Genomic DNA, 72089 nt, shown 5'->3' with positions numbered 1-72089 from the left:
GGCATGGGTGGGTAGAAGTCCTATTTTACTATTTTACTGATGATGTCAGGAAATTCCAGGCCTCAACATCAACAGTATCTTTTTTGAGTTCTAAGCAATTTTGGCCTGAAATATATTGTGCATTATATTGTAAGGTATAAAAAAGGTCTTTAATCAGAAAATTAGGTTTAATACATGATTAATGCATAACTTGACTAGTTTATATTTACTTATGATTTAGCGCACAAAAATTGCCCTAGTGTAAATAATATAGTAGGGAGCAATAGAAAATGGTATAAAAACAGAAAGTGCTGGAAAAACTCAGCAGGTCTGGCAGCATCTGTGGAGAGAGAAGCAGAGTTAACGTTTCAGGTCAGTGACCCTTCTTCAAAACTGGCAGATATAAGAAATGTAAAAGATTTTAAGCAAGCAAAGCTGGGGTGGGACAAGAGATAGCAAAAGAGAAGGTACAGCAAATGGTAATTCATTAATAAATAAAATCCAATGGCAATGCAACAAATCACATTTTTTTAGCCTCCAGTACACGTGCATGTGAGTTAGTGTTTGGTAATTTTTGACTAAACCTCATTCTAATTGCATATCTTTGATTTTAATTATTATTTTTCAGATATAACATTGGAATTGCAATAGTCAAAGCTGAAATGAAAATGTGAAAACTCAAAATAATTGTCAAAAAGCCAAGTTGATCCCAGTTCACATTGTACATTTGGCAGAAAGCATAAACCATCCCACAGATACCATTCCGTACTTCATTTAATGCCCCGTATCCCCCTACCCTGACCACTCTCAATATGGGACAGAGAGTTACAGCAGGAGGATCCTCCCTCTGTCTTAGTATCTATCTACTGTGGAAAATTGCTGGAAATGAAATAACTCAATAGTGTCTTCACTGAGATTCACCAAATATTATAGAGAGTTCCCTGAAGGATATGCTTCTTTTCTCTTGGAGCTCAGCTTGGTCAGATAATACAAATTAAAAAGGTGGAACACCGTTTGAAATCTCATAACAGAAGCAAGAGGGATTCATGTGCAGTGCAACCCTCTGCTTGGTGTTCATAATTAAAATTAATATGTAGGGACATAAAGCACACAGTTGCAATGCCCATGAACTATTAAAAAATTGCTGCTACTTTGTTTGTTGACCAACAATGAGCACCTTCCATTTACAGCTTTACTTATTTTATCAATTTGTGTCTTCACTGACCGCAGAATATAAAAGTGGCTTTTGTTCTGTTGGAGATAAATTGAACATCACTTCACTGCAGACCTTTTATACAAGGATTGTTGATCACAATATATGGAACAGCACTCCAGTGATGTACCATCCTATTTGCATTTCATAGATGTGTCATTATCCATAATATTTGACATCGAAAAAGACATTAAAATGATTTCCCTCTGAATAAAACAAATTAGTAGCTCAGAGTTTTGTATATCATTTGAATACTCAGATTGTAAAATGTAAATTGATATATAAGAAAATGGCCCATTAACTTTTTCATTAATGGTAATAACGGATTTTGTGTGTCAGCAGTAGGTTGAACCAACGTTCTTTCTAGCCAGCCAGAAGGATGAATGTGCAAGTGTTTGGGAACATTTAAAGATCCACTAACAACAACAAAAAGTAATAAATAAAGCAAAAAAAAAAATCCCGGATGTTCTTGACTGGTTTTATCAAACCTGTTACGTGTTTGGTGTCTATTAGTAACATGACCATAGCTTAAATATTCAACAAGTGCTCAGATATCTCTATTGTCGATTATGTATTGTTTCTCTATCTGAAATATTCTGCTTAGGGTTTTATTGTTCTATTGGTTTCTTTAGAATTGTATTCATGAGCAGAAAGTGTATTTGAGAAAGAGAGATCATGTTCAGAAGTAAAATGGTGCAAAGGGAAGGAAAAAACAGCCAGAGATGGTAAGAAAGGTACATTTAAAAAGATAGCAATGACAAATGCTGCACCAAATTAAAGTTTTCGCTGCAGTTCCTCTGCATTTCATACTGAGCACAATACAAAACATTTAGCCTGGAAAACCCACTTCAGTTGTAGTTAATGTACAGTAATAGAGCGCTGAAAATTATGAGCTTTTTTAAACCTTATAGTTTTTAAAGAGCTGTATTAATAATTTGTCTATTTGAAAGATATAACACACACTAACAGATGAAAATCTTTGGATATAAAGTATCTAAAGAAAATGTCTTGCCTTAAGTAAAATCGCTTTAAAAAATTACACAGTACATTTAAATTACCATTTGCTTAGCAACGTGCCCTTGTAGACATTCTACTGCTGCTACAAAATGATCGATTAAGTTTAATTTTTTACTGGTTCCTAAAAAAATGGCTATCCGTAAAGTGTCCTTTCACCACAGCATGGGAATTCACATTCTCTATTAAATTTTCTTGTGAGGAGCAAGACGTTAACAAAAAGTAACAGATAATGTGAACATTTCATGCATAATCTGCGATATGAGATATGTATTAATAGGGAAATTATGATGCATTCAATTATTATGAAATGCCTTCCAGAGATGTTTTGATTTGGCTGCACACAGATAGTGCCTGCACAGCATGGAGCATCTCGAGTGATGAATAACCTAATCTCCTAATCTCAAAATGTGCACTGTTCATTTTCTAGTCTGTATCCATGCGTTTACTGAAGCTGTTTGCGGTTACCAGGCAGCTGCAGTCACTTCATCGTCAATGAACAATAAGGATGTTCCTCAGAGAGGTCAGGCAGGATTTATTTTATTGTGTGCATAGTCAGAGTCAAGGAAGAGTAATGAGACTGTCCTTTTTTTAAACAGAGCCACTGATCTGCATGTTGCTTGGCATGACTGAATCAAACAAGCTTTAGCAAAGGAATGTAAAAAACATGCAGATACATAGTCAGCCTCACCTTCAGCTTCCTGCTTTAAAAGCTAAATATTAGCTTTTTAGTAAACTTAAACTTAAAATAATTCTGGAGGATAGACAGATCTGACCTTAATCATTAGTTATTATACTCAGCCTCTTTTATGTTATTCTTAAAAATTGTTATTTATTACCAGCTAAAGGCTCTGAGTTACCTACTGCTTTTTTGGTGGCTTTTAACCTTTTTGAATAGTATAGACCATTTCCAGTAGTGATGGCTGGCCAATGCCTGTCAGAAATACATTGCTGGACATGTGTAGAAAGCCAATATGATGGTATTATTGCTTATCAATCATGTCATTGAGCTGGATTGTATTTTTCTTTCTTGAGAGGAAAAGAATAAACATAGCACATTTTAAAGGATGCATGTGGTAACATTTTTGTTTAGTAGTGTTGAAAGTATGGTTGTGGGAAAGATGAATAAAAGATTCAGCTTAGTGCAACTGGAGAACAGAGAAGCATGTCTCTGCCATTGCTAGAATGTTATCAGATTTGGATTTGTGGATCCCATGGGAGAAGAAAAAATATTGGAACAGACGGCTTGATATTTCAGAGAATATAGTCAGCTTTATTAGCACCGGTTACTCTTTCTGACCGACGGCTGTTTCAGCCTTTTTTTTCATTCCTTCAGTTATTAATGTAGGCTAGTGTATGTAAATGTTATTCTTCTCTGCATAAGATGGGCAACCAATGATTTGTAATAAATGCTCATGAATGCCTTAGGCTGCACTTAAACTTTAAAACATCTATTATTAAGTATCGAAAAACACTGTAATGGCCAATGCTAACCTCACAAGGATTTTAGCTGTAATATGCTTTATGCATGAAAAACAAAATTTGCCTGAAGTTACAATTTGCAATGACATACTTTCCCCACCATTTGCTGAGTCCAGCTTGATTATCAAGATTTGTTTGGAAACAGAATAGTATATTTTTTGTGAGAATTGAGATAAATATAATTAAAAACATTTCATTGAAACTTCAAAATTTTTTATGCTGCCCAAATGTCTATTACTTGTTAAAATTCCTGCAATACTAGTGATGTTGTTTAGCTGCACTCAATTCAAGCATATTCTTGAAAAATAAAGCAGAACAGTTAAAAATTTATATTTCAAGCCATTTATAATGCAAGTGATAAAAGTTAATGGGAAATTGTTAAAGTTTTCAACTAGAGTAACACCCTTACAGTAGAATAAAAGCAAAATACTGCAGATGCTGGAAATCTGAAATAAAAACAAGAAATGCTGGAAATACTCAGCAGGTCTGGCAGCATCTGTGGAGAGAGAAGCAGAGTTAACATTTCAGGTCAGTGACCCTTCATCAGAACGGGTAAATGTAACAGGTTAAAAGCAAATAAAGCGGGGGTGGGGCAAGAGATAACAAAAGAGAAGGAGTTGATAGGACAAGGTCACAGAGAATAACTGACCAGAAGGTCATGGAGCAAAGGCAAACAGTATGTTAATGATGTGGTGAAAGACAAAGCATTAGTGCAGACAGGGTGTTAATGGACAGAAAAATGAACAGCCCTGGCCCAAAGCACAAACATGAAAATAAAACAGTGGGTAGGCACAGTAGAAACAAACGAAACAAAGTAAAATGAAATAAACAAAAAAAAAAGAATGAAAAATAAAAATAACAAGTGGGGCCCGTCATGCTCTGAAATTATTGAACTCAATGTTCAGTCCGGCAGGCTGTAGAGTGCCTAATCGGTAAATGAGATGCTGTTTCTCGAGATTGCATTGATGTTCACTGGAACACTGCAGCAATCCCTGGACAGAAATGTGGGCATGAGAGCAAGGGGGTGTGTTGAAATGGCCAGCAACTGGAAGCTCGGGGTCATGCTTTCAGACTGAGCGGAGATGTTCCATAAAGCGGTCACCCAATCTGCGTTTGGTCTCCCCAATGTAGACGATATCACATTTTGAGCAGCGAATACAGTATACTAAATTGAAAGAAGTACAAGTAAATCGCTGCTTCACCTGAAAGGAGTGTTTGGGGCCTTGCACAGTGAGTAGGGAAGAGGTAAATGGGCAGGTATTACACCTCCAGCGATTGCATGGGAAGGTGCCGTGGGAAGGGGACGAGGTGGTGAGGGTAATGGAGGAGTGGACCAGGGTCTTGCAGAGGGAATGATCCCTTCAGAATGCTGATCGAGAAAGGGAGGGGAAGATGCATTTGGTAGTGGCATCACGCTGGAGGTGGCGGAAATGGTGGAGGATGATCCTTTGGATGTGGAGGCTGGCGGTGGAAAGTGAGGACAAGGGGAACCCTGTTGCTATTCTGGGAGGGAGGGGAAGGGGTGAGGGTAGAGCTGCGGGAAATGGGCTGGACATGGTTCAGGGCCCTGTCAACCATAATGGGGGTGGAATCCTCGGTTGAGGAAAAAGGAAGACATATCAGAAGCGCTGTTGTGGAAGGTTGCATCATCAGAGCAGATGCATCAGAGACGGAGAAACTGGGAGAATGGAATGGAATCCTTACAGGAGGTAGGGTGTGAAGAAGTGTAGTTGAGGTAGCTGTGGGAGTCAGTGGGCTTATAATGAATATTAGTAGACAGCCTATCCCAAGAGATGGAGACAGAGACAGAGAAGTCGAGGAAGGGAAGGGAAGTGTCAGAGATGGACCATGTAAAGGTGATAGAAGGGTGGAAATTAGAAGCAAAGTTGATAAAGTTTTCCAGTTTGGGTCGGGAACAGGAAACGGCACTGATATAGTCATCAATGTACCGGAAAAAGAATTGGGAGAGGGGGCCTGAGTAGGACTAGAACAAGGAATGTTCAACAAATCCCACAAAAAGACAGGCATAACTAGGACCCATTGGGGTACCCATAGCAACACCTTTTACTTGAAGGAAGTGAGTGGCGTTGAAGGAGAAGTTGGTCAATGTGAGAACAAGTTCAGCCAGGCGGAGGTGGTGGATGGGGACTGGTTGGGCCTCTGTTCCAGGAAGAAGCGGAGAGCCTTCAGACCATCCTGGTGGGGGATGGAGGTGTAAAGAGATTGGATGTCCATGATGAAGAGGAGGCAGTTGGGGCCAGGAAACTGGAAATTGTCAAAATGATGTAGACCATTACCGTCAAGATATCTTAGTGATCAAGATTGCATATTTATATTATAGTTGTAGGATCTTTTATAAGTTAAAGAAACAAATGTAACAATCAGGTGAGGAGGGGTTGAAAGGCTCCCTTCTTGTCCCTCTCCTTGTTTGACCACAACAGGTTTATTTCTTTTTTAAAGTTGATATTCTTGCCAATTCGGTGAATGTTTAACTATTTATGTGCTATGATCATAAAAAGAAACAATCAGACTGGTTCTCTTGAGTTTACCTCACCTCCTGTCACCTGTCCACCATCTAAAAGGCACAAGCAGCAGTGTGATGGAAGACTCTCCACTTGCCTGGATGGGTGCAGCTCCAACAACACTCAAGAAACACGACACCATCCAGGACAAAGCAGCCCACTTGATTGGCACCCCATCCACCACCTTCAACATGCATTCCCTCCCCCACCGGCACACAGTGGCAGCAGTGTGTACCATCTACAAGATGCCCTGCAGCAACTCACCAAGGCTCCTTCAACAGCCTTTTCCAAACCTGCGACTGCTACCACTTGGAAGGACAAGAAAACAGTTGCATGGGAACACCACTACCTGCAAGTTCCCCTTCAAGCCACACACCATCCTGACTTGGAACTATATCACCGTTCCTTCACTGTCACTAGGTCAAAATCCTGGAACTCCCTTCCTAGCAGTACTGTTGGTGTACCTACATGCCAAGGACTATTGTGGTTCAAGAAGGCAGCTCACCACCACCTTCTCAAGGGCAATTAGGGATGGGCAATAAATGGTGGCCTAGCCAGCAATGCCCACATCGCATGAATGAATAAAAAAAAGAGGTTAGCTTCATTGTACTTAATCAGATCTAAGTAAAATAACAAACTAGGCTCCAACTTTCACACACACATACACATGCACAGACACACACACACATTCGAGGTTCATACATAAACAAAAATAGGTTTGAGACTGAGGAAGGATAGATCGATCGAATTAGAATGCAGAGAAATACAAGGGGGTATACAGTCTGTGGAGGTTGGCTACTCGGCAGGCTTCAGGCTGAATTTGGTGGTCCTGAGGCTTCTGGTTTGAAGATGTGGATGGTTGATTTGATAGCTCTCCTGGAGACAGTGATGCAGATGATTTCCTTCCAAAGTTTCTGTCTGCAGCAGTGATATGCTTATATGGTTCTGGCTAGCAGGCAGGGTTTGAAACTTGCAAGATGGATTGGAGAGAGAGAGGGAGAGTGGGGAGGGACCCCACTTAGGTCTTCTCTTGTCGGTGTCGAGCTGCTTGTCTGATTGCTGCAGAGAGATGGTGGGCCTGTCGCATGACCATCACCCAGTCATTCAACATGGTGGTTACCAGTGTGTATTCCATCTTGCAACGTAATCAGTTCATGTCTAGGATTCCCTTCACACAACTAGTATCCCATTGTTCAAGTGATTAGGTTTGAGTGGTTTGTCTCCACCAGTTTAATGTCCCAGTAATGGCCTTAATATCCTACTGATAGGAACAGGTTAGGTAGTTCACTCAGATTTCCCAGGGCATTGTATTTGAGGGGACTGTGCAGATAATTCATCTCCACCTCAATGGGGATGTGGAGCATAGTGATGCAAATTGATGTGGCCATCTTAGCTGCTGGTGGTCACCTTTTATCAGTTTCTTCTTTTTTAAAAATTTAATTCAGGTTTCCAGCTAGTGGTTTAAAAAAAATCATCATTTGACATAGCAAGTTTGCGTGACACAAAATTTTCCTGAAGATTTTCTTGGTACCTCTATCACTCCAGGTCTAATTGCACTGATCAACTGAGGGCCTATACCTCATTTTCTACCATTTCAGAACTCTAGGCTAATATATATATAATATATATATAATTTCCCTGAAGATTCCTATTTCTAAAATAAATTCAGATCTTGCAGATTTCTTAATTAATAAAATAGCTGACAACTTAAAAGCAAGATCTTAAAAACATAAAGTTGGGAGTGCATTTGTTTGGTGTTTTCATATCTTTACACTCTTCATAAGAACATGAGAAATAGGAGCTGGTATAAGCCATTTGGCTTTTCGAACCTGCTCTGCCATTCAACAAGATTAATTCCTTTAGTACCCAAAAACCTATTGACTTCTGTCTCGAAGCTACTCAACAACTGAGCATCTACAGCTCCCTAGGGTAGAGAATTCCAAAGAATCACAACACTTCGAGTGAAGAAATATCTCCTTCTCAGTCCTATAGGACTGACCCCTTATTCTGAGACCTGCTCTAGATTCTCCAGCCAGAGGAAACATTTTCTCAGCATCTACTCTATCAAGCCTCTTAAAGATTTTATATGTTTCAATTAGATAACCACTCGTTCTTATAAACTCCAGGAAATATAGACCTAGTCTACTCAATCCCCTCATCCCAACAACCAGTCTAGTGAATATTTGTTGTACTTTCTCGAGGCCAAGTATGTCCTTCCTCAGGTAAGAAGAGAAAAACTGCACACAGTACTCCAGCTGTGGCCTTACCAATACCCTATTTAATTGCAGTAAGACTTCTTTACTCTTATACTCCAATCCCTTGGTAATAAAAGCTAACATACTATTTGCCTTCACAATTTCTTGCTGTAACTACATGTTAACTTTCTATGATTCATGTATAAGGACTCCCAGGTCCCTCTGAATGCAAACATTTCAAAGCCTCTCACCATTCAAAAAATATTCTGCTTTTTTTATCTGGAGAATAATAATGGAAGAGTGATGAAGTAATGGAGGCATTCTCAGGCTGATTAACAGTCTGACAGATCACGAGATGAGCACTTCTTCCAGGTTAGTTCTATAGGGCAGTGGAGTTTCATGAGCTCCTGTGAATGACTTCCCTTCCAGCTCCCAGACTGTTATCTCTGCTGACCTCCAAGATCTATCCTTGGCCCCCTCCTATTTCTCATCTATATGCTGCCGCTTGGTGACACCAACTGAAAATACAGCATCATGTTCTACATTTACACTAACAACACCTATCTGTACCTCGCTACCACCTCTCTCAACCTCTCCTTTGCCTCTAAATTGTCAGATTGCTTGTCTGACATCCAGTACTGGATGAGCAGAAATTTCCTCCGACTAAATATTGGGAAGACTGAAACCATTGTGTCTGCCACCAACACATACTCCTTTCCCTAGCCACCAAATCCATCCTTCTCCCTGGCAACTGTCAGAGGCTGAACCATACTGTTTGCAAACTTTATGTTGTATTTAATCCCGAGATGAGCTTCCTTCCACATATTCATGCCATCACGAAGACCACCTACTTCCACCTAACATTGTATAACTCTGCCCTGTTTCAGCTCATCTTCTGCTGAAACACTCATCCGAGCTTTTGTTACCGCTAGACTTAACTACTCCAATGAACTCCTATCCAGCCTCCCATTTTCCAACTTCCATAAACATAAGGCAAAACAAAACTCCGCTGCCTACACCCTAACTCGCACCAAGTTCCGTTCACCAATCACCTCTGTGTTCGCAGAGCTACATTGGTTCCCGCTTAAGCAACGCTTCGATTTTAAAATTCCAATCTTTGTTTCCAAATCGCTCAATGGCCTATCTCTGTAATCTCCCCCAGTCCTACAACTCTCCAAGATGTCTGTACTTTCCCAATTCTGGTCCCTTGCACATCCTCAATTTTAACAACACTACCACTGGTTGCCGTGCCTTAATCGGCCAAGGTCCTAAGTCTGGAATTCCCTTCCTATACCTCTCTTTCTGCTTTTAGGATGCTCCTTAAAACCACTCCTTTGACCAAGCCTTTGGTCATCTGCCCGAATATGTCCTTAAGTGGCTCAATATCAAATTTTGTTTGATAACGCTCCTGTTAAGTACCTTGAGATGTTTTGTTACATTAAAGATGCTATATAAGTGCAAGTCACATTGTTATGCAATGAGGGGGGCAACTACACCACCAAACACAAGCATCCCAGTGAATGTCTAACCATACCTCAGAGCTGGAGTTCCAGTCTGCACTAACTGGGACAGTCTGGAGTAGTGTTTGCACCTTCTGACTCAGTGGTCTCAATGTCCAAGATTTATTTCCCTTCCAATACCTAAAACAGATGATCTAATAGGGAACATTTATTGAGGTGCAATTCCCTGCATGTAGTCTCACTAGTGGCAATCAAAGTAGCGGAGCTGTGCCTTACAGAATGACCCCATATAGGTGGTAAAAAGAAAATCATACATTGCACTTTCCTGATCATTTTATGTAATTACTGATTTGATCAAATGCCACTATCTATCACAAATGAAAATCTTGCAAAAAACCAACTGAAGGGGAAATTTTCTGAAATAAAAACAGAAAATGCATGTCAGGCAGCATCTCTGGAGGGTGGAACAGAGTCGATGTTTCAGGCCGATGACCTTTCATCAGAAAAGGAGATTTTTGGTTTAGCACACCCAGGAACTTGTGCATTCTCAAACCCTGATTTAGAGCCTTTCTGTGTGTATTTTTACTATACACTGTCACTTTGTACAAGCATGAATCTGGTTTTGGACATACTTACTTACTCTTGGCCTGACCCTTGCCAACCTCCCAATAAGGCACTAGCTGGTTTTCTTGCTTTTTATGGAGATTGTTGATTCCTTTTTACTGGAGATATGGAATGGAGTTGCTGTTGTTTCTTTGTTTCTGCTACCAGCTTTCAGTAATCTTTCCGCCCTGCCTCCCACACCAAACCTTCTATAATGTTTTCCCAGACCCTTGCTCATTACTCCCACCTTGTCGATGAATTTGTACAAACAGTGGGGGAACAGCAGAGAAGCAAATGTTATGGCTGTTGCTTCTCCACCACTCATTCACTTTACTAAATTCAGCTGGCTACTCTGGGTAAATCAGCTCCCTGGGTGATACCTGACTCTTGCCCACCCAAACACCCCAGCTCCCTGAATTGGTCCGAAGCTCCAGTCCTCTCAAATGCTCAGATACCCCAATCACCATCGACACTGTAAACACCCAGGCCTGCTGCTCAGTCAAACCCTGTCCATAAGTATTTCCAGCTCCCAGCTCCGCCAATTGCACAAGTCCTAGAGTCCCCCAAGTGCTGAACACCCAAACCAAATAACCTGTAAACACCAGCATTATTCAATGCAACTACTTCCTCCCAAACTACTACCTCGAAGCCAAACCAACCATTTGTTAACCTGTGCTAGTTAAGTAGTAGTTAAACATCAAACCTCATTACCAATGTCAAACAATAAGTCAGATACCAGAGCTTATCATCATACACAGAAGCATGATGAGAATTTTAAACACAAATTTGCACATGATAAGAGCATAAGAACATAAGAACTAGGGGCAGGAGTAGACAATTAAAGTCATAGAGCCGTACAGCATAGAAACAGGCCCTTCGGCCCACCAAGTCCATGCCGACCATAATGCCTATCTATACTAATTCCACCTGCCTGCATTAATTCCATATCCCTCCATGCCTTTCTCATTCAAGTACCTGTCCAGATGCCTCTTAAATGTTGCTACTGTTCCTGCCTCCACCACCTCCTCAGGCAGCTCATTCCAGATACCCACTATTCTTTGTGTGAAAAATTGACCCCTTTCATCCCCTTTAAACCTCCTCCCTCTCACCTTAAATCTATGCCCTCTAGTTTTAGTCATCCCTACCATGGGAAACAGTCTCTGTCTATCTACCCTATCTATGCCTCTCATAATTTTATATACCTCTATCATGTCCCCTCTCAGCCTCCTTCGCTCCAGGGAAAAAAGACCCAGCCTATCCAATCTCTTTTTATAACTCAAGCCCTCCAAACCAGGCAACATCCTTGTGAATCTTTTCTGCACCCTCTCTAGCTTAAACACATCTTTCCTGTAGTGCGGCAACCAGAACTGCACACAGCACTCCAAGTGCGGCCTAACCAACGTTACGTACAACTGTTTCCAAAGAACTACTTTGTTATTCTTCCTTGATGTGTTGTAATTTTTTTGGAATTCTCAGTACCATCTTAATGGCAGACTAGGTATCTCTTTAATAGATTTTCCCATGACTTGTTTAACTATGGTGGCTATTGTAGAGGTTACAGGATGGGAGGGTAACTAGTCTAAACTAGAATCTGGGCACAAACTAGTCAAAAGCATGAGGTGATAGCCAAAGTTCTAATTTTTGCATTCCGTACACCATCAACATTCTATGTTAGCAAACTGTCGAGGTTGTAATTATGCTGAAGTTTTTACTTTTCATTATTGCCCAACTCTTGTACTCAATGCCTCGGCCGATGAAGGCAAGCATGCCATACGCCTTCTTCACCACCCTGTCTACCTGTGTTGCCACTTTCAGGGAACTAGGTACTTGCACCCAAGGTCTCTCTGCTCAACACTCCCCTGGGGCCTGCCATTCACTGTATATGTCCTGCCCTGGTTTAACTTCCCAAAATGCATCACTTCGCTGTGTTAAATTCCATTTGCTAATCCCTTGCCCACTTTCCCAGTTGATCTATATCCTGTTGTAACCTTAGACAACCTTCTTCACTGTCCACTATACCACCAATTTTGGTGTCATCTGCAAATTTACTAATCATGCCCCCTACATTCATATGCAAGTCATTAATATATATGACAAACAACAGAGGGCCCAGCACCGATCCCTGTGGCACACAGGTCATCGGCCTCCAATCTGAAATACAACCCTCCACTACCACCCTCTGCCTCCTATCACCAAGCCAATTTTGAATCCAATTGGCTAGCTCACCCTGGATCACATGTGTTCGAACCTTCTGGACCAGCCTACCATGCGAGACCTTGTCAAAGGCCTTGCTAAAGTCCATGTAGACAACGTCCATTGCCCTGCCCTCGTCAATCCTCTTGGTCACCTCCTCAAAAAACTCAATCAAATTTGTGAGACATGATTTCCCGCGCACAAAGCCATGCTGACTATCCCTAATCAGACCATGCCTTTCCAAATGCATATAAATCCTGTCTCTCAGAATCTCTTCCAATAACTTTCTCACCACTGATGTAAGGCTCACCGGCCTGTAGTTCCCTGGCTTATCCCTGCTGCCCTGCTGCCCTGCTTAAATAAAGGCACAACATTAGCTATCCTCCAGTCTTCCGGTACCACACCCGTGGCTAATGATGATACAAAAATCTCTGCCAGAGCCCCAGCAATCTTCTCCCTTGCTTCCCATAGCATCCTAGGGTACACCTGGTCAGGCCCAGGGGATTTATCCACCTTAATGTGCTTCAAAACCTCCAACACCTCCTCCTTTGTAATGTTGATATGCTCCAGGATGTCGCTGTTGCCTCATTATCTAGCTTCACTAGCTTCCATGACCTTCTCCACGGTAAATACAGATGAGAAGTATTCATTTAAGACCTCGCCCATTTCCCGTGGCTCAACATGTAGATTACCACACTGATCCTTAAGGGGACCTACTCTCTCCCTAGCAACCTTTTTACTCTTAATATACTTATAGAATCTTTTAGGCTTCTCTTTTATCTTATCTGCCAGGGAAATCTCATGGTCCCTTTACACCCTCCTAATTTCCTTCTTAAGTGTACTCCTACATCCCCTATACTCCTCGAGGGACTCGCATGATCCCAGTTGCCTATGCCTGACATATGCCTCCTTCTTTGTCCTGACCAGACCCTCAATATCCCTCGTCAACCAAGGTTCCCTAAACTTGTCAGCCTTGCCCTTCCATCTAACAGGAACATGCCAGCCCTGAACTCTTCCTTTCTCACTTTTACATTGAGCCCCTCGAGCCTGCTCCGCCATTCAATACGATCATGGCTGATCTCATCTCAGCCTCAACTCCACTTTCCTGCCCATTCTCCATAACCCATATAGTTGTTATATTACAAATAAATCCTTTAGGCTGAATTTTAATCGCGCCGCGCACTTTGCTGCGACGCACTTTCAACTCCCGTCCTGAACACTTTATTACTCCCCCCACCCTACCAGGTTCTTGCCTCAGAACTCTGTGCGGAGTTCCGAAGGAGCACAAAGGCCGACCAGAGGCCATAAAATTGGCGTGGGATGGCCGCCGTCTGCAGGTAAGTACATGCACATCTTATTAATGCTAATTTGGATATGGAGATGAAGGGCCCGCTGCCAGACGGTATGGGGGCCGGACCGAGGTCCCCCCACCGCCGGTAATATGCGATGGATCCTTCTCAATGTCGTGGGTCGAGGCGGGCCTCTCCCCGTGGAATTTTACCGGCCCCCGTGCCACGTCCCGTGGCATCCAAAACAAAATAATATTGAAATTAAGCATATTGCTATAAATTTAATTTGAATGAAGGATTGTTTGCTTTGCTTTCATGCTGCTGGCTGCAAAGGTTGTCAGCCTATAACAAAACTTGTATTCTCATTTTCAAAATGACCTGCAAAAAAAAAATGATTGCTTCTCAATGGATTGGGTGTAAATGCAGAGTGAAATGTGATAAACAGTACCACACAAACTCAAAAGGTTTCAGGTTCAAGTCCTGGTTTGTGCTGAGTGAGCTAATATGAGCTTAATGGCAAAGGGAGAACAACAGTTATCTTCAATGTACCTGGATGAGGGAAAGTGAAAATTTGTCTTGATTTCTGCTCCTGATTGCGAACTAAGTTCAGGCATGAGGTATGGTTACTTGAGTGAGGTACAGCTGAGCTGCTAATGCCCATTGAAGCCAGATCATTATATTCAGGAAAGGAGAAAAACTAAGAGGAAAAAGCTAATGAATCAGTTAAACGACATTGGGCACAGCATCATGGCCTACAATGGAACCTGTGTAGCAGCTACTTATTAATGGGACTCTAACATTACTCAGGTTAGAGCAATAGTACATTTAAGTGCAGGTGGCATGCTGCACACACTGGGCACTGCAGCATATTTTCCAACTTAGGGCATTGCGGCCAATACAAAGGCTTTTGTACTGACACTCCAAACCTCAAAGGAAACCAGAAGACCACAATATGACTAAGTATAGTACTATCAGTAGAAGCCAAGAGGGCTTTTTTGCAAACTTCCTAATTATAGCAGCATAAGACATAGCCGATACAGAACAGTAATGAAAAAATGTCCTAAACTTCTGGTTATTGCCTACGATTTTCTTCAGGGTGGGGTGAGGATGTAAGCGGCATCAAGATGACATATCTAGTGATGGAAGATTGAAACAGAGTCAACTCTCCATAATCTGAGCCAGACAGGTGCATAGTACTCCAGGGCATCGGTGATGATTAACAGTCCTGACTTACTGATGGAAACTGGAGGAATAGACCCATTACTGTGGATTGAGATTCTCCCCACTTGGCTCCAAATAATGTGGACAAACCAGTGCCCTAATGGGTAGTATGATCCTAGCTAGGCAAGCAGCAGAAAGCTTACCAATGCTCTGTGCTTAAATGTTGCACAGTTTTACTGGCTAAACGCCAGGAGTACCCGTATGTAAACTTGGGATTCCCTAAACCTAGCGTTTACCAATCTGCACTAAAGCTCTGTGGATTTGGCTACTTGAAATGTGTTCCTTCAGACGGTACACTCCACATCGAGCAGACAGAAAGTCTACCAATGTGGCTTTTCCAGAGGCTTGTTTTAGAGAATCTTACATATAATGGTAGATTTCCTGCATATCAGACTTCCAATTGACCAAAACAAATGATTGCCTAACATTGAGATATTTACTGATGGATCAGGTATCCATTTTTCATTTGTTCTTGTTTTATTCAGTTCAAATAATATCAACGTTTTCCCACAGGGAAGAAGCAGGTGCAGCATCTGTGCCCTGCTATTCAAGGTTATTTGGTCTTTGATGTGCCTCATGAATCTGCTGAACCAATTCAAGATCATATCAGAAGGTTTTCATAATTTTGAAAAGTTTGAGAAAGTAAATAGTGAATGATTGTTTCCACTGGTTGTAACAGAGCCCAGACACAGGATTACTACTAGACACAAAAGGAAAAGTTTTTCACATGGAGGGCTATTAGAACATTGAATGCTTTATCACAATTTTCTATTGTAGCAGAGTCTGTAACATTACCTAAAAGGATATTGGATAATTATTGGAAAATGAAGAACGTAAATGGAGATTAGGAAAGGGCAGGGAAATGTGAATAGAGTAGTTAGCTCCAGTTGAACAGCTAGCACTGGCACAATCGGTCAAATGACAACCTTTGACATGTTGTAGCTACCATTCCACAGAAAAGCATATTAACGTGACTACTCCAATCAGAGTGCCTGTGTATCAGCTGATTATTATGCGTCTTTATGGAAAAAATACATGTAATGCTATTCTCCAGTACTTGATCTTTGTGCCATTCAATTAGGATTGAAAGCTTGATAAGCAGTTGCATGGGTGCCATTGGTACCTTGTAATCACACATTGATAAATTTGTGCAAAATAATATTGTAATAGAAATACAATTATGTTGGAGTTTTTACAGTTTGTGACTACAATATGTGCTAAAAATTTGCTTGTAAGTTTGTGGTAATCAGAAATATATCCATACAAAACATACCCATTCAAAAGTCAATGAACTTTTGATAATTTCAAGAAACACCACTGTCATGCTTATTTCCTGCCAATTGCTGCTTGAATTGAGCAGCAGCTTATTTTGTTGTAATACAGTAAGGTCGGGCTGGATTTTGTTCTCCCCCAGACGTCAGGTTCCGTGGCGAGGTGGAGGGGTGGGGTCCTGAAGATGCCTCCGGGAGAGGGCCGCCATGCACCCCGACGCTGAGAGGGCCCGACCTGATATTACCCGCGGCGGCAAGGCCTTGTGGGGGCCCCCCACTGCTCGGCGACGGTACCCCAATTTGAATATTTAAATAAATTAAAATGAATGAATTAATGAAGCTCACGTTGCTGCCTGATGTCCCGCTGCAATCTTTGGCCCAGTGGCCGGCACTTCCGCGCCTTCGGATCCCTATCCAGGGAAATGTGGTGCCACACTGGTGGGGAGGGGGGAGGAGGTAAGTTTATTAGTATGAGGGGGCAGGTAGTAATGGGGTCAAAGTAACGTCATGGGTGTAAGGGTTGGTGGGAAGGGTTGTAATTGAAAGTTCGTGCAGTTTGGGGGGGTGAAGGTCAGATGGTAAAGGTAAGTGTTTTTGAGGGAAAGGGCAAATAATTCATTTAATTGTTATGCGGGAGGTGGGAGAGGGGCAAAAGAAATGTGTTTATTTATTTTAATTCACTTCACCTTTAAATATTTAAATTAACCGGTCGGGCTAACAGCCCTCTAAAAATGGTATCACGCCTGCATATAGGCAGCTGATGCCATTGCTAGGGACGGACAAGCCACTCCCTCCATGTGATCGGGGGCAGGCAGCAGCCCACCCTGGCTATTTAAATCAGTCGCCACGCTTAGAATCACACCGGCTCCGTAACATGCGGCCCACCTGAGTGGGCTGATGTTTTTCCCACCTGCCGCCAAAGTCGGCGGCGGGCACATAAATTTCTACCTGTTGTTTCATAAACATAGAAAACAGGTATCCACACATTATCACCACTGTAGCCCAGTGTTGTCGCTGTTACTTATATGCTCAGCACTCCTTTCACTGGTAAGAAGAAAGCACAAAAATAATGTAAAGTAAAATTATTTACATGTGACAAGGCCAGAAAAGGTAGAAATGTTAGGCATTTGTGAAGTGAAAAGCCTAGGTTCCTTTCACTAACATTAGTGAGGAACTTTGGCTTAGAAATATAACCACATTGCTCCTGTTTCTCAGGCACTAAGCCTCCAGTATAGTGGACAGGAAGTGCACACTCATTGCAAGCTGAAATGTGTCACCCGCTGTATTGATGAAGGGAAGAAAATAAGCATCTAGGGCTGAAACAGACATTGGGCCCTTTGCATATTCAGATAAGTGGCCTAAAGTCTGTTTGTCGCCCCCTCTATAATACAGGGTTGCCCTGAACACAGTTGGCATCAGGCCAGGCCTATATGTGGCCTAATAGACAGTTCTTAAACGGACCACTGTAGACCCCAACCAAAAGGTAAATGTTTAAAATGTACTTGCTTGAATTTGTGCACTACCTGATTCATATGCCAACCACAGGGGCCACTGCTTGACACCACAGCTCCCCAACTCCGATTGCCTATTTTTGGGTGTGTTTGAACTTCTATGCCAGCTTTCTGTAGAATCATCAAATCATTTTTCATGTTTCTTTTCTCTTTATTTCTTTTCTACCTTTCTTGCTTGTTGTGCGATGTGGGTTTTTTTTTGTACTTTTTCTGTAAAAAATGATTTCTTTAAATATATTGTTTACTTGTCCTCTTATTGTTGCCCTTTGTGTTTTTTGTAATCTAATATAAACTTTCTTTGTGAATTATTAATTAGCTTTCTTTATGTCATAAATGCAAATATTGTCACATATGCCACTTTAAGTTCTGATATACCCTTTATAATGGAAACTGTCTATGTAAACTAGTGGTAATGTAATTACTCCTCCCAAGTGGAGGTGCTGCAGCATCACTATAGGTGAGGATATAATTACTGCATGACAAGTTTACATTGGCAATTTCTATTGTAAATATTTTGTCCCCAAAATATACTTTATTCATAAAAATCTGTAAAAAAAAATTACAAAAAGTTTAAAACAGCACCAAGTTGACATTCCAAAAAAGTGCAAAGGAAATCAGTTTTCTTCAATGCAAGAGTGAGTTGTCTCACAACCCTGCCATTCCATTTTACATGCCATGTACATTTTACAGCAAACTCATATTTGGTGTATACAGCCCGATGGGTTTCCCATGTGTCCAGCCCCTCAGTTCACTATGGCAGGAGGACCTTACACAGTGGTCTTTCCCCATTAAGCCTTTGCAGCAGCTGCCCCAAGCTTTAGTGCGTCCCTCAGCACATAGTCCTGGACCTTAGAATGTGCTAGTCTGCAACACTCGGTCGTGGAATACTCTTTGTGCTGGAAGACCAGCAAATTTCAGGCAGACCAAAGAGCGTCTTTCATCGAATTGATGGTCCTCCAGCAGCAGTTGAGGTTTATCTTGCTGTGCATCCCTGGGAACAGCCCATAGAGCACAGACTCCTGTGTTACAGAGCTGCTTGGGATGAACCTTGACAAAAACCATTACATCTCTCTCCATACCTGCTTTGCAAAGACACATTCCAGAAGGAGGTGGAAACTGTCTCTTCCCCACCACAGCCACCTTGAGGGCAGCATGCTGAGGGGTGAGACTCTGGGCGTGCATGAATTTCTATTGTAAATATGAATACAGAAATATAAAAATACAGTCTGACTGTAAAATAAGGACTAAATTACATCTGCACACCCTGGTCCAATTATTCCCCTTCACACTTTACTCCACTTCACCCGAATAATATGTTTGGTCTTGAAGAAGAATTATGCTAAAGGTATGGGCCCGGAATTTGCAGTTGTAATGATGGCAAAACTATCAGCACTCTCCGTCATCGCTGTGCAAAACTAACAGCAACATCTATCAATCACACATGCGCAATTAGATGCGGAAATCTGCAAGCTGCTATCAAGGGATGCCCTGCTCCTCCATAGTGTGTGCTGTTGCAATCTTTGCAGAATAAATCAGCACAGAAATCAATGATTTGATGTGAACTTTAACTTATTGCACACTATTCTCACTGCAAAAATCATTGAAAAAGTTAAGCCTTGCTGAATGGGGTGTAACTCAGTTTTTAACAGCATACTAAGTCATACTCACTGCTGACCAACTGCTCTGGCCCTGAGAAAACAATCTTAGAAGTCTGGAGTGTCATTCCTTCCATTCCATGATAAAAATTTTATAGATTTTTAAAATAATAAAAATTATTTTTTTTAAAGTTTATGATATTTTAGCTTCTACGTTAAACCCATGTGCATGTCCCAATTTTTACTTTTCTCTCTGTAAAATGATTAAAAAATGATTGATGATCAGTGCTTTTTACTTCCTGATTTACTGTCTATGAGAATTCTTCAATGTGATTGTTTGTTCAGCCTGAGTCATAGCTTCATGGTTCTTGCATGCCAGAGATCCCCTATGGATGACACCAGAATGAAATTGATAGGGAAAATCGAAGCCACAAAGCTCACTAAATCTTTGTGGGCAGCTTTCTTCGAGGTCTGTGACGTTTCCTGCTGATCGCAAAATCCAAATGCTTGCTTATGGCATGCGTAGTATTGTAACCTGATGTAAACATTTTTTCTGTGTCCTAGCCGGGATTCCACCCTCAAAGAAAGTAACAAAAAATCAACTGGTCGTTCACCACATTTGTTCTTTTTAGGACCTTGTTATGGGGTAAATTGGATGCTGCATTACCCCACAATGGCGCAGTGGTTAGCACCGCAGCCTCACAGCTCCAGCGACCTGGGTTCAATTCTGGATACTGCCTGTGTGGAGTTTGCAAGTTCTCCCTGTGTCTGCGTGGGTTTTCGCCGGGTGCTCCGGTTTCCTCCCACAGCCAAAGCCTTGCAGGTTGATAGGTAAATTGGCCATTGTAAATTGCTCCTAGTGTAGGTGGTAGGGAATATGGGATTATTGTCGGGTTAGTATAAATGGGTGGTTGTCGGCACAGACTCGGTGGGCCGAAGGGTCTGTTTCAGTGCTGATTCTCTAAATAAAATAAAATAAATAATCACAGTGACAGCACTTCAAGAGTTGTTCCTTGATTAGGAAGCACATTAGAATGTCTTGAAAATATGATAAGGCACCATCTTTCTTTTGTCCAATGAACCATTTGGAATCTTAAATTATCTCAGACTCTCTGGTTCAATAGTTTAATTTTCTTTGAGTGAAGATATTTCTAAAATACATAGTTTGTGCAGCTCAGAAATATATATTTCCAGGAAGCCAAGCCCCAACAAGTAATAGCTCAGATAAAATGCTGACTTGAATACTCTCCTTCCAATCATGGGACTATGTCACATGAACGACCGCTGTATTAGAACTTTTGTAGATGTTTCCATTGTCTGTCATTTTGTACAAATATACAAAAAAAAAACTAGCTGTTCCATTGAATATATCAGATTGCGGCACAATGTAATGTGTGCATACCATCAACCCCACCCATGCAATCTCTGTGGATAGACAAAAAAAAAGAGAAAAAGCTATAAGTCAATCTAGGAAAAGACTGTGAGAAATTCCCATCAGATGCCTAAACTCTGACTGGGATTCTCCTGTAGATTAGACTTTTTTTATCCATGATGTCATTAATGCCAACATGTAAAGCACTCACCTTTCATCAGGTTTTTACTTTGGTATGCTGATAGATCCATGAGATTGTGCTGGCTAACATATAACTGCTCTAAAAAATGCTTTACATTTACACAGTATGTTGGTGTGCCATACAATGGAATTCCCAGCGAGAAGGACATGCTGACTTCTTTTGTGTTTGCCCTTGACCTTTTCTTTGTTGTCTTCCATTTTGCTATGCACTCATTTCTTTTCCTGGGTGGCTGATGGAACTGCTCGAGATGGTCATAATTATGATAGAGTTTTTAGAGTCTTCCAGTCACAGGGCTGAATTTTACTGGCCCCTCAATGCCGCGGGTCACGGCGTGGGGGCCGGTAAAATTCTGCGAAGAGAGGCTCGCCTCAACTCGCGGTGTCGAGAAGGGCCCACCACAAATTATTGACGGCGGGGGGACCTTGGTGCAGCCCCCCTGCCGCACAGCGGCAACACCACAATTAGCATATGGTAAACAGTACTTATCTTTGCTGATTACACAGCCTGCTGCCTCTCCATTGACACTTCCTGATTTTTCGATGAACGGGTAGCCGTCACGTGCTGTCCCGTACATGATTGGAAAAGCCAGCGGGCCCACAGAGGCAGAAGGATTCGCGGCAGAAGGTAAGTTTCTTTTCAGGAGTCTCACTCTGCATTCCTAAAGGGAGGAGGGAGGGGGGCATTGCAGGGGTCTCACTCTGCATACTGGAAGGAGGGGGGAGGGGGGGGATACACAGGTGTCTCACTCTGCATTCTCAAAGGGAGGAGGGAGGGGGCATTACAGGGATCTCACTCTGCATACTGGAAGGGTCAATGGAGGGGGAGATACACAGGGGTCTCGCTCTGCAGTCTTAAAGGGAGGGGGTCTGGGATTACTGGAGGGAAAGCTCTGCTGGCATGAAGGGAGGGACTGTGTACGATCCCTCCATTAACAGTGTACGCTCTGTGTTTGTTCGTGTTTGTGAGGGAGCAATGGCACACTAGGCACCCTGTGTGTGGGGAGGGTGCCAGAAAGAGCAGGAGCATTAAGGTTATATGGATTGTGGAGGAAATCGATTCAGCTGGTAGGATCTTGATGTGGCCATGCTGTGCCACTCTGAGTGTTGGCCAAGATGGGTAATGCCATGGCATGCCACATAGTTGATCCAGGAAAGCAGCTGATGTACCCGTCAACACCAATCCATGCCCTGTTTGGAACCTTCGAATACATGAAGGGTTCAACTTTATTTATCACATGGAAATATGTATGACTCATCCTTCATTGTGTGATCCTCTGCTCATGAGGATCCGTAAGCGCCAGAGGCAAAATCAACAGGCAGGTGCGATCCACGTAGAGGCCCCCGGTCATGAGCAGCAGCCCGCAAGGGGAGCTTGCCATTATGTTTGCCGTGCATCTACAGGCCCCACATGACATGCCATCGGATGTCAGAGCACCAGTGTCAGAGGAGATTGCACATAAAGAGAGGGTGGTGACACATCTCTGTGCCCTGCTCAAGAATGACCTGCAGCCCATGGGCTCCGGTGGACATCCCATGCCTTTGTCCCTCATAGTGGCAGCGGTTCTCAAGCCTGATGCCTCTGCCGCATTTTAGGGGCCCGCCAGAGGCCATGGTGAGGTCACACAGTCAGCAGTACACCCCTGCATCAGGGAGGTCACCAATGCCCTGCACCGGAGGGCCAGTGAATATATCCACTTCAAGATGGACTCTCACAGCCAGGCCCAGAGGGTCATTGGTTCTGGCACCATTGCCAGAGAACCATAGGTTGTAATGTTCATAGCCTGCACTCATGTGGCCATCAGGCCTCCCGCCAGGCTACCACCTGCAGACGTCACCATTAAAGGAGCCCTCTCAATCTAGGTGAAGCTGGTATGTGATCACCGTAGATGCTTGCAGCAAATGTGTGACCACTTCTCAAATAGCTGGCATGACACCTGGGTCTTGCGCCAATACCAGCTGCCACTGCTGTTCACTGAACTGGCTCAGATGGAGGGGTGGCTTCTTGGGAGATAAGGGCTATCCTTTGCAGATGTGGCTCTGACACCAGTGAGATACCCCACCACTGCTGCAGAGGAGAGCTACAACGCCAGTACTGAGCTGCATGAGCCATCATTGAGCAGGAGATCGGCATGCTGAATGAGCACCTCTAATGCCTGTATGGATAGGATGATGCCCTGCATTATGGGCCAAAAAGGCCAGCTCCTTTCTTTGCTCCTCTGCACAACTACGTACCTAATAGGGGCCAGGCCTGGCATGATGAGGAGAGACGTCAACAGGATTTCGCCTCGGACTATGCGGATGCTGAGGATCTACAACATGAAAGACCCATGGGAGGGCAGATGGCACCCAGGCCTTGCACGCAGGGCAAGCAGTGAGCTAGGGCTGTAAGGAAGTGGCTTATCAGACAAAGGCTGTCTGCTCCATAGGAACTGAACTCTGCAACCCACACGTCACCCTCGCTCACCTGCTGTGCACCAGTCCACATCTGCAATATCCCTGTGTAAACCATTGGAGGCAGCAGCTAACTGAGCCAATGTCCATGTCACTGCATCCATGGAGATGCTCATGAGTAATGGTGGCATGGCAATGATGTTATTGCAGATGTTGGCTCTCCTGAAGGGACAATGGTGCAAAGGGTTGTGACATTGGTGCTACATGCTGACACACATCATTTACACAGAGAAAAGGACACGTGGTGGTGAGGAACATTCAGTGAAAGACGTATTTACATTGCTGAGACACCTGTGCATTCCCATTTGTGTCAGTGTGTTCTCGGTAAACCTCTGTTGTACCTTTTATGGTATATTGAACTTTCACCTCCTGGAATGTGCAAAGTAAAGATTATTCACCCAGGTGCGGCACGCCTACAAGGAGGAATGTTACATGGGAGTGGAAGAAGAGGATCGCAACTTCACAGGACACTGGGACACAGCAGGGTAAGTATGTGGCAACAAAACGGAAAGTGCTGGGGTAACTCAGCAGGTCGGGCAGCATCCGTGGAGAGAGAAGCAGAGTTAACTTTCAGGTCAGTGAACTTGGACAAGTTAACTCTGCTTCTCTCTCCACAGATGCTGCCTGACCTGGTGGATTTCTGCAGCAACTTTCTGCTTTGCTGCCAGATTGACAGCAGCCCCACTCTTCAGCAGTCAGGTAAGTATTCTTTGATAGCTGTCAGGAAGCAGGTGCTGGGGTGCTTAAAATAGGGCCCCAGCACCACCTGCACAGCTGTCAAAAATTCTCTCACTGCGCCGAATGTCCCACCTCTCCCCACATAATATGGGGAGAGCGGCTCGGCATCATGATTCAAATGAGCCCCCGCACGTAATATCGCGGGAGCTCCACAGCGGCTACTAAATGCAGGCACTCCGCTGAGTTGAAAGGGCATCTCCACGTGGCGGGGTGCCCAAATAAAATTCAGCCCACTGTGTGCAGAAAATCTATTGATTGAAGTAATGATAGAATCAAGTGTAGAAAGTGAACTTGGAACTTCAACAGGGGTTAACGATTTACATTTTGGCCTGTCCAGGAACTCAAAAGCAGCAGGGTGTGTCAGATATTTCACTTGCTCCTTAAGGTAGAAAATTCAACACATTTAGTGCAGATGAATGTCCCACAGTGTTTTCTTTCCACCCAAAATAACCTTACATTCTGCACCACACATACAGGTGACAATCAGCTCCCTTCTTTGTTCTGGGGTAGCCGTACTAGACCTCTGTCCCTGCAGCTCTGTGGAAAGAGATAAAAAGGTGCACAAAGAAGCTGTAACTAGTGCCATGAAAAGTGGTCTGTTTTGCTCTCTCTGATTGTAATTCCCTTGGCCATAATTCCCAGAGCAAATGACTTGATCATCCTACAAAGTTTGCACTTTGCTGTCACAATAGAGATTTATATATGAAAAAACTGCCTTTAAAAGAAATTTCACTTTAATTCTACAGGGTTTTGAAATGTAGCGAGCTAATATAATTAGATCATGTACAATGAGTAGCAGTCTCACACCAATTACAATTTATTCTATATGATCCAATAAGATTCGTTCTTAAATTGTTTAATCACACCACAGGATTCTTATAGGAGTTTTGAGCCTTTGAAACACATGTACTTTCTGACCAATTTGTGGACAGGGCAATTTTAGAGATTTTGGCATTAAGGCCTTATAATAGAAATATTTACAAAACTGAAGAATAATTGCAATAACATCGGTCATCACAGGAACCTCCTTAAACTGCCAGGAAAGCCCGTTTTCTGACCAGCTGAAATGGATTGTATAGCCACCATTACCGCATATAAAGTGCAAAGACCACTCGGGAGCACTGACACAGACTTCTCTACTGGACTGATAGAGATTGAACATTCCCCAACCTCGAGATCATCGATTTTCAATTAGTTGTTATAGCTGCAATGATATTTACCAGTTGCTGTCTCCCCCAGCTCAGCTGGCACATAATAAAAGTTTAAGGACAGATTATACTTTCACACGGACTTTTATGAATGATGGACTGTGAGGAAGCAATGACTCATTCCTGGATGTTAACTATGCTTGTTGCACACTCATGTCACTTGTCATAAACATCATGAGTGTAATTTTTATGCATTACAAATAAAAACCATTGTTTACAGCAATTTTTGGCAACTGAGATTTAGAAAATATTACAATGCATAAAAGGGACTTGAAATTTAGTTCACACTCTAGTGGATGGTTGGATATCTTTCTTTCTTTCTTTAGATCTTCCTTTAATTCAGGAGTAATCTTTGACTAAGAGAATATCTGGATCTCTGCCTATGCTGCTCCATAAGCTTCTGCTAAGGAATGTGTATGAACATCCGAGGGGATTCAACTGATGCCCAATGTGATTAGGGACTTGTAATGTGACAAAGATTGGGTGGACCCAGGATATGTCATATTAATATGCTAACTTGATATGCCAACAGAATATCAATAAGGCAGGAATGTTTGAAGGATGAGTTACAAAATCAATTGTTGGTCTTCCAGTCCATCTTAAGTTTGGAAAGAGCACAGATATATATATATATATTTATATATATACTTTTACTGTTGAATTATTTCTTTTTAACTTTTATTTCCATTATTTTTAGTTTTTAATTTGGTTGTGAATATTGAACTGATTATAAAACACCTAGATAAATAATAAGGTTAAACAGCAGGTTTTGTTTGAAATGCTGTACAATCCTTCCTTTTGGCCTCCTTGTCTCAAGAGACAATGGGTAAGCACCTAGAGGTGGTCAGTGGTTTGTGGAGCAGCACTTGGAGTGTCTATAATGGCCAACTCTAGAGTGACAGACTCTTCCACAGGTGCTGCACGTAAAATTGGTTGTCGGGGCTGTTACACAGTTGGCTCTCTCCTTACACTGCTGACTCTTTTCCTGCCAACTGCTGAGTCTCTTCGACTCACCTCTCTTTTGCCCCGCCTTTAAAGCTGTACGCCAGCTCTGGCAATCACTGGCAACTGGCTCCCGCGACTTCTTGTCAATGTTGCAAGACTTCATGTCGCGTTTGCAAATGTCTTTAAAGCAGAGACATGGACGGCCGGTGGGTCTGATACCAGTGACGAGCTCGCTGTACAATACGTCCTTGGGGATCCTGCCATCTTCCATGCGGCTCACATGGCCAAGCCATCTCAAGTGCCGCTGGCTCAGTAGGCCGTACATGCTGGGGATGTTGGCTGCCTCATGGACTTGTGCATTGGAGATATGGTCCTACCACCTGATGCCAAGGATTCTCCGGAGACAGTGAAGGTGGAATGAATTGAGACGTCGCTCTTGGCTGACATACGTTGTCCAGGCCTCGCTGCCATAGAGCAAGGTATTGAGGACTCAGGCTTGAAACACTCGGACTTTTGTGTTGCGTGTCAGTGCACCATTTTCCCACACCCTTTTGGCCAGTCTGGACATAGCAGCAGACGCCTTTCCCATGCGCTTGTTGATTTTTGCATCAAGAGACAGGTTGCTGGTGATGGTTGAGCCTAGGTAGGTGAACTCTTGAATCACTTCCAGAGCGTGGTTGCCGATATTGATGGATGGAGCATTTCTAACGTCCTGTCCCATGATGTTTATTTTCTTGAAACTGATGATGCTAAATTCGTTGCAGGCAGCCGCAAGCCTATTGATAAGTCTCTGCAGACACTCTTCTGTGTGGGATGTTAATGTAGCATCATCAGCAAAGAGGAGCTCCCTGATGAGGACTTTCCATACTTTGGTCTTCGCTCTAAGATGGGCAAAGTTGAACAACCTGCCATCAGATCTTGTGTGGAGGAAAATTCCTTCTTCTGAAGACATAAATGCATGAGAGAGCAGCAGTGAGAAGAAGATCCCAAACAGCGTGGGTGCAAGAACACAGCCCTGTTTCACACCATTCAGGATGGGAAAGGAGTCTGCTGAATTGTGCCTTTCATATTATCATGGAACAAGGTGATGATGCTTAGTAGTTTCGGTGGACATCCGATCTTTGCTAATCGTCTGAAGAGACCCCGTCTGCTGATGAAGTCAAAGGCTTTGGTGAGATCTATGAAGGCAACGTAGAGGGGCATCTGTTGTTCATGCCATTTCTCCTGTAGCTGGCGAAGGGAGAACGGCACATCAATGGTGGATCTTTCTGCTCGAAGGCCACACTGTGCCTCAGGGTAGACACGCTCAGCCAGTTTCTGGAGTCTGTTTAAAACGATTTGAGCAAAAGCTTTCCCCACTGTGCTGAGCAGGGAGATTCCACGGTAGTTGTGCAGTCACTGTGGTGACCCTTGTTCTTATAGAGGGTGATGATATTGGCATCGCACATATCCTGTGGTACTGCTCCCTCATCCCAGCATAGGCAAAGCAGTTCCTGGAGTGCTGAGAGTATAGTAGGCTTGGTACACTTGATTATTTCAGGGGTAATGCCTGATTATAGAACACCAAGATAAATAATGTTAAACAGCAGTTTTTGTTTGAAATGCTGTACAATATTTCACTGATTAATAATTGTTATCATTCTCAACTTCTTCCTCTGAAATAGTGTATCACAAAAAGCATCAAAGGATGTGTTACTGTGAAAGTAGTAGTATGAAGCTGCAAAAGTTGTTACGTGACTGTTTACATGGGTGATTTTAAAGGAACAGTGTTGTCAGATTTGCAGCTTGGTGAACTAGGCTGAATCCTTGAAAAGCTAGTGTCACATCTAGAAAAACCAATGCAAAATGATATGAAATGTTATATTTCAAAATATTATGGTATCCTGAGCAATTGTAGGATTTTCACAGTTTATGAGCTAAGGCACTGGGAAAGCCATTGTTTATTCTCAACCTAAGCAAATTGGTGTTCTCTGAGATAACCTGGCATTATGCAAAATAATCTCTAGTGTGTGGATAGTTAACGGGAAAATAGAGATATGAAGTGGAATAAAAAGGTGTCCATTGTCTCAAGGGAAGGTTGAATGACTTCCACTTACATTAATTAGGCCCTGACCTGTTCTGTTAGTTTTACAAATGTCTCTCTTCCCACTTCATGTGCATATCATTATAGTGATAGAATCTTTAAAAAGTTGAAGTAGGGACCGTAATTGGTATGGTTGTTCTGGAACAAAATTGATTGATCAACCAGGTTAATGGATGAAGGCCTGTTTTTTCAGACAGAGCTTTCTAGAACTACCATAATTACACATTTTAAAAATTCCTCTTTTATTTAGCCACTGGAAGTAATGATCTTTTCCAGCTCCCTATGACCAAGGCCTGGGGTCCAGTTGCTTCGATAATGGACTGGGGAAAAAGTGTGACTATATTTGTAAGATTATGTAATGTACATAAATGGGAATGTGACAGCCACTGCTACATGTGAAGTGAATAGCAATATGCGTGTAATGTATGGATAAATGGTTATATTGAAAATGCACTTTATGCTTTGAAGGGTGGTCCCTGTTTGTGGCATAATGTTGCCTCAGATGCAACCTTCTATATAAACAGAAAGCATACTTTAGATTTTTCCTGATGTCATTCTACATGTTATCACAAATGCTGTGTTGTTAAGTGTCACTGTGATAACCATGCTCCTTCAAGGATGAAATGAGTGAATTGAGTGAATACATGTTCTGAAGAAGCAGTATGATGAAAATAAAAAGTTTGTGAACAAATGAGAACAAAAATCTGCAATGAATCATAAAGACACATTGCATATGATAAGAAATGATTCTGCTCAATAACCAAATCAAACTTACATTAAATATGGAGCAATCTTCTCTAAGATTATGTCCATTTACCAACACTTCTGTATTAACATAATTTAGATTAACGAGAATATTATTTTATAATAGAATTCTCCTTAAGATTGACAGCATCTGTGGAGAGAAAAACAGAGTTAACTTTTCAGGTTGATGATCCTTCATCAGCACTTTGAGCTTGGCATGACTTTGAGCTCCTCTTCCATCACCTTCGCCTCTGCACCCACTTCTTTGACCAGGCGTCCTCCCCACACACAGCAGACCATTTATCCCGTCTCCAGTATTCTCCCTCCATCTCTACCTCTCCCACTGGTCTCCTACCCTATCTCGATCTTTTCATTGAGAACTGCCGGAGTGACATCAGCTGTCTCAGTTTCTCTGCTCCCTCAACAAGATCTTATATTTATATAGTGCCTTTAACGTAATGAAACGTCCCAAGGCATTTTACAGGAGCATTATAAAACAAAATGTAACACAGAGCCACAAAAAGAAATATAGGCTGGAATTTTACAGTGGGCAGAAGGCAGCCGGACTCCGACGTAAATGTCGGTGACACACCCGCTTCCACCCAGCCTGGGGATCCGTCCCATATTTTACGGATCCCCAGGCTTTAATTGGCCCAAGGCGGGACTTCCACCCACTTGAGGGAGGAGGTCCCGCCTCAGTGAGCTGCCGGCCAATCAGTGGGCCAGCAGCTCTTCAGCAACACCACCGGGAGTGGTGGCCACTGCTGGGAATGCAGCCCAGCCGACCGAGGAGGATATCAAGTAGCCGGGAATCAGTCGTGCCCTGGTGAGGCTAGGGTGGTCATTTGGGGGGAGGGCGGCATCTTGGATTCCGGGGTTGGGTTGGGAGGCGGGGGGCGACCCTCAATCGGGCACCCTGTGCCTGATTGCCATGCAGCCCCCCGGGGTGCGGAAAGGCCGGCAGCTGTAGCTGGGCGGCCTTTCACATCCCTGGCACACCCGCTTGCCACGGGTAAAATACCCGTGGAGGCGGGCGAGGACCCTTAAGTGGCTGTTAAGTGGCCAATTAAGGGTCTTGATTGGCCTCGGGCAGGTGGGCCATTTCCCACCGGACCTCCGTAAACTTGATCAGAGGCGGAATCGGGGTGGGTAGGCCTCCCGAAGCCTGCCACTCAATTTTATGCCGCCCCCATGCCACCATCCGACCCGCTGGGGCAGCATAACATTCTGGCCATTAGGTCAGATGACCAAAATCTTGGTCAAAGATGTCTCAAAGGAGGAAAGCAAGGTGGAGAGGCAGAGAGGTGTAGGGAGGGTATTGCAAAGCTTGGGCCTAGGCAACTGGGATGCTCAAGAGGCCAGAATTAGAGGAGTGCAGATATCTTGGAGGGTTGTGGGGCTAGAGAAGATTACAGAGATAAGGAGGGGCGAGGCTATGGAGGAGTTTGAAAACAAGGATGAGAATTTTTAAATCAACACTTTGCTTGACAGGGAGCCAATGTAGGTCATTGTGTTTTTTCACAAGATCAAACACCAGAATACATTAAAAACTGCAAATGCTTTCATTGCAGTGCATGTTTAAGCTCAACTATGGAGCATAGTTGTGGGGCTGCCTTCAAGAAACAACACAATAAAGCTGTTATGTACATGGCATAATATATAATTGGGGAAATTGTTATATTTCATATCACTATTGCAAGTATTAATTTCATTGGCACCAACTGTAATAATCACCAACAATTTGTTTCATTTCATGTAACCTCACATATTTGAGAGTACATAGAGTACATCCTTTTGTACTACTGCTAAAAAAAAACCCCACAGCACTCATTATTTATGTTATTATGGTTTGGAAAAGAGCTGCAAAGGATTCAAGTAACAACTTACTTCCATTAGCAGGAAACGACTGAGTAGAGCGTCAATTATACAAACTAATTGGGACCAGAGGGTGTTCAGATAGTCAATTTGTTTGAATAGTCAAACATCAATTGGGAAAACATACACACCAAGCTTTTCCTATGACTGTGTAATGTTTTGTACATGTACTTGTGCTGCTCTGTAAATTTCAGGGGGTGCTGGGGAATAATGCACCTTAGGGTATGCAGGTAATCAGACAGGCTGGATAATCAATGTTCAGGTAATTGATGTTCAAAGTCAATACATATGTCATGAAAATAATTAAGACCCTGTGAAAGACTCTATTACTGGTTTTAAGGCTGGTACATTTAATCTTGCTGCCTAAGGGTTACATACTATACTGTATATGTTTTACTATTACTTTCCTAAGCTGCTTGCAGTCTGTCTTATTGTTCCATTATGTATATTCTTAACTGAAGTTATGCCAAACAATCAATAATGGACAGGCTGGTTTTTTTAAAATGTGTTCATTATTTTCCACACTCATCTCAGCAGAAAATACTTAACTGTTAAGAGACCACTTGAATCTACTTTTGAAGGAGAGCATGTGCTAGTGCCGATCCAGGAGAAAATATTAAGAAGAAATGTGCGGCGATGAAACCTTAATGTTACCCACTACCTGTCCACACAATTCTAATTATTATTAGATAAGATACTTTACACAGTTCGCTCAATCCAAAAGTAATGACCAAGTCAATCAATAGTCTGAAATGTAATATGCAGAAGCTTATCATCTGACTCTGAGAGAATGAGTTATCGAGGACGCAGCCAGTCACCATATAAACAGAGTTAGCGATGAACAGTGTTTGCAAGTCTTTGATATTCTTTGCAAACTCATTGTAACTTTTCCTTTCTTTCTGGCAAATGCAGTTACCTGTCATTGAATAGAGAGTAATAATGGATGGAACTGGGAAATCTTGCAAATATCACCTGCTCCAGCTTGGAAGGAGCCAGGCACATAAAAGTTCACAGCCATGGTCACCTTCACAACCATTGGTAATAAGGTCCTTGCTCTGCTCTGAGGTTGCAGTTGTGGTTGCAGCAGGTAGCAGATTTCCGTAAGGATGTCCTTATTGAAGCATAGATGGCTCACACATTATTCCTCATCGAGGTTCAGGTAGAATAGCTCCCTATGCACCTTAAGGGGATATGACTTCCTGCTGAGAGATCCTTCTCCCCTTCATCCTCCTCCCTCTTCCAGCAGTTTGTCCTGTTCATTCTCCCAGTCATGCTGTATTCCAGGCAAGTGGAGAGTATTCCATCACACTCCTGACTTGTAGATGGTGGACAGGCTTTGGGGAGACAGGAGATGAGTTACTCACCGCAGGATTACTAGCTCTTGTAGCCATGGTATTTATATGACTACTCCAGTTCAGTTTCTGGTCAATGGTAGCCCCTAGGATGTTGATAGTGGGGGATTCAGCGATGGTAATGCCATTGAATGTCAGGGGGAGATGGTTAGATTCTCTCTTGTTGGAGATGGTCATTGCCTGGCACTTGTGTGGCGCAAATGTTACTTGCCACTTATCAGCCCAAGCCTGGATATTGTCCAGGTCTTGCTGCATTTCTACATGGACTGCTTCAGTATCTGAGGAGTCACGAATGGTGTTGAACATTGTGCAATCATCAGCGAACATCCCCACTTCTGACCTTATGATTGAAGAAAGGTCATTGATGAAGCAGCTGAAGATGGTTGGGCCTAGGACACTACCCTGAGGAACTCCTGCAGTGATGTCCTGGGATTGAGATGATTGACCTCCAACAACCACAACCATCTTCCTTTGCACTAGGTATGACTCCAGCCAGTGGACGGTTTTCCCCCTGATTCCCATTGACCTCAGTTTTGCTAGGGCTCCTTGATGCCATACTTGGTCAAGTGCTGCCTTGATGTCAAGGGCAGTCACTCTCACCTCACCTCTTGAGTTCAGCTCTTTTGTCCATGTTTGAACCAAGGCTGTAATGAGGTCAGGAGCTGAGTGGCCCTGGCGGAACCCAAACTGAACATCACTGAGAAGGTTATTGCTAAGCAAGTGCCGCTTGATGGCACTGTTGATGACACCTTCCATCACTTTACTGATGATTGAGAGTACACTGATGGGGCAGTAATTGGCCGGGTTGGACTTGTCCTGCTTTTTATGTACAGGACATACCTGGGCAATTTTCCACATTGCCGGGTAGATGCCAGTGTTGTAGCTACACTGGAACAGCTTGTCAAGGGTTGCGGCAAATTCTGGAGCACAGGTCTTCAGTACTATTGCCGGAATATTGTCAGGGTCCATAGCCTTTGCAGTATCCAATGCCTTCAATTGTTTCTTGATATCTCACGGAGTGAATCAAATTGGCTGAAGTCTGGCATCTGTAATGCTGGGGACTTCAGGATGAGACTGAGATGGATCATCAACTCGGCACTTCTGGCTGAAGATTGTTGCAAATGCTTCAGCCTTATCTTTTGCACTGATGTGCTGGGCTCCCACATCATTGAGGATGGGGATATTTGTGGAGCCACCTCCTCCAGTTAGTTGTTTAGTTGTCCACCACCATTCACGACTGGATGTGGCAGGACTGCAGAGCTTAGATCTGATCCGTTGGCTATGGGATCACTTAGCTCTGTCTATTGCATGCTGCTTATGCAGTTTGGCATGCAAGTAGTCCTGGGTTGTAACTTCACCAGGTTGACACCTCATTTTGAGGTATGCCTGGTGCTGCTCCTGGCATGCCCTCCTGCACTCTTCATTGAACCAGGGTTGGTCTCCTGGCTTGATGGTAATGGTAGAGTGGGGGATATGCCGGACCATGAGGTTACAGATTGTGGTTGAGTACAATTCTGCTGCTACTGATGGCCCACAGCGCCTCATGGATGCCCAGTTTTGCATTGCTGGATCTGTTTGAAATCTATCCCATTTAGCGCGGTGACAGTACCACACAACACGATGGATGGTATCCTCAATGTGAAGGCGGGACTTCGTCTCCACAAGGACTGTGCGGTGATCACTCCTACCAATACAGTCATTGACAGAAGCATCTGCGGCAGGCCGATTGGTGAGGACAAGGTCAAGCATGTTTTTCCCTCTTGTTGGTTCCCCCACCACCTGCCGCAGACCCAGTCTAGCAGCCATGTCCTTTAGTACTCGGCCAGCTCGGTCAGTAGTTATGCTACCAAGCCACTCTTGGTGATGGACATTGAAGTCCCCCACCCAGAGTACATTTTGTGCCCTTGCCACCCTCAGTGCTTCCTCCAAATGGTGTTCAACATGGAGGAGTACTGACTCATCAGCTGAGGGAGGGCGGTAGGTGGTAATCAGTAGGAGGTTACCTTGCCCATGTTTGACCTGATTTCATGAGACTTCATGGGGTCCAGAGTCGATGTTGAGGACTCCCAGGGCAACACCTTCCCTACTGTAGACCACTGTCCCGCTACCTCTGCTGGGTCTGTCCTGCCGGTGGGACAGAACATACCCAGGGATAGTGATTGCGGTGTCTGGGACATTGTCTGTAAGGTATGATTCCGTGAGTATGACTATGTCAGGCTGTTGCTTGACTAGTCTGTGGGACAGCTCTCCCAACTTTGGCACAAGCCCCCAGATGTTAGTAAGGAGGGCTTTGCAGGGCCGTCAGGGCTCGGTTTGCCGTTGTCATTTCTGGTGCCTAGGTCGATGCCAGATTGTCTGTCCAGTTTAATTCCTTTTTATTGACTTCGTAGCGATTAGATACAACTGAGTGGCTTGCTCGGCCATTTCAGAGGGCATGTAAGAGTTAACCTCATTGCTGTGAGTCTGGAGTCACATGTAGGCCAGACCAGGTAAGGACAGCAGATTTGCTTCCCTAAAGGACATTAACGAACCAGATGGGTTTTTACAACAATCAACAATGGTTTCATGGCCATCATTGGACTAGCTTTTAATTCCAGATTTATTAATTAAATTCAAATTCCACCTTCTTCTATGGTGGGATTCGAACCCATGACTCCAGATAAATACCCTGGGTCTCTGGGTTACTAGTCCAGTGATAATACCACTACACCACCGCCTCCCCTCCATATCAAAAGAGTGCAGGCCTTCGACCCAGACACTTATCTCCCCACCCAGAGACCCTTACTCAGAGACTGAACCCTCAACCCAGAGACTGAACTCCCAATCCAGATTCTGAAACCCCAAACCACTGACCCAGATACCAAATCCCCAACCCAGAGACTGAACGCACTGACCCAGAGACCGAACCCTCTGACCCAGAGACTGAACCCCTGACCCAGAGAGCAAAACCCCCTCAATCCAAAGGTCGAACCCCCAACCCAGAGACTGAACCCCCTTTAATACAGAGACCGAATCCCCTGGCCCAGAGGTTGAATCACAGTCACAGAATAAGAGGTAAGCCATTTATGAGATGAGGAGGAATTTCTTCACTCAGAGGGTGGTGAATCTTTGGAATTCTCTGCCCCAGAGGGCTGTGGAGGCTCAGTCATTGAGTATGTTCAAGATTGAGATCAATAGATTTTTTTTTATTCTTTCATGGGATGTGGGCATCGCAGGCCAGGCCAGCATTTATTGCCCATCCCTAATTGCCCTTGAACTGAATGGCTTGGTAGGCCATTTCGAGGGCATGTAAGAGTCAAGCACATTGCTTTGGATCTGGAGTCACATGTCGGCCAGACCAGGTAAGGACAGCAGATTTCCTTCCCTAAAGGACATTAATGAACCAGATGGGTTTTTACAATAATCGACAATGGTTTCATGGCCATCATTAGACTAGTTTTAAATTCCAGATTTATTAATTGAATTCAAATTCCACCTTCTGCTGTGGTGGGATTTGAACCCATGTCCCCAGAGCAATACCTGAGTCTCTGGGTTACTAGTCCAGTGACAATACCAGTACGCCACCACCTCCCCCTGAATTTCTAGATATTAAAAATATCAGGGGTTACGGGGATAATGCAGGAAAATGGCATTGAAGTCGAAGATCAGCCATGATCTCATTGAATGGCAGAGGAGGCTTGACAGGCTGAATGGCCTACTCCTGCTCCAATTTCATTTGTCTTTGTGTTCTTGTGAACCCCCCAATATAGAGAACAAACTGCCCAGTCCAGAGACCGAACCTCCAGACCCAGACACCGACCTCTTGACACAGACCAAACCCCCCGAAAGAGACCGAACCTCCAACTCAGAGACTCAATGCATTGACCCAGAGACCGAACCTTCCAACCCAGAGACTGAACCCCCTGACACAGCGACTGAAACCTCCAACACAGAGAATGAACCTCCCAACCCAGAGACCAAACCCTCCGACCCAGAGTCTGAACCCCCAGATACAGTGACCAAACCCCCGACACAGAGACCAAACCTCCGACTCAGAGACAAAACCCTCCAACACAAAGACCAAACCCTCCGAACCAGAGACTGAACCCCCTAACCAAGACAGCAAAACCCCCCGATCCAGAGACCGAATCCCCCAAACTGGAGACTGAACCCCCAATACAGAGATTGAATTCCCTGACCCAGAGACTGAACTGCCCCAAGACAGGGAACAAACTGCCCAACCCAGAAACCAATCTTCCAGATACAGAGATTGAACCCCTGACAGAGACCAAACCCTTCCTGACGCATCAACCCTGATCCAGGGGTACCGACCCAGGGACTAAACCTCCCAACCCGAAGACATCTCCACTGTGATAACTGATGGTTATCACACTCTCATTGCCACACTCCCGCTGCAACAGTCCTGCTGCAACATTCCCGCTGCAGCACATCCACTACAGCACACTGGTTACATTATTCCTCCTGCAAGACTCCAGCTTGAACACACCCACTGCAACACTCCTGCTGCAACATTCCCGCTGCAACACTTCTGTTGCAACACATCTGCTGCAACACTCCTGTCACAATATTCCTGCTGCAACACACCCGCTCAGCGCTACCACTGCAACACTATCACTGCATCACATCCACTGCAACACTCCTGGTGCAACAGTCCCACTACAACACTCCTGCTGCAACATACCTGCTGCAACATGCCTGCCACAACATTCCCGCTACATCACACCCACTGCAACACTCCTGGCATGACATTCCCACTGCAACGCTCCCACTGCAACACTCCTGCTGCAACATTCCTGCTGCAACACACCCACTCCAAAACTCTGCTGCAATATCCACTGCAAAACTTATGCTGGAAAACACCTACAGCAACATTCCTGCTGCAGCACTCCTGCTGCAACACTCCTGCTGCAATATTCCTGCTGTAATACACTCACTGCAACACTCCTGCTGCAACATTCCCACAGCAACACTCCTGCTTCAACATTCCCACGATAATACACCCACTGCAAAACACTGCTGCAACACACCCACTACAACATTCATGCCGGAAAACACCCACTGCAACATTCTCACTGTAGCACTCTTGTTACAACACTCCTGCTGCAACAATATTCCCTGCTGCACCACTCCTGCTGCAACATGCCTGCCACAATATTCCTACTGCAATACACCCACTGCAACACACCTGCTGCAACACACCCACTGCAACAAATTGCAAAACTCCATGACTGAAAGCTTGAGTTTGACACATCAATGCGACTGGTACGGGGTTACGGTGAGCCACGTTTGAAGAGGGTATCCTTTGCCTCCTATGACCCAGCCCTACATTCTGCTTCTTGGAATGAATGTTGGACTGCCATATTATGAATGTATCATGACAGCTCCCATGGAATCTGTCGCACTCCTTTTCTTGTGGATGAACACCACCTGCACATTGTTGTGTGGTTGTCCCTCACAGATTACAAAAACTCTTGTTTGATGTGATAATGCTTGGGTTTCCAAGTATATGCAGCTGATGACACACTGTACCTGTTGGAATCCAGCCAGAGAGGTGAATCCGAGTGCCCTCTCATTTTGGCTATCGTCATTACAGGGGAAGTTTACATAATTGTTAACCTTGTCACACATTTCATCAAGAACTCTCATGCATTTATTTGCAGCCGCCTGGGAGTTCCTGAATATGTCTTTGGTAGGGGCCTGGAAGTATCCAGAGGGGAAAATGTTGTGGCTGATGGTCACTTTCACAGCCACTTGTAATGCATGGCCACCAGGTCCAAAAGGAGCAGGTCTTTCTGCAGATGCAGATTCCGCCTCTACCAAATGTGATGACCTCTATCTTTGGGAACACTGCTCATCCAAGAGGTTGAGGATGCTGACTATCTGTCTGTAAACACTGCAATGTGAGCAGTGCCTCCTGCAACCTTGGCCTATCTCCTGTGCACCTGCATCCTCTGGACTTCCTTCCTGTGCATTTCCTTCCTGTGCACCTCTCACTTCTGGACGTCCTACCTGTGCATTTCCTTCCTGTGCACCTCCGTCCTGTGCACATAACCATACCATCACAGCACATTGTCACAGCTGTGGATGGTGATGGTCTTCTTCTTTTGATCTGCTGCCAAACACATCTAAAGCACCCCCCATTCTATCTCATCACTTTGAAAAGGCTCCAAAGTTGAAAAAAAAGCTGTATGCACAGAAACATTCTCTGCCAAACATTTGTCAGAGGGAACTGACATACCAGCTGCTATAAGTGAGCTTTTATTCAGATGGGACAATAACAAGTTAAAATGCCCACTTGAACTGCAGCTTAAACTCACCCTCCTTTCCCTGGTCAGTTTCCCCAGCCCCGGAATCCCGTGCTGCACAAAAAGTTAAACTTGGAGCCAAGCTAAAAACACTTTGAAAAGACTTCATTATCATCTCCAAAGAACATTAATTGCTTTAATAAGCACCTAGCCCTATGCAATAATTAAATCTCTGACTTTGGCATGCATCCTGCATCCAATCTTGCCTCCGTTAAACATGGAAGCGGGTGTGTTGGAGGTTACAATTCCTCCCTTTGTGCCAGAAAGGGACAACAGTGGCAAAAAAAAGGTTTGCTTCCTGATGATGAAGCAACTTTAAAAACAATTTCTTCAATCATTCAATACACTATTTTTAGTTCACTGTCATTGTTCTTAGTATATAGGTGAAATCCAAGTTGAATTATTAGCCAATCTTTTTCTAATTTTGGGTCACTTCACAAATATTTACATGCAATGGCCTAACTTGTAAATTGCTATGGAATATAGTTTCACCTACACTGAGCAACATAGGTAACCACTGCCTCCAAACTAAGCTGCATTTTATAAGTTCAACTTTATATTTAGTTCATGAAAATCTACATTTCACATCAGCCAAATCTGATCTAAAATATGAATGATCCCAAATTACTGTCGTGATGCATTTGTGCATATGTGCCTTCCATTTATGTGTTTGTGTGGATGTGGTGGTGTGGATATTGCATGTTTGATCCCTGGAGATTTAATGGCAGGTATATATTTAGTTCCTGGTAGTATGACTGAGAATATGAAATTGCTTTTCTAATGAATGGAAGTGAGCATGGATTTGATTCTTGGTACAAACAAGCAAGGCTCATTCATTCCTGTCTGTGTACCTTGGAAATCTTGCACACTGACTTTGGTTTCTGAGAATGATCCTTCACCTTTACAAATATTCAACAATTTTGCATTCTTTAAATCCAAAATCAGAATGTTCATTCTCTGCAACTGTAGTTCATTCATGTAATAAGAGCTTTTTTTTTCTCTATTCACTGAATGTGGCTGGCCAGCGTTTATTGCCCATCCCTAAATGCCCTTAAGCAGGTGGTGATGAATCGCCTTCTTGAACTGTTGCAGTTCCTGTGGTGTAGGTACACCCACAGTGCTGTTAGAGAGGGAATTACAAGATTTTGACCCAGTAACAATCACAGAATCATTCCAGTGCAGAAGGATACCATTTGGCCCATTGTGTCTGCACCTGCTCTCTGAAAGAGCAATTCCCTCAGTTCTATTCCGCCGTCTTCTCCCCGTAACCTTGTACATTCTTCCTTCACATATAACTGTCTAATTCCCTTTGAATGCTTCAATTGAACCTGCCTCCACCACGTTCTCAGGCAGCGCATTCCAGACCTTAACCACTCACTGTGTGAAAATGTTTTTCCTCATGTCACTTCTGCTTCTCTTACCAAATACCTTAAATCTGTGCCCTCTCATTCTTGATCCTTTCATGAGTGGGAACAGTTTCTCTCTATCTACTCTGTCCAGATCTCTCATGATTTTGAATACCTTTATCAAATCTCCTCTCTGCCTTCTTTTCTTCAAGGAAAACAGTCCTAACTTCTCCAATCTATCTTCATAACTGAAATTCCTCATCCCTGGAACCATTCTCGTGAATCTTTTCTGTACTCTCTCCAATGCCCTCACGTCTTTCCTGAAGTCCGGCGCCCAGAACTGGATGCAATACTCCAGTTGAGGTCGAACTAGTGTCTTATACAAGTTCAGCATAACTTCTTTGTTCTTGTATCTGTGCCCCTATTAATAATGCCCAAGAGACTGTATGCTTTATTAACTGCTCTCTCAACCTGTCCTGCCATCTTCAATGACTTATGCACATACACACCTAGGTCCCTCTGCTCCTGCACCCACTTTAGAATTGTACCTTTTATTCTATATTGTCTTTGCATGTTCTTCCTACCAAAATGAATCACTTCACATTTCTCTGCATTGAACTTCATCTGCCACTTGTCTACCCATTCCACCAACTTGTCCATGACCTTTTGAAGTTCTACACTATCCTCCTCACAGTTCACAATGCTTCTAAGTTTCTTATCATCTGCAAACTTTGAAATTGTGCCCTGTACACCAAGATCGAGGTCATTAATATTTATCAGGAAAAGCAAGGGTCCCAAACACTGATCCCTGGGGAACTCCAGTACAAACCTTCCTCCAGCTCAAAAAACATCCATTAACCACTACTCTTTGTTTCCTGTCACTCAGCCAATTTCATATCCATGTTGCTACCGTCCCTTTTATTCCATGAGCAACAAGTTTGCTCACAAGTCTGTTGTGTGGCACTGTATCAAATACCTTTTGAAAGTCATTGTACACTACATCAACAGCATTGCCCTCATCAACCCTCTCCGTTACCTCCTCAAAAAAGTCCAGCAAGTTAGTTAAACATGATTTTCCCTTAAGAAATCCATGCTGGCTTTCCTTAATTAACTCGTATTTGTCCGTTGATTTTGTCCCGAATTATTTTTTCTAGATGTTTTCCTACCACCGAAGTTAAACTGACTGGTCTGTAGTTGCTGGGCTTATCTTTACACCCTTTTTTGATGAAGGAACAGCGATGTATTTCCAAGTCAGAATGGCATACAATTTGGATGGGAACTTAGAGTTTGGAGAGAATTATGAAATAATACCCATAGCTTTACACTTGTGATGCAATTTTCCACTGAGCAATAACAAAACTGTGTCTTTGCAAACAAACGGACAGTTGCAGCATTGTCCTTAAGTGCTTTGGGCAATGTAAGGAAGGATAAACTGACTGGTTAAACTCTGCAACATTGCCCATATCCTGAGAACATATATATATAAAATGTGTTTTTCATCCAGGATTGAGACAGGCTCTCCAGGGAAGTGCCACATTTTGATTGTATAAACATGCTTGTCTAAAGAGAAAAGCAGTTAGAGATATCACAGACTACAGAAGGAGTGAAACTAGTAGCATGTACAAGTGAATGACTAAGCAGAGGGCGAGGGCAACATCTAAAAGATTCCACAGTGGCATGAGCTTAGGAATGTTACTAAGGCATTGCCAAGTTAAAGCACTACTCTATTTCTATAATGAGTGCTTTATCCTTCCCTCATAGTTTTCCACAATAGAGAATGATAGACACCAAAAATATTCAAAGATTAAATATGATACTAAAATATACATGATACCAAATATCACCCAAAAATAATATATAGGATACCCGTACCATTCCATCTGAATAAAAATGTTGCATTCATTGGGCTGGACTTTTGCACGGGTGGGGGGGGGGTGGGGCTGGAAACAGAAGTCGGGACTGTTTCTGGGTCCTGAATCCAACAAGGAGGGGAAACATAATTGAATCGTGATTTTCAAGGAGACAACGTCTTAATTAATGTGGAGACTGGTTTGGTGGCCAATTAGCGGCTGCAGTGACGGGAACGGAGGCGAGCCAGCTGAAGTGTGGGCCCAATTTAAATTCCCCATGGCAGACATTACTGTGACTGCTGAAGGAGGACAGGGAAGTTTCTCGTTGAACTTTGGCCTGGATCGCTGTCTCCCATGCTGTTTCAGGAGAGCTGGAGGCCTGGCACCCAGGGCACGGTAGCCCCTCATTTTTCTGACAGCGACCTGGAGGTCATGTTGGAGGTTGTGAGGGAAAGGAGGGAGGTCCTCTTCCTGGAAGGTGGCAGAAGTAGGTCACCCATTCAAACCAAAAAGGCTTGAGTTGAGATTGCAGCCACAATCAGCAGCAGAAATGTCATAAGACGAGTTTGGATCCAGTGTAGGAAAAGGTTCAATTACCTTATATACTCTGGCAAGGAGAGTGCAACCCCAATCCTCAGGACAGACCTCTGGTAAATCACCCTTCAGCAGACATGCCGACTGAGGAGCATCAGGGCGCATGATGCTCCTGAACATGGGAGGAGTATGAGCCCAGGGCACTTACTGACCTCTCAGAATGGCTCAGAGCCATAGTGCTGCTGAGGTCCGACCAGCACTGAAGCATGCAGCTTTTAATGAATTGGAGCTGCTGGTATTGGCCATAGAATCCACCAGTGCCTTATTGCACTCCCTTTTGTCCTTGCAGGACAAATGGGCACATAATGCCTGGGAAAGGGCCCAAACAGGCAGATGGGGTAACATACTTTCAAATCATCATGGCAATGGAGGACTGAGCAACAGAGATAGCCAAGATTGCAGACTAGGAGGAGGTCAGCCATGGCGAAATTGGCATTCATGGTGGAGATGGTGAATACAGAAGGCAAATTTTTCATTAATGCTCATTGCATTCTATGGCATCCAACAGCATGCCGAACACTGAGTTGCATTGGGAAGCATCAGCACCGCAGAGGCCTCTGGTCTCCAAGGCTATCTCTCATGATCTCTTCTTTTGTCTCCCACAGATGCAGACGTCCAACACCCAAGATCTTCTCCCTCTGCCTCCATGGCCCAAGAACACCACCCAGGAACCGAAGAAGCACCGTCACATCCTACAACGCATCATCCATCAGCACAGATACTCTCACCTCAGTGGGTCCTCTCGTGTGTTTAGAAAGGGTGGCACTGGGTGAGAAGCACGGCACCAGTGTGCAAGAGGAGGTGCCAGAGGTAGAGGCAGCTGTCGGCAGTTCCCCTCAGATGAACGAGGACAGACACTGTCCTGCTCAGCTAGGTGTAGCTGCAGTGCCTCAGGAGTCACAGGAAAGGAGGCTGTACTTAGAACAGCAGCAGGAAATATGCTCCCACATGTCAGAATTCCCTGAGGCAGTGCAGGGTAATGGGCAGAGGGTGGAGGAGTCCATCTAGCTCATGTGCAATACAATGGCACAGGGCTACAAATGCATGAGATCCTTCATTGAGAGAGTGGCCAACCTCAAGGAGAACCATATACAGCAGCACTTGGAGTGCATGCAGGAACTGCGCACTGACATATGCAGGATACATGCCACACTATCTAGCCTTGAGCAATCAGTGGAGCTGGTGGCACAGAGATGTCTGGAGGGGATGCCAGTTGTTCCACAGCTGGTCTCCCCTCCAGCCAACCATAGCGCGCCAAGGGCTGAAGATGTCACCGAGGAGGATGAGGATGCCATCCCTCATGGGGTGCCATCATCATCTTTGGTCTGCTAGGCTCTTCTGACAGTGGGAGCAGGGCCAAGTGATGGAGTCTGCCCCTGCAATGCATCTGCACGACGAGGATGACTGCCACGTACACCTCAGCCACAAGGAGAGACAGCGAGCAGGCTGCCTCCACCTCCTCTGAGGCCATAGTGGAAACACTGCGAGAAGTGGCCAAGCATGGAGGCCACCACATTGTGTGGAACACTGAGTGGGTCATTGGAGTGTCTTCTTGCTGCATCTGTGCACTGTTTTCCTTTCTGAGCACTGTGTAAATAATGACAACTTACGCCACATATCTGAGTGCCTTGTATAAGGAGTTCCATCACCTGCTTCAGCCACAGTGCACCTCCCCTTTAAGAGGCTAGCTTTGACTCACATGTGTGGGTCCCTCTGGTGAGACATGCCATGCACCCACTCAGCAGCACACTTTGTGTTGGCTGACCTCTACAATCATGGCAATGAGCAGGCAGCCTGAAAGTGGCTCGCTGCCTGCATCACATTGAACAGTCGAGAGGTAATTGTGCCTCGTAAGCCCCATGTCCGTTTTTGGGGCCTGTCAATTTTGCCGCCAACATTTCTAATATAACAGATCATAATGAAATTACATACCCAAAAACTCACTAGACTTACCCACAGAGTTTGCTATTTAATATTAGAAATACTTGCAAGACGTTTTCTCTGCACTGACTTGCTGTTCCATTGAATTTGGATTTAGCCACCAGAATTGGGAATTTCAGCTGAGCCTTCGGTGCGTGGGATATGGAGCATCTATTGACAAATTATGTGCGTGTGAGAGAAAGGTGCATCATGAAAGTTATTAACACCTTACTCTGGTGGAACCATATACAAAGCATGTTCCATGCCAACCTCTCTCACTTGACAATTGGGTAAAAAGTATACAGATAACAACTATGAGATGCAAGCAGGGGATGAAGCATAACTGTACAATGGGCCGATCCTGCTGGAGAAATAATGGCATGTTAATGACGCAAGCCATAATTAATGTGCAAACCGACCAGTTAGTTCAGGGGATTAAGAGATATGCCGTAAATTGCCAATCTCCAGAATGTGCTGGTCGATTGATGCCATTCTGCCATTTGTTTTGCTCAAACAGCATCTTGCCCTTAGCCTATTCATTATTTATAAGAACTTGCCGGATTTGCACATGAATTTCCCATTAAACTTGCTGCAGAAAGGTAAGGCTACTAATTAACAGTATGAGCATCTTTTTAACAATGTGTTAATTGTTAATGTAAGGCCAATCAACTCCCCTGGGCCAGGAGTTGAACAACTTAAACTGTGGAGCCTCACTACTTCAGTTGTTGAAATTGTTGACAGATTTTTAAAATGTTAACTAGTGGACAGCCCCTGGTGAAGGAGCGATTTACTTGTACTTCTTTCAATTTAGTATACTGTATTCGCTGCTGGCCGTGGGTCTCCTCTACATTGGGGAGACCAAATGCAGATCAGGTGACCTCATTGCAGAACACCTCCGCTCGGTCCGCAAGCATGATGGTGACGAACCACTCAAACCTTGCAAGCTTCGAACTCTGTCTGCTGATTGTGCTTACTTACTTAAGCTTGAGCAGGGAGCTAGAGAAAGAAAACTTTTTGGAAAGAACAGACAGAAACCTCCTTCAGCTATACAGTTTAGAGAAATTTTCGGAAAGAACAGACAGAGATCTTCCTTAAAAGAATTCAGTGACATTGTTGTGTCCTGAAGAACCACTGATTCAGCATCCATATCTTCAAACCGGAAGCCAACTGATTCACCAACCTCCACAGACTGTATACCCCTTTTATTTCTCTGGACTCTAATTCAACCAATCTATCCTTCCCCTCTCTGTAACCTATTTGTTTGTGGCTGTGTGAGTGAAAGTTGGAGCATATTTTATTATTTTTACTTAGATTGGTTTAATTACAACAAAGTTAACCTCTTTCTTTGGTTAAACTGCAGAAAACCTGTCCGATTGGCTCTTTTTATGATCATGGCATGTAAACAAGTTAACGCTCACTGAATTGGCAAGTACATCCACTTAAAAAAGAAATAAATATGCTGTGGTCAAACGATGAGAGGGAAAAGAGTGGAGCCCTTTGACCCCTCCTCACTTGATCGTAACAGGTGCCTATTGATGGCCACCTTGTTCGACAAAAGAACAGTACACATTGTTTGAGATATAATGTTGCATAGAGAAGCAAAGGCTGTACATCAGTGTCATTTCAAATATTAAACACCTTGCTAGCTAAAGCTTTAAAAGAGATGGGAATTCCTTATGATACAGAGATAACTAATTTTGTGGTAGTGTCTGATGCATGGTCAAAGGTAAGGAAATGCATGTTTTGGTCCAACTTCCTCAGGACAAACCAATATTGTAGAGGGGGAATCACATAGGCAATAGGCGCTTTATTTGTACATGCAAAGGGCTTACTGCCTGTTTCAGGCATTGGCCCTAGATGGGGATTCTCTTTATTTTCCAAAACCATACGCAAGCAGTGCACCTCTGGCTGGTAATGAGCATGCATTTTCTGCCCACCATTTGGAGGCTTAGATCATGCATGGAAAACGACTTATCCACAAATAAAGGGACATTATCAAGGGAAATGTGAAGAAGGACGGTGAGTGTTGATGCACTGGCAGAGTTCACGGGGTTAGTAGTTGGTGAGGTGAACTTCCAATGGGCACATTTAGTGGGAAGGTTGATAAGACAGGAGAATGGGCAATAAAGTATTACTGCATATAAGATGACAGTGATGGGTGCCTGGTTATCCCACACCCTTATAATTTCCAATTTCCCCCACACCCCCATGATCTCCAATCTTCCCCCACACCCCTGTGATCTCCAATTTCCCCCACATCCCCGTGATCTCCAATTTCCCCCACATCCCCGTGATCTTCAATTTCCCCCACACCCCTGTGATCTCCAATTTCCCCCACATCACACAGCCACAAACAAATAGGTTACAGAGAGGGGAAGGATAGATTGGTTGAATTAGAGTCCAGAGAAATAAAAGGGGTATACAGTCTGAAGATAGGGATCAGAGAATACCAAGAGAGGTGCAGAGGATAGCTGTCAGCTTGTTCAAGGGGGATTTAAACCTGGGATGCGGGGAGGAGAGAGGAAGGCACGAGACAAAGTATATGACAAAAAATGAATGGCAGCATGACTGTGTAACAAGAAGCAGAAGAGACAGATGAGAAAGTGTTGGGAGTGGTCAAAAGAAAAATAAAGCGTGTTAGAAATAATGGCTCAGGTTTGGAGCAACAGCCAAAATGCACATGTGAATGGAAACAGGAGGAGTTCAGGTTACATAGACATGGTAGATTTTCAAAACAACTGTCCTCTTAATAAACAAAGGACCCTCCCATTTATCCCAGGAGTCACGTATCAGATTATTAACTATTATGCTTGGAACACACGTTACCATAATGGTACAAAAGAAGTTACAATATCTAATTAACCAACTATCTGCACATAGGTGCCAAATAACAATGAATCAACGATCTAACGAAAGGTTAAAGCATTCTGCAAAGCAAGTCTCACAAATTCAAGTTGTCTTTAATTGTTTAAAGAGACTCCTCTGTTCAAACTCCTTCAGTCTCACCCTCTGTCTCCAATCTTTATGTGTCTGTTGGAAGTAATTAGACCCAGGACAGATGAGCTGGGGATGGATTTAAAGCAAGCAATTTTAAAATCTCAAAGCTGACCCTAGCCTGCCCACTTTCAGTTTTTACAGAGGTGGGATGAGGGGCAGGCGGTCAGCCGGGTCTCAGGTGGTGGGCTGGTCAGTCAAAGTTTTCCAAGAGGCTGTGTGCCTTCATTTTAATAGGTTTTTTAAATTTTTAATCCATTGGAGGTCAGGTTTCCCTGGGGTCAGAAACCCAGCAGGTAAAAGAAGGCTGGAAGGGCTGAATCCATGAGGTAAGTGTATTTAGAGCATCACTTTTAGGCCAGGAGAAGCAGGAGTGCTTCCTGCAGGCTCAACAAGCTAATCTCTTTACAGACCCTGTGATCAGACCTCATGGTGTTACCCCACACCCTTATAATTTCCGATTTCCCCCACACCCCCATGATCTCCAATCTTCCCCCACACCCGTGATCTCCAATTTCCCCCACATCCCCGTGATCTCCAATTTCCCCCACATCCCCGTGATCTTCAATTTCCCCCACACCCCTGTGATCTCCAATTTCCCCCACATCCCCGTGATCTCCAATTTCCCCCACAACCCCGTGATCTCCAATTTCCCCCACATCCCCGTGATCTCCAATTTCCCCCACATCCCCGTGATCTCCAATTTCCCCCACACCCCTGTGATCTCCAATTTCCCCCACATCCCCGTGATCTCCAATTTCCCCCACACCCCTGTGATCTCCAATTTTCCCCCACACCCCCATGATCTCCAATTTTCCCCCACATCCCCGTTATCTCTAATTTCCCCCACATCCCCGTGATCTCCAATTTGCCCCCACATCCCCGTGATCTCCAATTTTCCCCCACACCCCCGTGATCTCCAATTTTCCCCCACACCCCCATGATCTCCGATTTCCCAAACATCTCCGTGATCTCCGATTTCCCCCACATCTCCGTGATTTCCAATTTTCCCCTCATCCCCGTGATCTCCGATTTCCCCCACGTCCCCGTGATCTCTGATTTCCCCATCCCCGTGATCTCCAAATTCCCCACGTCCCCGTGATCTCCAATTTTCCCCCACACCCCCGTGATCTCCAATTTTCCCCACACCCCCGTGATCTCCGATTTCCCAAACATCCCCGTGATCTCTGATTTCCCCCACATCCCCGTGATTTCCCCATCCTCCACATCCCCGTGATCTCCGATTTCCCCCACATCCCCGTGATCTCCGATTTCCCCCACATCCCCGTGATCTCCGATTTCACCCACGCCCCCGTGATCTCTGATTTCCCCATCATCCCCGTGATCTCCAAATTCCCCACATCCCCGTGATCTCCGATTTCCCCCACATCCCCGTGATCTCCAATTTCCCCCACGTCCCCGTGATCTCTGATTTCCCCATCATCCCCGTGATCTCCAAATTCCCCACATCCCCGTGATCTTCAATTTTCCCCTACATCCCCGTGATTTTCAATCTCACCCACACCCCTGCGATCTCCGATTTCTACCACACCGCCACAACCTCCGAGTCCTCCACACTCCATAATCTCCAACTGTTTATCACGCCATCTCCAAGCCCCACTTGCAGGCCGGGATTTTATGGGCCCCCCCCAGGAGTGATCAAAGGTGGGGGATGGGAGGAGACGGAGAAACATGGCGGGTGATGGGGGAGGTGGCAGGGTGGAGGGCCCGTCGCCTCCCTATCATCCAGCGATCTTCCGGGGTTAGGATAAGCCAACGACCGCCTTCCCACCCAGTGGTAAATTTGTAGCCCTTTAGTGGCCTATTAAGGGCCTCTTCCTGCTGCCGCTGGGATCTTACCATGTGGGGAGGACGCCTTGTAATGCGAGGTGCCCTCCTTGTAGGCTTGTAGTTGTCCCTTATTCATGGGCAATTTGTGGCCCCCGGAGGACCCCCATCAGGGACAAATTGAGCCCCCGGAACACCCCTCCTCATAGAACGTAATACCACCCCTCCATCCCTCTCGCTGGGGCCTTCCAGACTGGCCCGGCGACCCCACCTCACCTACCTCTTCTCTGGGTTCCAGCACTTGGCCTGGGCCTGAGGCCTCTGCAGTACTGGCAGTGGCCACCGCTCCTGGTGGTGCTGCTGATATTTTATTTATTTATTTATTTATTTTTAATTGATACAGCACTGAAACAGGCCCTTCGGCCCACCGAGTCTGTGCCGACCATCAATCACCCATTTATACTAATCCTACACTAATCCCGTATTCCTACCACATCCCCACCTTCTCTATATTCCCCTACCTATATTGGGGGCAATTTATAATGGCTAATTTACCTATCAACCTGCAAGTCTTTGGCTGTGGGAGAATTTGCAAACTCCACACAGGCAGTACCCAGAATTGAACTCGGGTCGCTGGAGCTGTGAGACTGTGGTGCTAACCACTGCGCCACTGTGCCGCCCCAGAAGATACTGCTGATCTGCTGGCCCTCTGATTCGCCAGCAGATCTTGGGGCGGGATCCCCATCGCCATAAAGTTTTTAAAGGGACAGGGATCCTGAGTCCTTAAGCTTTGACAAAAAAAAGACTGGTGGATCACTGGGGTGGAGGGAAAGGGGGGTGGTGGTGGAGTGGCGGAAGGCGGCACCGGGAGTCCCACCTCCAGCCCAAAATCCAGCCAACAATCTCTGATTCATCCCACTCTCTTGATCTCTGACCTCCACCCCTACTATGACCTCAGAGTGCTCACTACCTCCATCTCCAATTCCTCCCTCATGATCTATGACTCTCCTCACCCTCCAATCTCCAACCCCCACCCCCATGATCTCTGAGTGCTCACCTCCCCATCTCCAACTCCTGCTCATGATCTCCGACTCACCCCCATCTTGCTCCCATGATTTCAGACTGCCCCTTCCCATCCCCCTGAGCTCCAACTCCTCCCCCCCCCCCCCACTCCCCACCCCCACCACGACCTCCTACTTACCTCGGATCCACCCTTAGCTGCTTTCCCGCCAATCAATCAGGCTGGCTGTTGGTCAGGAAACTTGATGAAAAATTGAAAAGACCTCATAAAAGACCTCCTGTCAATTTCAGCAGGACTTCTGGGAAGCTCATACTTCCAGTTTCCCATCTGGAAATCTAACCCCCTCCCACTTCCCTCTGCTTTTCACAGCCTAAGAAAATATTGGGTTCAATGGGATGTAACATTGACAAGAAGTTGTTGCAGTTAGACTGTTAAAATCATTATATTCATTTGGAAAATATTGTTGTGGATGGTAAAAGTTAATTGACCACATAGACTTCACAGTTTATCCTTCTGGATGTATGCAACTTAGTGGAATGAATTGATGAACTGAGATGACAAATTTTCTATTATTGAACCAAAGTATGGTTGCTTTTGGCTATCAAGGTTTTATTGAGGCAGATTGAAGTATTGAGAGGGATTAGCCAGGAGGAAAGGATTGGTATTTATCTTCTCTTATTTATTAAAAGCATTCAGGAATATATTGCTGCCACTTTTCTCTTGCTACTGGCTCATGTATTTCTTATTTCACTTCTTCTCCCCCGTGTAACCTTCTTATGAGGTCAGCATGGAGAACTATTTCTCATCTTCATGGAGCAATAATACTCTCTGTATAATGATATTATGTAACAAGTTACAATAATTCTGAATACTTGAGTATTGCTGAAAACAGAGACATTTTGTCGAAGCTTTTCATCTTGCACTCATCAGGACAATTTGCAAGAATACCAATGTAAGGGAAAGCAACAAATTTGTACTGTATGGGAAGAGAGTGCTGATTGGTTGGCAAGTGGACTCTGGTTGGTGGAGACATTGCTATGGAGAATGTACCATTTTATGGTGACTGATAGTTAACTGCCAAGCTTTGTTTGAAATTTAAACCAGGCAGCTTGACTCTAATTGGTCAAGGCATTGCCCTGAGGAATGAACCAGCGAATGGCTGTCACCTATTCTGTTTAGCTGAAACAGGTGCAATGTGTATACATGCTCTTTCTGTCTGCAAAGAACAGAGCCCTGTGTATTAATATATGTAGCTTCCAGGATGTGCAAATGCGCCACACTGCAAGCCCTACGGACAATCTTAAATTGGTTGTCAGCATAATTCTTAGCACACTGAGGACTATTTAGCAAATGTTGTCCAATCGCAGAATCACATCTAATGTTGGACACTGTGCTTTGAGTTTTTGCAAGCACGGGCTGGTTGGGTATGGTCTGTACCTTGCCCATTGCAAATAGCAGAAGAGATATGTCGTTTGATATGATCCGCCAGTCTTTGGGACGTACAACCTATATACCTAGTATCACACTGGCATTGAATTTCATATATCACAATACTCATTTGTGTGATAGGCAGAACGTCTTTTTGGCTTGACAGCAGCATCCCGTTAGTGGCGAACACCACACGTGTTGCTAATGCATGGTCACCGGTTGCTCAAATTTTTAGGATACATGACCCTTCCAGTCTAATCTGAGGTAGACTAGCCACTTTTCAGGGCCGAAAATGACAGCCTTAGACCCGTTCATAAGTTTGTGCGATATACAGCGAAAAATGATCTGATCAGGATATCCATTGTCATGCAGGATGCCTTTGATGAGTGCAAGACGAAAAGCTTTGACAAAATGTCTCTGTTTTCAACAATACTCAAGTTCTGTACTACCAAATGACAATTCTGAATACGCTTGCTGAGCTGTATCATAGGGCACCACCAGATCTGTCAAGGTATAAATGGAGATTTTATAGCTTGCTCTATCACAGGTCTTGTAGGACCATGGGTCTGATTATATCTGTTGTCCTCTTTTGTCTACAAATACCATACTGAAGTCATGAACCATGATGTAGGAGATATCCCTGATCACCAGCTGCTATCCTGATACTTGGCCTTGACTCATTAGGATTGGTATGTTGGATTGATGCTTGATAACTGCTATAACAGCTTCCTGGGTAGCAGGCATTAACTTTAGGATAAGGTGATTGGTGGCACACTCAGTAACATGTTAATTAAATCAAATCCTTTCCTATTAATGAAATTGAGGGGGTTATTATATGTGTCTTTCAAGGTTACATGTGTGCAGGAATTGCTCTCTGAAACTGGGAACCCTGCCAGATTATAGTTTTAGACTGCTCCCTCTTTTTGTTTTGTAGCTTCTTTTGAGAAGGTTATGAACTGTGAGGCCTGCCTGAATAGAGCATCAGTGACCTTCTTAATACTGGTGAATTGCTACCTGACAAATTGGACAAAGGCAGACAAACCTGTAGATACTTAGAAAGACCCAGTGGCAAAAGAAATAAATCAAGGCAGTAGTCATTTTACTGCTACAGGTCTTGCTGTGCTCCTCATTGAAGTGGGTTGCAGATCTTCAGGTGCAGCTGGCAAGACTTCCCAATCACCTCTGGGGTGAGCAGAAATGAAGTGGCTATCAATGTATTGGAAACAAATGTTTTTTTATGATGCCACACTTTGTAATTCCTCCAATCTAGCCTCTTCTATATCCACAAACTTCAGCTTTTGTGTATCAGCCATGGCTCAGTTGGTAACACTCTCACTGCTAAGTTGCAAGCTTTTGGGTTCAAGTCCCACTCCAGGAATTAAGGATACAAATCAAGGCTGACAGTCCACTGCAATACTGAGGGAGTGCTGCACTATTGGAGGTATCACCTTTTGGATGAGATGTTAAACCGAGGCCCCGCCTGCACTCTCAAGTGGATATTAAAGATCCCACAGCGCTATTTTGAAGAAAAGCAATGGAGTTATCGCTGGTGTCCTGACCAATATTTATCCCTCAATCAACATCACAAAAGCAGATTATCTGATCATTATCACACTGCTGTTTGTAGGAGCCTGCTGTATGCAAATTGGTTATTGTGTTTCCTACATTACAACTGTGACTACACTTCAAAGGTACTTCATTGACTGTAAAGTACTTTGAGACGTCTGGTGATTGTGAAAAGCATTATATAAATGCAAGTCTCCTTTTTCCTTTTCATAATGCAGGAAGAAAGAGATTCCCATATGCAATATTTTTAATCCTGTCTGGAGTTCATCGAAATAAAATACAATGTGCCAATAAAGTTCCCTAAACTGATAATTATTTCCAGAACAATGGCCTCCTCTATGCAATATCTTTTCCCCATGCTACCACTTTTTAAAAATTCATTTATAGGATGTGGACGCCGCTGGCTAGGCCAGCATTTATTGCCCATCCCTAATTGCCCTTGAGAAGGTGGTGGTGAGCTGCCTTCTTGAACTGCTGCGTTCCATGTGGGGTAGGTACACCCGCAGTGCTGCTATGAAGGGAGTTCCAGGATTTGGACCCAGCGACAGTGAAGGAACAGTGATAGAGTTCCAAGCCAGGATGGTGTGTGGCTTGGAGGGGAGCTTGCAAGTGGTGGTGTTCCCATGCATCTGCTGCCCTCGTCCTTCTAGGTGGTAGAGGTTGCCGGTTTGGAAGGTGAGGTCTAAGGAGCCTTGGTGCATTGCTGCAGTGCATCTTGTAGATGGTACACACTGCTGCCACTGTGCGTCAGTGATGGAGGGAGTAAATGTTTGTGGATGGGGTGCCAAACAAGCGGGCTGCTTTGTCCTGGATGGTGTCGAGCTTCTTGAGTGTTGTTGGAGATGCACTCATCCAGGCAAGTGGAGAGTATTCCATCACACTCCTGATTGTGCCTTGTAATGGTGTTACTACTTGTGGTCAAGTTAAGGGCACTGAATGGGGACTTTGGCCACACCCATGTCGTCCCATTTACACGCAACAGGACAGATGGTAATCAGAAATGGTATCTTTGACGAAGTAAAATTTTGTCTGGCATTTTGTTGGAGCTAGATTGTAGCAGTAAGCTATATTGCCCATTTTTACCTGCATTAATTCCTTTAAGCCACTGAAAATGGATGTTTTAGTTAAAGGAAAAACACAGTCTCTGAGCGTAACTTTGGCTACGTTTTCCCAAGCTTGCAACAGACAAACAGCACAGCTGGATATAAACACAACATATCCATCTGTATTGCCCTGCACTAGAGTAAAAGTACCAGTAGTTAATACTGGTGGTGAAGTTGTAGGCAATGTGCTTGGACTCACTGCAAATGCAGTTCACTCAGTTACATGTGAATCCTTGCTTGCTGACCTAAATTATAATTTTCTTTTGACACTGTACATCTGTTTTAGTTCTATGTGCCCTGTATAATTTTGCTGAAGTGTGAAATTAATATAATAATAGTTTTTTTTAAGTGTCTTTACATTTGTAGTTGTGATTCTGGGAGGTTAACCATAGGAGATATCCCAAATTCTGCAGTGCTCACTTTGCAAACCTTTCAAACTCTATAATACAAATGTGTGGTGTTATGATCAGGTGATGAGGGGTCAAAGGGCTTGCCTCTTTTCCCTCTCCTTGTTTGACCACAACAGATTTATTTATTTTTTTAAGTGGATATACTTGCCAATTCAGTGAGTGTTTAACTGTTTATGCACGTGATCATAAAAAGAGCCATTCGGACAGGTTTTCTTGAGTTTAACCAAAGAAAGAGGTTAACTTTATTGTACTTAAATTGATCTGAGTAAAATAATAAAATGCGCTCCAACTTTCACACACACCCACACAAATAGGTTACAGAGGGGGAAGGATAGATTGGTCGAATTAGAGTCCAGAGAAATAAAAGATGTTTCCAGTCTGTGGAGGTTAGTGACTCAGCTGGCTTCGGGCTGAATTTGGTAGTCTTGAAGCTTCTGGTTTGAAGAGGTGTATGCTGATTTAGTGGTTCTCTGGGAGACAGAAATGCTGCTGAATTCCTTTGAGGGAGATCTCTGTTCTTTCCTGAAAGTTCTCTACTGTGTAACTGAAGGAGGCTTCTGTCTGTTCTTTCCGGGAAGTTCACTCTCTCTAGCTCTTTCCTCATGCTTAAGTAAGTAAGCACCGTCAACAGACAGAGTTCAAAGCTTGCAAGGTTTGAGTGGTTCCTCTCTACCAGTGCAATGTTCATGTTTCCAGCTGGTGGATTTAAAAAATTATCATTCGACCTAGCACATTTTCGTGACAGTAGAAGGAATGGCAGTTTAGGGATTTCTGATCACCACACTGGGATCCTCTTGTTGCCTACAGACACACAGGAAATCAAAAACAGCTCTAGGCCCATATTTGTACTGCCAAGATAGCAGAGAAACTCAAAGTTTGAAGTTATAATTCTTTTACATCAGTGAGGAAAGTCTGTATGGAGTTAAACCCAGCACAGCTTGAAAAGAAAATCCTAAGGCAATGGTGATTTTGGCTAGGTTTGCTAACTATTTCAGATTGAGGTTTTGGAAAACTGAAATGTTTATATTAGTTAAAGAGTTCAAAGAAGGATGCTTGCAGCACAGTCCTTAGCATTGCTGAAGCTGGTCTGAAGTAGTTGGATAGAATCATCTGGACTTCCCTGTACACTCCAGTGAATGGATGGATATGTAATAATTTGCAAACATAACACCCTAATGGAAAAACACATGCCTCCACAGGATTGAATACTCTCTTTACATTAACTTATAAGAGTCGAATGTTTTAGCTTTATTTTGGTGCAGTGATCACTGCCATTGGCACTAAAATGAGTGGGGGGGAAATTGAAGTGGCAGCAGCAATCATTGCTGCAGTTGGAAATTTGATTTCTGCATTATCTCCAAACTGGAATTAAAATCTGTTACTGGAGTGTTTTTGTTAATTTCAAGCTTGTTAAGAACAATTGTGTTGGTTTCACCGGAGTTGTGTTCCACTGATTTATACTTAAATACTCTATTTGGCATTTGTCCTAACTTAGAATTGAAGTCAAAATAATGAGAGTTCAGCAAATGCTGCATAGTTTACACAATAAGCAGCAGTTCCAGGTTTCTTTGTATGTGTTTAGCATGTAGAAGCAGGAGACAGAAGGCAGAAAGGGAGCACTTACGTACAGAATCCTCAAAGGCTGTTGCATCTATCATCTCAGGAGCCTCCGGAGCAACTGCACAATTTGACTGCAGAACAGTGCACACAATGTTTGTGATTACCCAGAGAGATGCTTACTGAATTATGCTGTCTTGTGGTTGTAGAACAAATCCACCATGAGCACAACGCTGCCTGTGCTTCTTAAGGTGACCTTAGCCTTAAATGTTTATGATTCATGATACTTTCAAGGCTGCCCTGAAAAATTCTGCATGAGCAAATTGTTATACTGGTGCATTCAAAACGTGATCAAAGCCAGAATTTTACTAGCATGCCGTGGGTGCTGCCACCCAGACCAAATGTGGACCCTAAGCTCACACAGCCAAATGGAGGGACCGCAGAGGGGATTTTTACTAGCGGCGGCCAATTAAGTGGCCAACTGGGACCGCCATCCCATTAAGGTCGGAGGCCTGCCTCTCGAAGCTGCCGGTCCAGCACCACTGATAGAGGAGGCCGCTGCTGAGGCTGCAGGGAGAAGGAGAGGGTGCCTCCATATTGAAGTGACCTCAAAGGGCCGGGAAGAATGTTTTTTAATGTGCTGGGGCCAGGTAGGCAGGCTTCAGTAATCCTGGGGTGAACCCTACAGTGGCAACATCAGAGCCGTGGGGACAACCATTGCCACTGGGGGGGATCCTCCATAGGCCATCAAGCATCATTAAAGGAAGGGTCCCCTGGGAAGCCACTGGGAGGCTGCCTTGATGTACCTGGCAGTCTCCCTGCGTGGTGGAGAGGGGAGGCTGTTGTGATGCTGTTTAGATGCCGGAGGGAGTGTAAAGTGGCCATTTATAGGCCAATTAATTATCTTAATTGGCCGCCCACCTCTAGTTGGCGGGCGGCTCAGTTGCTGTTGTTCTTGCCATTGACAGTATCCCATGGCAATGGGAAGACTTTGGCCTTCCACCACCATCTTCGCAGCCCTCTCGCCTCCCAGCCTATCTCCAGAGGGCTGGTAAAATTCCTGCTGAAAACTCTGCTACTTCTTGAGGATTTGTGAACTTGAGGATGTGGCTGAGGTGAACAAGATAATTACTACCAGGCAGCCACCAGTATCAGTAGATCATTGGCACACTCTTTGAATATAGTCATTCTCATAGTTGGAATATCACAAGGGTAATGATGACTGTCCATTATTCTTGTGTTATGCAGTACTGATGCTGCCCTGCAGCTAATCAGAAACATATGATCCTTTGCTGGAGTTGATGGCTGCCAGGTGTTTCCTAACAACTGAAGGCAACATTTGTGTCAGATGGCACTAAACTCGTTTTCTTCTGGTTGCTTGTAAGAGGCTAGTTATCCTTTTGTTTCTGAAGGTCAACATGCACCTATCTTTTTGTTCACAAATGTTAAAGGGCATACTAAATGTTTAAGGAACCTTCTGTGACATGTTGTCCTTAAAGGTGTTTTCTGTAGCTTATCAAATGCTGAGCATGAATACATGCTCTGGAGTTGAGCATAAATGAGCTTTTAGACATAGGTAAAAAGAAAAACAGTGCGTGTTGAAAATCTGAAATAAAAACACATCTGGAAAAGCATAGCAGGCCAATTAGCAATTGAAAGATAAAAGAGGGGTAATGTTTTGGAAGTAACCCTTCATCAGATGTTGATCAAACTGTGGTGCAATTCCAGAATCTTATAATTATATCTAAGATATAAAAATACTGAGGGAAATCCTTTTAGAAAGCACCAGAAGGTATTTTGAATTATGTGCATCAATTTAACCTATTTTACATTCTGAGCCATTCTTTGCTTTGTATTTTATTCTGTAATTTTTTGGCTCGATGAATTTATTTATGTTGTGTCTATGTAATTTAGGCAGTCATAAGTCTAATCATAGAATTATTGAATCACAGATGATACAGAAGGGAAGGAGGCCATTCTGCCTCTTGTGCCTATTCCGGCTCTTTGGTAAAGCTATCCAGCTCCACCAAAGTCTTACTCCTTTGCTCTTTCCCCATAGCCTTGCATATTTTCCCCTTCAAGTATTCATCCAATTCCCCTTTGAATGCTACAATTGATTTTTTTTCCGCCAGCCTTTCAAGCAATGCATTCCAAATCACAACAACTCATTATGTAGAAAAATGTTTCCTCATGTTGCCTCTGATTCTTTTGCCAATCACCTTAATTCTGTATCCTTTGGTTACTGACCCATATGCCACCACTGGAAAAAGTGACTCCTTATTTACTGTATCAAAACCATTCATGATTTTGAGTACCTCTATTAAGTCACTTCTTAACTTTCTTTACTCTAAGGAGAACAACTCCAGCTTCTCTAGTCTCTCCATATAACTGAAGTCTCTCATATCTGGTATCATTCTAGTAAATCTCTTCTGCATCTTCTCTAAGGTCTCTAAAGTGTGGTGCCCAGGACTGAACACAGTTCTCCAGCTGAGAAGTAACCAGTTTTGCAAAGGTTTAATATCAACTTTGCTTCCAATCTCCACCCTTCCGTCACTTTCACATGGTCCATCTCTGACTCTTCCCTTCCTTTTCTTGGTTTGTCTGCATTTCTGGGGATAGGCTATCGACCAATATTCGCTATAAACCCACTGACTCCCACAGCTTCCTTGAATACACTTCCTCACACCCCACTTCTTGTAAGGACTCTATTCCATTCTCCAGTTTCTCCATCTACGTCGTATCTGTTCAGACGATGCAACCTTCCATACCAGCACTTCCGATATGTCTTCCTTCTTCCTCAACCGAGATTTCCCACCCCATCCCACCGTGGTTGACAGGGCCCTCAACAGTACCCATTCCATTTCCTGTATTTCCACTCTCACCCCTTCCTCCCACCTCCCAGAACTACAATAGGGTTTGCCTTGTCCTCACCTTCCAGCTCATCAGCCTCCACATTCAACAAATTATCCTATGCCATTTCACCCACCTCCAGTGTGATGCCACCACCAGAAAAAAACATCCTACCCTCTATTCCCCTCTCAGCATCGGGAAGGGACTGTTCCCTCCACAACATCCTGGTCCACTCCTCAATTACCCTCAACACCCCCTCCCCCTCCCATGGAATCTTCCCATGCAAACACAGGAGATGCAATGACAGCGCTTTTACCTCCTCCTTTCTCACTGTCCAAGGCCTCAGACACTCCTTCCAGGTGAAACAGTGATTTATTTGCATTTCTTTCAAGTTAGTATACTGCATTCACTGCTCACGAGGCGATGTCCTCTACACTGGGGAGACCAAATGCAAATTGGGCGGAACACCTCCATTCAGTTCGCAAGCGTGACCCTGAAATTCCGGTCTTCTGTTATTTCAATTCTCTGCTTCACTCCCACTCTGATCTCTCTATCCTTGGCCTCCTACACTCTTCCAATGATGCTCAATGTAAGCTCGAGGAATAGCACCCCATCTTTCAACAACGCACTTTAAAGCCTTCCGGATTCAATATTAAGTTCAACAATTTCAGATTATAACCTCTGTCCTTTTCTTTGGACGACAGCTGTTGTTGGTGATTCTGCTATTCCCATTTACACTTCCTCTAAATAAATCTTTTACTTCTTTACTTGTTCCAGTACCATCTCTTTTTGCCTTGGAGCAACATCCCTTTGCCTTCCACCCTATCACAGACCTTCCCATTTATTTTTCTCTCCCCTCTCCCTTTCCCTGCCTGTCTTAAAAATTGTTACATCTCTAAGCACTGCCAGTTCTGGTGAAAGGTCATAGACCTGAAATGTTAACTGTTTTTCTCTCTCCGCAGATGCTGCCAGATCTGCTGTGTATTTCCAGCATTTTCTCTATTTATTTCACATAACTTCCTTGCTTTTGTACTCCATGCCTCTTTATGAAGCCAAGAATCATGTATTTTTTAACAGCCTTCTCAACTTGTCCTGCCACAATCAAAGATTTGTGTACATATACCCCGAGATTTCTTTGTTCCTTTTATATTCATATTGACTATCCTCACTCTTCCTAACAGAAAGTAGCACTTCACACTTCTCTGAATTAAAATTTATGCACCATGTGTCTGCCCATTTCATCAGTCTGATTATAACCTCTTGATGTATGTTACAATCCTTCTCATTGTTTACAACATTTTTGAGTTTGCTGTCATCTGCAAACTTTGAAATCAGGCCCTGTGTACCCAAGTCCAGGTCATTATTATATACCAAGAAGAGCATTGGTTAGAATAACCCACCCCTGAGGAATATCACCATATATCTTCCACCAGTCCGAAAAAACAACTGTTCACCACTACCCTCTTTTCTGTCCATTAGCCAATTTTGGATCCATGCTGCCACTGTCCCTTTAATCTCATGGACTTTAACTTTGTTAAAAAATCTATTATGCGGCACTTTATCAAATGCCTTTTGAAAGTCCACATACAAAATTTGTCTGTGTGCCTTTAAGGCTGAGAAAAAGGATTTCTCTGAGAACAGTGAATGCTGAACTGAGTGGGGCAATTGCAAGGCAATCTGTTTTTCCAAGCCATTCAGCAGAGAGAAATGACTGTCACATGACTGGCTGCTGGGGAGTTTTTAGTTTCTCTTTTGCAAGAAAAAAACAGTTTGGGCTGGAAACTGTTTTGGAAACCAGAGAAAGAGACCTCTCTCTGAAAGAAAATAAAGAGACCAGTTGCTGCTGGAAACCTGGGGTTTGCAGACCAGAAACAGAACTCTCCCTGCGTGGAATCCTTGTCTCTTTTGTAAAAAAAAGGAATTTTACATTTAAGGTGGGGTTTTGACCTACCTAAGTAGAGGGGAGAAGACCCCTGGAGAGAGAAAAGACCCAGAGAAAGAGAATCACTGCTCTGGAGAAAGGCTCCTTTGCTGATAGGAAGCCTTGCATTGTTAAGGCTGGAAAGATTCTTGTTGTCTGCAGTCTCTGGAAACTCTGCCTGAGAAATGAGTCCTGTTGCCTTTTTTGTGTGTCTGAAAGATTCTGAAACCTCAGGAAAGTGTCTGCTGTTGAACTGCTTCTTAGAAATCTGAGTAGACCTGTTGCTGCAACCTTTTGCTGGGTGATCTGCGTGATGCCTGCTGCAAACGAATTACTTTGAATGCCTACCCACCACAGACTATTCATTAATTTCACCTGGAGACTTTGAGTGGCATCTGACTATTCGACCCTGGGACACCTTACTGAACTGGAAATAACCCACCAGGACTTACAACCTAGTTATTTTATTATTCCTAAGAAACAGCTCTAATTTAAAGCATCATTTTAAAACTGGTTAACTGTTGGGTTTTGAATTTATGTGTGTGTATGAGGGTTAGGAAGAATAAAAAGTTATAAATCTATTCATCTTTCTTTCTTTCTTTTGGGCCTCCTTATCTCGAGAGACAATGGATACGCGCCTGGAGGTGGTCAGTGGTTTGTGAAGCAGCGCCTGGAGTGGCTATAAAGGCCAATTCTGGAGTGACAGGCTCTTCCACAGGTGCTGCAGAGAAATTTGTTTGTTGGGGCTGTTGCACAGTTGGCTCTCCCCTTGCGCCTCTGTCTTTTTTCCTGCCAACTACTAAGTCTCTTCGACTCGCCACAATTTAGCCCTGTCTTTATGGCTGCCCGCCAGCTCTGGCGAATGCTGGCAACTGACTCCCACGACTTGTGATCAATGTCACACGATTTCATGTCACGTTTGCAGACGTCTTTATAACGGAGACATGGACGGCCGGTGGGTCTGATACCAGTGGCGAGCTCGCTGTACAATGTGTCTTTGGGGATCCTGCCATCTTCCATGCGGCTCACATGGCCAAGCCATCTCAAGCGCCGCTGACTCAGTAGTGTGTATAAGCTGGGGGTGTTGGCCGCTTCAAGGACTTCTGTGTTGGAGATATAGTCCTGCCACCTGATGCCAAGTATTCATACATATAGGTTTATCTCATTATCATTTAAAATTGGTTGATTAATAAATAGTTAATTTGTTGTTGTTTAAAGAAACCTGGTTTGGTGTGCTTTATGCTGGGGAATAAATACAGTGTTTAATTTGGCTAATTTTCCAGTAGGTGGTAAACTTTACTAATATGGTGTGACCTGGAGTAGTGGGACTGGATTAACAGCGCATTACTGCCTCCTTGGTCGTAGCAATACTCAACATCAAACAATTCCATGAAATGTCTATTCTTAAATTTCCAGTTTCCAGTTGGGTGTCTATGCTTGTGGAGTTTATGGTGCACAGTAACTGTCTGGTGGTAGTTGGTAATTCTGCTGTGCCAGATTTTTGGAGCATCATGTAGGATTTACAAATATAGTATTGTTTATTCAATAATTAGATATCTACTGCTTACAGAGATTTAGATTTAATAAGAGAATTCTGCACATCTGTGTGATGATATAAAAGATAATTGTGAAGGTCAGGCTCACACCAGTTCACTCACTAGTCCCAATGAAGGTGACTATCACCCTCATGAGGTAGCTTTTAAGGAATGTCTTAAAGGAGGAAAGAAAGAGCTTGCCTTCATAGAGCAGCTTTCAGATCCTCGGGATGTCCCAAAACATGTTACATTTAACAAGTTACTTTTGAAGTTTTGTCGGCAAACTTCCCAATTTGCATACAGGAAGGTCCCACAAATAGCAATCAAATAAATATTCCGTTAATCTGTTTCAGTTACGAGTAAACACTATCTTCAGGAGGTTTCAGTTCTCTAGGGAAGCAGTAACAGAGCTGTGTCACATCCTGCAAGAAGAGCTACAGCCAACTGCTACAGCTAGCATAACATAACCCAGCGCAGTTAAGATCACTACAGTACTGAACTTCTTCCATGCTACCACAGGGATATTGGCAACATCAGTTAGTCTGCAGCTTGTATTAAACAGGTAATTGGTGCCTTGTTTACTACAGCGAAAACATTCATCACTTTCTCCATGGACACCTGGAAGTAGCAGGATAGAGCTCTGAGTTTGCACAGTTTTCAAGATTTCCCCAAATCCACAGCTTCACTGACTGCACCCACACACTGCTATAGCCTTCATAAATCATGAAGAGTTCCACTCTATTAATGTGCAACTGGTGTGTGAAATAACAAATCATGCAGATCAGTACCTGCTTTCTTGCCATGCTGTTCCTATATTATGTCTGTTGTCCATTGCCCTACTATTTGCCCCTACACAGCAAGTTAAAGGCTGGCTACTTTATTACTACTATTATTATTAATATAACAACATAAATAACAATAACAACCACACGCTTTTAAAAGAGGGAAATTTCCTAAGGCTCTTCACAGCAGCGTAATTGGACAAAAATTAACAACAAACCAAAGAAGGAGATACGGGGGCAGGGTGGGGGGGTGGGGGTGCGCAAAGTGGTCAAAGAGGTGGGTTTTTCAGATGATCTTAAAGAAGGAGAGATAGGTGGAGTGACAGAGAGGTTTAGAGTGTGAGTTCCAGAACATAGGGCCTAGACAGCTGAAGGCACGGCCGTTAACGGTAGACAATGGGAATTAGGATACGTAAGAGACCAGAATTGGAGAAATGCAAAGTTCTCAGAGGATGGTGGGGCTGAAGGAAGTTATCGAGATAGGGAGGGGCAAGACCAGGGGGAGTTTTGAACATACTAACATATGAATTAGGAGCAGTAGTAGGCCACTCGGCCCCTTGAGCTCACTCTGCCATTCAATAAGATCATGGCTGATCTGATTGTAACCTCGACTCCACATTCCCGCCTACCCCCGATAACCTTTCATTCCCTTGCTTATCAAGAATCTATCTACCTCTGCCTTAAAATTATTTAAAGACTCTGCTTCTACTGCCTTTTGAGGAAGAGAATTCCAAAGACTCATGACTTTTTGAGAGAACAAATATCTCCTCATCACTGTCTCGGCGATGGGAGGTCAATCTAAATATTTAAATTTATTAAAATAAATTACTTAAATACTTACCGCTCCCGCCATCTGTCCAGATTTGTAGTTGGGGCTGGTACTCACACGCCTTTGGATTTCCGTTCGATAGATGGTAAGTATTTCAGTGCAATGGTGGGAAGGGGTAAAGTTAAAAATTTGTGAAGTTTGGTGGGGGATGGTCAGGTACACAAGGTAAATATTTTTGGATGGGAGAGGGGAACGAATGAGTGTATGGTTAATTGGCGGGGGGGTTGGGTGGAAGAGAGGTTGGATACATGGTATGTCATTTTTTACAATAAATGTTATTGAACTATCCCTTTAAAACTTTAAATTGTAATGATGGGGCTTGAAGCCCTTTAAAAATGGCATTGGCACCTGCGCAGTGGTGCCAGATGCAGTTGCCAGGGATGGACTGCCCACCCCTTGCACGTCATCGGTGGGACAGTCTGCCCCGATGATGTAAATGAGCTACTGCGTTTAATATCGCAGTGGCTCCGCAGAGTAAATCCCGTGCATGCGCACCATATGCGGCCCCTTATGTCCTCTTCACAACTTACTTTCCTACCTATCTTTGTGTCATCAGCAAATTTAGCAACCATATCTTCGGTCCCTTCATCCAAGTCATTTATATAAATTGTAAAAAGTTGAGGCCCCAGCACTGATCCCTGTGGCACACCACTCGTTACATCTTGCCAACCAGAAAATGACCCATTTATGCCTACTCTCGGTTTCCTGTTAGCTAGCCAATTTTCTATCCATGCCAATACGTTACCCCCTACACCATGAGCTTCTATTTTCCGCAATACCCTTTGATATGGTACTTTTGCAAATGCCTTCTGGAAATCTAAGTACAGTACATCCACCCAGTTTCCCTTTCTCCTCAGCACGTTACTTCTTCAGAGGACTCTTATAAATTGGTTAAACACAAGGATGAGAATTTTAAATTTGAGGCATTAATGGATCGGAAGACAATGCATAACAGTGAGAACTGGAGTGATGGATGAGTGGGACTTGGTGCAGGATAGGATATGAGCAGCAGAGTTTTGGATGAGCTCAGTTAATAGAGGGTGAACGATGAGTGGCTGCTGATGAAAGCATTGTAATAGCTGAGATTGGAGATAACAAAAGCACGGATGAAAGCTTTAACAGAAATTGGGCTGAGGCATAGGTGGAGACAGTCAAGGTTACCCAGGTGGAATTGGGCAGGAGACATTATGGGCTTAGAAACTGATCTTGGAGGAAAAATTGGTTGACAAGGTTGCAAAAAGTCTGGTTCAACCTAAGACAGTGGCCAGGAAGAGAAATGGAATTAGTGATCAGGGGATGGAACTTGTGCAGGGTGAGAAGAGAAGCCATTGCAGGAGACTCATTCAGCTGGACAATGGAGCAGTGGTGTTGGAACAGCAATGTGGTTGACCATGTTTTGAGGTGGGGAAGGATGAGGAGCAATAGTGTACCACTTTGGTGAGGAATGGGAGGTGGGGTGGTAGTTGGCACACATATAGGGTTCAAGAGGGGTTTTTGAGGAGGGCTGCGATGATGGCAGATTTGAAAGGGAAAGGGGAAATAACTGAAGAGAGGAACTCATTTACAATGTATGTGAGCATGGGGGCCAGGAAGGGAAATTTGATGGCCAGCAAATTAGTGGGAATATGGCCAAGATAGCAGGAGATGGATACCCTGAGGACTGAGAGAAATATTAAGAATAATAAAAGGATCCTCAGAAAGTAGTAAGAGTTGTAAAAGCAAATGCTAGAAAAAAATTCGTTAGGCATATCAAGGACAACGTTAATGGATTTTACAAGTATATTCAGAGAAAGAGGGTGGCTAAGAGTAATGTAGGTCCCTTAAAGACAGACATATGTAATATTATTACTGAAAATGAGGAAATGGTATACTTGCTAAATGTTGTTGTTGACTCATCAATATAGAATAATGATAGAAGGATGGGATCAAGCAGATGACAGGCGGATTGTAGAGAAAAGCTTGTATTGTTGCGAGCGATATTTAGGATGCTATTATCCACAATCCCTTCTTTTAATATAGCTAATCAGGCACCATTGTCACATGCTTCACTGTACAGTTTTAGAATAGAAAAAGATGATGGGCTGATGTGTGGATATCTTTCGATATTGCAAAAGAGATCTATTACAGTGAGGCTTTTTCTTGAAATCCTTCTTCCAATCATAGCGAGATGACCATTTCCATAAGTAAACTGGGGGGAGCAATTTTTGCTGAATATGTTAGACACTAAAGGGGTAAAAACAAGGCCAAGTTGAGTTCCTAAACTGAAACGCTGGTCTGGCCTGTGCTTAATGCATGATGCCATCTTGGTAAAGTAGCTGTAGCCAGTGTGAGGAACGGCCTCTTGGAGGCTGGTTAAAGAATTGATTGCTATTTAAAAGGCCTGTTAGTGCTCATTAAAGAGGTTTCACAGCATTTTGGTAGCTAATGCTTCAACTAACGCCCCCTCCTAACAGCGACCAGCTGTTTGGCAGGAAACATGACGGTAATGTTGATTTCAAATGCTATTTAAAGGAATACTCACCACTTCAAAGGAAAGTCACTGTTTCATGGTCACTGCTGCTGGAGCTGTGAAGAGGACCTCTGGAGGAGGCTTCCTGGGACTCTTTGTCAAGACTTCACTCACACTTGAACAACAGTTATTCTGGAAATTCTTTGAGAACTTTACCTAAACAGAGTAAGTTCTGTGCTACTCCACCTGATTGGACATTTTATATAAGTTATGAGGAGTAAGGGAATGTTTGATCATGAGCATCTTGTTAGAACTCCCATTTGGTTTGGAAGAAGAATGGGAAGAGGACATGAGTCACAGAGTATTAGAGTCATTTACAGCATAGAAGAAGGTCATTCTGCCCATTGAGTCCATGTCAGCCCTCCACGGAGCAATCCAGTCAGTCCCACTCCCCCGCTTGATATCCATAGCCCTGCAAGTTTATTTCCTTCAAAGTGGCCATCCAACATCCTTTTGAAATCATTGATTGCCACCACTTCCACCATCCTTTTGGGCAGCGAGTTCCAGGTCATTACCACCCGCTGCATAAAAAAGTGCTTCCTCATATTCTCCCTGCATCTCTTACCCAAAACCTTCAATCTGTGTCCCCTAGTCCTTGTACTATCAGTTAAAGGAACAGTTTGTCCCTTGTCTAACTTATCTATGCCTGTCATAATCTTGTACACCTCTTTTAAATCTTCCCTCAATCTCCTTTGCTCTAGGAGAACAACTCCAGCTTCTCCAACCTTTCATTGTAACTAAAATCCCCCATCCCTGGAACTATTCTGACAAATTTCCTCTGCACCCTCTCAAGGACCCTCACATACTTCCTAAAGTGTGTTGACCAGAACAGAAGTTTATAAAGGTTCAGCATAACCTCCCTGCACTTGTATTCAATGCCTCTATTTATGAAGCCCAATCACTGTCTCAATATGCCTTGCTACCTTCAAAGATCGATGCACATGCACCCCAGGTACCTCTGTTCCTGCACACTCTTTAGAACTGTGCAATTAAGTATATATTGCCTCTTCCTATTCCTTCTGCCAAAGTGCATCACCTAGAGTCCCAGAGTTATACAACACAGAAACAGGACCTTCAGCCCATCGTGTCTGTGCTGGCCATCAAGCACCTAACTATTCTAATCCCATTTTCTAGCACTTGGCCCATAGCCTTGTATGCGATGGTGTTTCAAGTGCCCATCTAAATACTTCTTAAATGTCGTGAGGGGTCCTGCCTCTACCACCCTTTCAGGCAGTGCGTTCCAGTTTCCAACCACTCTCTGGGTAAAAAAGTTTTTCCTCAAATCCCCTCTAAACCTCCTTCCCCTTACCTTAAATCTATGCCCCCTGGTTATTGACCCCTCCGCTAAGGGGAAATGTTTCTTCCTATCTAACCTATCAATGCCCCTCAATCTTGTATACCTCAATCATGTCCCCCCTCAGCCTTCTCTGCTCTAAGGAAAACAACCCTAGCCTTTTCAGACTTTCTTCATAACTGAAATGCTCCAGCCCAGGCAACATCTTGATGAATCTCCTCTGCACCCTCTCCTGTGCAATCACATCCTTCCTATAGTGTGGTGCCCAGAACTGTACACAGTACTCCAGCTGTGGCCTAACTAGCATTTTTTACAGCTCCATCATAACCTCCCTGCTCTTCTATTCTATGCCTTGGCTAATAAAGGCAAGTATGCCTTCCTAACCATCTTATCTACCTGTGCTGCTGCATTCAGTGATCTATGGACAAGTACACCAAGGCCCCTCTGACCCTCTGTACTTCCTAGGGTCCTACCATCTATTGTATATTCCCTTGCCTTGTTAGTCCTCCCAAAATGCATCACCTCACACTTCTCAGGATTAAATTCCATTTGCCATCTGGCCCTCTTACCAGCCCATCTATATCATCCTGTAATCTAAGGCTTTCTTCCTCACTATTTACGACACCACCAATTTTCGTGTCATCTGCAAACTTACTGATCATACATCCTATATTCACGTCTAAATCATTAATGTACACTACAAACAGTAAGGGTCCCAGCACCGATCCCTGTGGTACACCACTGGTCACAGGCTTCCACTCGCAAAAACAACCCTCGACCATCACCCCCTGCCTCCTGCCACTAAGCCAATTTTGGATCCAATTTGCCAAATTGCCCTTGATCCCATGGGCTCTTACCTTCTTAACCATGCGGGACCTTATCAAAAGCCTTACTGAAATCCAAGTAGACTACATCAACTGCTTTACCTTCATCTACAGCTTTTAGTTTTGGTGGCAGCAGCTTTGACAGAAGCAGAGGTACGGAGTGAACTTGCAGCTGAGAGGTCAATTTCAGTGTAAGTTAAAAGTTAATTCCCTTTTGTTTTCGGAGGACCGGGGACTGCTGGGTAAGTAAAAACTATATATTTGGGTGGTGGCTGTACCCGAGACACTACACATGTAGTGTCTCCCACCCACCCTCCTCCTCTAACCAAAAAAAAAAGGACTCTGGTGTGTTGATAAGGTAAGCTTTTTATTTAAAAAGTTCTGTCCGTTGGATTGCTAAGCTAACAAGTTTTGACTTTTTTTTTTGGTTTTTCAGTAGATTTGTTGGGAATTTAGAATAGTGGGAATGGAGGTTAAGGCAGTTGTATGTTCCTCCTGCAGAATGTGGGAGGTAAGGGTCACCAAGAGTGTCCCTGCTGACTGCATCTGCGGGAAGTGCACCCAACTCCAGCTCCTCGAGAACCGCGTTAGGGAACTGGAGCTGGAGCTGGATGAACTTCGGATCATTCGGGAGGCGGAGGGGGTTATTGAGAGGAGTTATGGGGAGGTAGTCACACCTCAGGTAAAAGAAGTAGGTAGATGGGTTACCGTCAGGGGAAGGAGAGGGAACCAGCAGGCAGTGCAGGGATCCCCTGTGGCCGTTTCCCTCAACAACAGGTATACCGTTTTGGATACTGTTGCGGGGGACGACTTACCAGGGGTAAGCAATGGGGTACAGGTATCTGGCACAGAGTCTGTCCCTGTTGCTCAGAAGGGAAGGGGGAAGAGGAGCAGAGCATTAGTCATTGGGGACTCCATAGTTAGGGGAACAGATGGGAGGTTCTGTGGGAACGAGAGAGACTCACGGTTGGTGTGTTGCCTCCCAGGTGCCAGGGTTCGTGATGTCTCGGATTGTGTTTTTGGGATCCTTAAGGGGGAGGGGGAGCAGCCCCAAGTCGTGGTCCACATAGGCACCAACGACATAGGTAGGAAGAGAGATGGGGATTTAAGGCAGAAATTCAGGGAGCTAGGGTGGAAGCTTAGAGCGAGAACAAACAGAGTTGTTATCTCTGGGTTGTTGCCCGTGCCACGTGATAGCGAAGCGAGGAATAGGGAGAGAGAGGAGTTGAACACGTGGCTGCAGGGATGGTGTAGGAGGGAGGGTTTTGGTTTCCTGGATAATTGGGGCTCTTTCTGGGGTAGGTGGGACCTCTACAAACAGGATGGTCTTCACCTGAACCAGAGGGGTACCAATATCCCGGGGGGGGGAGATTTGCTAGTGCTCTTCGGGGGGGTTTAAACTAATTCAGCAGGGGAATGGGAACCTAAATTGTAGTTCCAGTGTACAGGATGTTGAGAGTAGTGAGGTCAGGGATAAGGTTACAAGGACGCAAGAGGGCACTGGCAAGCAAGAACTTGGTTTAAAGTGTGTCTACTTCAACGCCAGGAGCATCCGGAATAAGGTGGGTGAGCTTGCAGCATGGGTTGGTACCTGGGATCTCGATGTAGTGGCCATTTCAGAGACATGGGTCGAGCAGGGGCAGGAATGGATGTTGCAGGTTCTGGGATTTAGATGTTTCAGTAAGAACAGAGAAGATGGTAAAAGAGGGGGGGGTGTGGCATTGTTAATCAAGGAGAGTATTACAGCGGCAGAAAGGACGTTTGAGGACTCGTCTACTGAGGTAGCATGGGCCGAGGTTAGAAACAGGAGAGGAGAGGTCACCCTGTTGGGAGTCTTCTATAGACCTCCGAATAGTTCCAGAGATGTAGAGGAAAGGATAGCGAAGATGATTCTCGACAGGGGCGAGAGTAACAGGGTAGTTGTTATGGGGGACTTTAACTTTCCAAATATTGACTGGAAATACTATAGTTCGAGTACTTTAGATGGGTCAGTTTTTGTCCAGTGTGTGCAGGAGGGTTTTCTGACACAGTATGTAGACAGGCCAACCAGGGGCGATGCCACATTGGATTTGGTACTGGGTAATGAACCCGGCCAGGTGTTAGATTTAGATGTAGGTGAGCACTTTGGTGATAGTGATCACAATTCGGTTAGGTTTACCTTAGCGATGGGCAGGGACAGGTATATACCGCAGGGCAAGAATTATAGCTGGGGGAAAGGAAATTATGATGCGATTAGGCAAGATTTAGGATGCGTGGATGGGGAAGGAAACTGCAGGGGATGGGCACAATCGAAATGTGGAGCTTATTCAAGGAGCAGCTACTGCGTGTCCTTGATAAGTATGTACCTGTCAGGCAGGGAGGAAGTTGTCGAGCGAGGGAGCCGTGGTTTACTAAAGAAGTTGAAGCGCTTGTCAAGAGGAAGAAGAAGGCTTATGTTAGGATGAGACGTGAAGGCTCAGTTAGGGCGCTTGAGAGTTACAAGCTAGCCAGGAAGGATCTAAAGGGAGAGCTCAGAAGAGCAAGGAGAGGACACGAGAAGTCGTTGGCGGATAGGATCAGGGAAAACCCTAAGGCTTTCTATAGGTATATCAGGAATAAAAGAATGACTAGAGTTAGATTAGGGCCAATCAAGGATAGTAGTGGGAAGTTGTGTGTGGAATCAGAGGAGATAGGGGAAGCGTTAAATGAATATTTTTCGTCAGTATTTACAGTAGAGAAAGAAAATGTTGTCGAGGAGAATACTGAGATTCAGACTACTAGGCTATATGGGATTGAGGTTCACAAGGAGGAGGTGTTAGCAATTTTGGAAAGTGTGAAAATAGATAAGTCCCCTGGGCCAGATGGGATTTATCCTAGGATTCTCTGGGAAGCTAGGGAGGAGATTGCAGAGCCTTTGTCCTTGATCTTTATGTCGTCATTGTCGACAGGAATAGTGCCGGAAGACTGGAGGATAGCAAATGTTGTCCCCATGTTCAAGAAGGGGAGTAGAGACAGCCCTGGTAATTATAGACCTGTGAGCCTTACTTCAGTTGTGGGTAATATGTTGGAAAAGGTTATAAGAGACAGGATTTATAATCATCTCGAAAAGAATAAGTTCATTAGCGATAGTCAACACGGTTTTGTGAAGGGTAGGTCGTGCCTCACAA

This window comes from Heterodontus francisci, chromosome 13, assembly GCF_036365525.1.
Source record: "Heterodontus francisci isolate sHetFra1 chromosome 13, sHetFra1.hap1, whole genome shotgun sequence".
NCBI lineage: Eukaryota > Metazoa > Chordata > Chondrichthyes > Heterodontiformes > Heterodontidae > Heterodontus > Heterodontus francisci.
The sequence above is the reverse complement of the archived record's forward strand: the minus strand, read 5'-3'. Positions refer to the sequence as shown.